Source organism: Cyrtonyx montezumae, unplaced genomic scaffold, assembly GCF_038088225.1.
Source record: "Cyrtonyx montezumae isolate F1298 unplaced genomic scaffold, pur_monq_1.0 scaffold_25, whole genome shotgun sequence".
Taxonomy (NCBI): domain Eukaryota; kingdom Metazoa; phylum Chordata; class Aves; order Galliformes; family Odontophoridae; genus Cyrtonyx; species Cyrtonyx montezumae.
Genome location: NW_027071992.1, coordinates 12,919,537 through 12,991,463, shown reverse-complemented (window position 1 = coordinate 12,991,463; position 71,927 = coordinate 12,919,537). Strand labels below are relative to the sequence as shown.

At 39.0% G+C, this 71,927-nt stretch overlaps 3 protein-coding genes across 5 annotated transcripts; 1 reads left to right on the top strand and 2 right to left on the bottom strand.

The window, feature by feature from the left end:
- Positions 1-2,996: 2,996 nt before the first annotated feature.
- CAPSL (calcyphosine like) lies at positions 2,997-12,879 on the bottom strand. 2 transcript variants are annotated; one of them, XM_065739996.1, is made up of 5 exons: positions 12,745-12,879; positions 7,646-7,782; positions 6,245-6,422; positions 5,278-5,487; positions 2,997-3,139 (listed from the first exon to the last, which is right to left on the bottom strand). In XM_065739996.1, the coding sequence occupies exons 2-5, from the start codon at positions 7,780-7,782 to the stop codon at positions 3,038-3,040; spliced, it is 627 nt and encodes a 208-aa protein (XP_065596068.1). In that variant the 5' UTR covers positions 12,745-12,879; the 3' UTR covers positions 2,997-3,037. The 2 variants fall into 2 exon arrangements, with proteins under 2 accessions (XP_065596068.1, XP_065596069.1); XM_065739997.1 differs by lacking the exon at positions 12,745-12,879 and adding an exon at positions 7,880-7,920.
- A 19,575-nt stretch (positions 12,880-32,454) lies between these two features.
- On the bottom strand, positions 32,455-60,026 carry LMBRD2 (LMBR1 domain containing 2). Of its 2 annotated transcripts, none has more exons than XM_065739980.1 (18): positions 59,962-60,026; positions 55,360-55,589; positions 54,714-54,793; positions 52,550-52,645; positions 51,153-51,320; positions 50,110-50,320; positions 46,392-46,466; positions 45,796-45,909; positions 44,277-44,460; positions 43,244-43,425; positions 41,886-42,019; positions 41,461-41,566; positions 40,749-40,846; positions 38,926-39,029; positions 37,528-37,574; positions 35,708-35,810; positions 34,708-34,837; positions 32,455-32,746 (listed from the first exon to the last, which is right to left on the bottom strand). In XM_065739980.1, the coding sequence occupies exons 2-18, from the start codon at positions 55,531-55,533 to the stop codon at positions 32,686-32,688; spliced, it is 2,067 nt and encodes a 688-aa protein (XP_065596052.1). In that variant the 5' UTR covers positions 55,534-55,589; positions 59,962-60,026; the 3' UTR covers positions 32,455-32,685. The 2 variants fall into 2 exon arrangements, with proteins under 2 accessions (XP_065596052.1, XP_065596053.1); XM_065739981.1 differs by lacking the exon at positions 59,962-60,026 and adding an exon at positions 58,513-58,584.
- A 202-nt stretch (positions 60,027-60,228) lies between these two features.
- On the top strand, positions 60,229-69,197 carry SKP2 (S-phase kinase associated protein 2). The gene is made up of 10 exons (XM_065739992.1): positions 60,229-60,301; positions 60,539-60,792; positions 61,614-61,725; positions 61,997-62,140; positions 62,674-62,808; positions 64,923-65,021; positions 66,510-66,637; positions 67,248-67,299; positions 67,970-68,077; positions 68,749-69,197. The coding sequence occupies exons 1-10, from the start codon at positions 60,294-60,296 to the stop codon at positions 68,957-68,959; spliced, it is 1,251 nt and encodes a 416-aa protein (XP_065596064.1). The 5' UTR covers positions 60,229-60,293; the 3' UTR covers positions 68,960-69,197.
- Positions 69,198-71,927: the final 2,730 nt, after the last annotated feature.

Sequence of the window (71,927 nt, the reverse complement as noted above, 5' to 3'; positions counted from 1 at the left end):
GGGCATATGGCAATGGCATCAGGCTTTCTGCTCTACTGAGGGCAGCTGGACATGCTACTACTTCTGCTCCTGGCATAGAGGTCAGGGACAAGCTCGGATAAAACCACAGGTCTCATGTCAGCGTGGTGGCATAGTTCCATTCTGCCCTATGTTTGACAGCTGTGTAGTTGCCGCCATGCTGGCTTTCACTGAGCAGTGTGAGCAGCTTGTTTAATCTACATCAGCTTTAGTCATTTCCATCTGTTCCTGCAGCTCTGTGCAAGGCACTAGCAATGCTAGCCACCTCTTCCAATGCAATCTGTGGCCACATATGTGTATACGTGCTCAGTAAGCAGTGTTCTGGTTGCCTAAACCAGAAACGCATGCTGAGGGAGGAAAATGTGACCCAAAGAGCTGTGGATCAGATCGAGCCAAAAAGCTCCCTTCCAGGAACAAAAACACAAAGCCACAAAACCACACCGGGGCAAAACCAACACTAAGTAATGAGTGAGCCAGCAGGAGCAGCCTTAGCCCCGGAGGGACCAAAGGGATAGCCTGTGCCTTGTGCTGGCCTGCAGAGTCATGGAAATGCTCTGTTAGTTCAGGTGGGGGAGACCAGGAGGAGCAGACAATGCTTTTGCAGCAAGTTTGGAGCAGAAATCATCACCTGTGGTGTTGCCTTTCAGCTGAGCAGACTCAGATGTTCCTATGGTTTATGCCATCCTGTTTAGCATCTGTTGCACAATCATCAGAAAGAATAAAATGTTCGAGCATGAAGCACTGACTGAGATCTGACAATCTTGATGGCAGCACCCGATATGGTCGCGTGCATTGCCACCTATCTCCCAGCATCTGCTGTGTGCACCGTGCAGCCCTTGGCTGGCAGGACAGCCTTCACACCACCTATCTACAGCATGTGCACCCAGCACACAGCAACCTGCAGCTGAGCAAATTGGGAAGGCCACACAGGGTGTCCTCCTGAAGGTGCTGAGGATTGGACCCTGTGGGAGATGAGCAGGGAGGTGGGAGGGTCAGATGATAAAAAAAAGCATCACTGTTTTGAGTTTAGCTATTTGGGTCTGTTGTTCCTCCTCTCACAAAATCCTCCCTCCTAGATAAGTAATTTCATTTTGGGACGAAGGGGTTAGTACTGGGAATCATGGTTATTCAGATGTAAACTTCCATTGCCCCTGTTTAAATGTCAGCTCAACAGATCACAGTCGAGTCTGAAACCACAAGCTAGCAGGTCAGGAGGAAATAACATCTTCATTTTGTGATGCCTGCAGTCTGTTAACATTATTTTCTTCTCATTTGAAACAGAAGATAGCTAACATGACATGATGCCCTGTTCTGGAGCCAATTAATAAATGAAAATGAAACAGATTGCCCACAAGCTGCCAGCATGTGTAAAGCCTCTATTTCATGGCAAATTTGTTTTTTTGTACAAGCAATGTTGACACCTCAGTAGCATTTCAGTAAGTAAAAACTCCTCATATGATCTATGTCAGTCACAAGGTTCAAACATTAGCCAGTATGCAGGAGTCTGCAGGCTTATAGATCAGAGGAAAACAACTGAGTTCATGCAGCCTTTACTCAAGAACTGCTGTGGCTTCTACTGAGATAATAGCTAGAAACAAACACAAACAGAGCTTGCACAGGACCAGAGCACTCAGAGCTGCAGTGCCTGAACTTATAGCAGTCTAGAATAATTATGAGCACAGATTTCATCATTCAGTCTCATTTGAAAGTACACTGTATGAATCTATACTGCTTTTAGCTGGCTACCAACCTGAAACAGAGCAAATGCTGTTGTGCACAAACCATTTAATCTTGGCCACAGCAGCAACAGCTCAGTCTGAGAGAACAGCAGCATAACATGAGAGAAATAGAAAGAAGACAAAAGAAAAAGAAATCAAGGCAGGAGTAATTAGATGCATTCTCACTTCCCAATGGCGTTTTTGAAAATGTTTCCTCATTGTGCCATTTTCTCACTCCCTGCATGGGGAGGGGCCAGCAGATCTCAGAATGGATGCATTCCCACTGGTGCTGATGGGACAGCAGGAGAAGCATCTGTTCCCATCCTTTCTACAGTATCAGAAATAGAAGATGATAAGACAAGAAAATTTTAAGTTCTTGAGTTCCCAGAAAGTTTCCTGAAATCATGAGCTTGGTCATAACCCAGTGCAAGTATAAAAAGCAGTAAAAACTTTTGGTATCTGTGTTTAAGGACAGCAGCCACATGGCTGGTAAATGTTCCAGGAATAGAGAGAAGAAAATACTGTAACAGTTTTGCCCTTTTAAGCAAACCATTAGTGAGATTGATTCAGAGTGCAAAAAGAAAAAACCAAAGGCAGGGAAACAATCAACAGATCCACATAGGTTTGAAGTAAGGCATGTGCAAGAAATATGACTACATATTGAGCATTATTAGTTGAAAGAAATGGAAAAATCAGGGTTTTAAAGAGTCTTTGGCACTTAAAATTAGTCCATGTCTCTCCTGCTTGATTTATTCCCCCTCCAGCCCTCAGCTCTCCAAGGTGAGCACTGGAGCAACTGCTCTGTCCCACTTGGTGGGAGCTGAGAAGCCAGAAGATGTTGCAGGAGAGGAGTGCATGACCCTCCAGCCTGCAATAAGGAGGCTGGTCCTTGCTGAAACGCTGTCACTGGTGCTGCATCAGGCCATCACCCTTCCAGAGCAGCTAATTTTCCCCCTCTTCCATTCTCTATCCAACAGCAATGGAGGAGGAAAGCATTCAAAAATCTGGGAAAAAACTGCGATGTTAGGAAATCAGCTCATCTCAGGGAGGAGATGTTTCAGGGTTGCAGGCAAAAAAGAGAGAGGTCTGCACAGTGGCTGGGTGCCAGATCTGCTCCCTGATTGTGCTGTTCATCCCCTGAGCCTCAGACTACCAAAGCATCTGGGAATTACTTCTGTAGATTTGTAATTGGCACAGTTATGGGAAGCTGCTATTTTGAAAAATGAGCATGTTGTTGTGTGTACGCTTAATCATGAGAACCTACAAAATATGGAAGTAATCTCATTCATTTAATCATACAATCAGAGTTTCCAAGCATTCTTCATCATGATGATAAAATAGACATCAGTGTCAATTGAGGCGCTGACTCCTGCATAGTAGTTCATGAATTCTTCTGTGGTGACCTGGAACAAGAGAATTAAAAATAGAAAAATAAACATATATATTTTTCGAATAATAGTAAGTTAAAACCAAATAGTGAGAAAAAAAAAAACCTAAACAAAACCTAACAACTGCCATTTTGCATTGTTGCTAATGAAAAGAAACCCAATAGGAAGAAAGAAGACAGTGAAAGTTTATAGAGTTCATTTCTCTATCAGAAATACGAGCTCCTCAAAGAACACTTGGATGCAGATTAAATGTGCACAGTTAAATTATCTCATCAGGAACTAAAGTTAAAATCAGTGCTGTCCATGAAGACAAATGTTTTAATCTGATTTTTTTTTCAAGAATTTATTTCCTCATTCTTTGCATTATCATTAATGAAAGTAGATGGGGTTTCTGGAGCACCCCAGAGATAGATAGGAGCTTTATACCTCTTCAACAGAGAGGAAACGTCAGTGCTCCACACATGCCTCACTTAAAGAAGCAATAATTATTTCATTTATTGAAGAGATTTTAATGTCTTTAATTGGTATTTTGAGGATGAAAATGGTAAAATCTCCTGTGATATCTTAACTCTTGAACTGTAGTGGTCATTCTTTGAAAACCTCACACAGAAAAATAATTGCTCCTATAGTATTGTGCATTTCAGAGCTAAGCAAAATGTTGCAAATGGGAGAAGTGAAGCCTAAAGCCTGTCTGAACATTACCAACTGATCACAAACTTCCCTGGCCACGCCTGTGTCAAAGACATAGAGTAAGATCACGATGAAGAGAACCTCAAGAGCAAATGCTTAGTCTAGAGGCATTTCAGCTGAAAGCCTTTTGAGTGCCCTCAGTTCACAGCAGGGTCATTAGTGACCCCTGATTCTGGTATGGGAAACTGACAAACAGTTCTCAGAAGAAACCACAATCACAGCCTCAGGATTGTTGAACAAGAGGTGGGGCATCAGAGTAACCTTTCTTTAAGGTCAAATGCTATGATATTTTTGAGAAATAAGGTATTGGTGAAGCCTTGATAAACTCAGTTTATCAAGGATCAATCTGAGGACACATCTTGTTTAATGTATTCGTTTATGACTTTGGCACAAAAGGTAGGAATATTTTGCTGAGGTTTGCTATATATCATTAGCGTTGCAGGAAAGGGACAATTCACACAGTGATACTTCTGAGAGTACCAAAGTAGAAAAAGGTCTGAAATTCAGCTCTATCAAGTGTGAAGTCTTTCCAAACGGAAATAAAAACAATCACCTCTCAACCAGTTGAGGACCTGCCTATTGGAAACCAGCCTGGTTTGTATGTTTGAAACCTGGATGGCCAGCAGTACCCTGGACTGAATCAAGAGGAGTGTCAGCATCTCTGGTCTTCCCTTGTGAGGGCCCATCTGCAGTACTGCATCCAGATCTGGGGATCCCAGCATGAGAAAGAGGTGGAGCTGTTGGAACAGATCCAGAGGAGGCCGCAAATATGATAACAGGGCTAGAGCACCTCTGCTATGAAGGCAGGCTTAGAGAAGCCTGGAGAAGATAAGGCTCCAGGGAGACCAGACTGTGGCCTTTCAGTATTTAAAGGAAATGTATAAGCTGAAAGGGAAGCAATTTTTACAGGGTCTAATAGTGTTAAGGCAAGTGGGAGGAGAAAAGAGAGGAGACGTACTTGTGATATAAGAAAGAAATTCTTTACTCAGTGGATATATATGTCACTATTACAGACTGACTTTCAAGAAAAGCATCATAGCACTTACAGGTGCTAGGTAATGGCTAACTGTAAACTATTTAATCTTATAGGATACTTGCTTTTGAGATGGATTTTGGGTTTTTTCCCTAAAAAGTAAAAATTCCTCAAATTTCTGTGGATTTTGTAAAGTAGCAATTGAGTGGAATAGTTTAAAGAAACAAAATATTAAAATAGGTCCATAAAAGCTACAAGCTCATAAATGCAATCACGCACTCATCTTTGCACCTTCTGCAGAACCCCTTTCCCCTCAGTGGCTCAGCAATATATACCAACAGTTCTACCCAGAGGTTACATTTTACTGTGCCCTGTGTAAGTGACACAAATGCATGTTTGGTAGTGTCCACAGTACCAAATGGTACCTTGTGTGTTTAATAATTTAACTCGACTAATGATTTCATGACCTGACACTGAGTGTTTCACTTACCTTCCCATCTTTGTCATAAGGTGAATCAAAATTATCCAGGAAGGCCCTAAACACTTGATCTTCTGTCCAGTCTCCATTTTGGTATTTGGGATGGTGCTTTGCATTATACAACCCACGTAAGTCTTCAATCGTGATGACACCATCTCCAGTTTTATCCAACTTCCGAAATGCCTGCATGATTATCTCTTTTCTGGCATTTGACATTGGAGGCTGTAAAGAAATATCAACAGATTAATTTTCTGTAGTAGTAACATAGGAAAAAAAATCATTCAAGGCACAGGGGATAACAAGGTGTTGACAGATTGCCCATGACATAGGAAGAGCAATGTATCATCAGAAAGTGGTTCAATAGAGTTTAATTACTATCTATCAGTAGTATAGTAAATGGACAAAAAGAGAGAAAATGTTTTCTATTATATTTCTACCAATTTTAAATATTTATATAATCAGTAATCACTATTTTTTTTCTTTCTTAATTGTTGAGACTTCAGCAGATCAGAGGCTCCAGCCAGAGTCACACTGTATCCCTAGCAGTCTAGCTCGTGTTATAAGGAGGAGCTACAGGATAAGATGAAGGACAAATAGAGGTTAACAGGCTAAAATACATACATACTCAGACTATAATATAGGAACTGATGTACCCAAATCTAGACAGCAATTCATAAAGATCCATCATAACCATTTATTTATTAGGAACCTTAGGCTTTGCCAATAAATTGTAATTAACGTTTAAAGTTCTGCCAACCATAGAAGGGTTATTTGTGGCAATTTTCCTTTTAGCATACTTAGATGGAAATGGAATATTTTAACATCTCAAGAGTTACAGACATGTAGAGTACAGCTGTAGATTTTGCTAATTACTAATTACTCATTAACTATAGTGCTGTTTTGCTTGTTCTAATCAAGTCTAGCTAATGAGAAATCAGAAGAAATTTAATGCAGTAATGACATAAATTCCCAGACTTACTCTCAGTGTAACAAGAAATTCATCAAAATCAATTGTTCCACTGCCATCTTTATCAAATATCCGGAAAATCTCTTGCGCTTCTTCCTTGTCTATCATCATAGCATAATCATTTAATCCTTTCACAAATTCCTTGAAATCAAGGGTTCTGCTGTTGTCGTCATCCATAATCTGAAATGCTCTGTGGAAAATGTGCAAATTGAGGAGAACAGAAGGGTGAACTTAGAGGATACTGCAAAGGTTTAGCACTGAGCTGGAGAATGGTGTGTCAAAGAACAGTGCGTGTCACTGAAGTTTCAACTGGTCATGTGGGGTTTCAGTTGTGGCTAAGTGGAACAAGGAGGGGGGTTTCAGGGCATGGCCCAGTTCCCCTTTCCTCAGCTGGGGTGTCTGCAGAAGGGTCTGGGTTCCCCCCTTTAGCTACACAACTGACAAACCATTAAACAAGGGCAGTTGCAGCCCAGTGAGTCTAAGGACAAAATCACCACTATTCGGATACTTATATTAACTACAGAAAATGCCAAGGGGTGAGAGACACCTTCTCTTCATGATCTTCAGTGCTTCACCAGGTGAGCAAGTCAGCCCTCTCTCCCATAGCAGGGCTCTGAGGGTTGTGGCATCTGCATCAGAAGTGGAAAACATGGGTTCTAGACCCTGCTCAGAATGCTGTTGGCCAAAGTACCAGATATTTCCCAAATGATTAAGAAGTACTTGTTGCAAAAGCAAAGAATTCAAATCTTGAGTGGGCAGTTTTGAGGACCAAAGTTGGTCCTTAGAATCTGGGAAAAGGCAGAAAAGGAGTGAGTTGAATGGGATGAAAATCCCTAATTTCTTCTCTAGATCCAGTTCAGAGTCTCTTGGAGATTCACTTCTCACTTGAAACAAGATACCAGAATGGAGTGCTGTGCTTTCCAGGTGTAAACAACTGCACAAGGCATGCAAACCCTAGCTTATACTTGATGGGAGCAGTGAAGATTTCTCAGCAGGGCCAGAATTTCAAGAGATGAGACTTTGTACCTTTATATGCAAATAGAGAATAATTCAGGTTGAACAGGACATCTGGAAGTGAGTCACGCAGCCCTTCACTGAAAGCAGTGTTAAACTCAAAGTTAAGCCAGATTTCTCAGTGCTTTGTCTAGCTGGCTTTTGGAATCTTCCAAAGATGGAAGTTCTGCAGTATCCTTTGGTGCTTAACCATTCTTATGGTGAAACAGTTTTTCCACATATTATTCTGGAATTTCCTTCACATCAACTTATGGCTGTTGCCTCTCACCCCACCTCTGGACACTCTATGAAGAGCCTCCCCTCTCTTTTTCCTATATTCACCCTTTTTCTACTTATGACTGGGACCTCCTGTGGCACAAACTATTGGGTTTAATAAATAAATTGACTTATTAGACTCACTTGCCAAGCCCTTTGATGCCTGCAGACCCTCTTGCTAAGCACTTCAGTCGAAGTCTTTCTACAGGGTCAGTGGTTTTGGATAGGTTCCTTTTGGCCTGGATTGCCATCTCTCGGTCATGCCTTGCTGTGCCTGGCATCTGGAAGATAAAGGCTCTCAAAAACAGACTGGATTCTTACACACAACAGATTGTATTTAAGTCAGACTTAGTAAATAGGGCATCCCAAATCACCCACTTGCAAGTCGCCAGCAGCGCTTTCATGAGGACTCCTTTTCACCCTCTATTTCCCTTCCATAAGATCATTTAAACAGTAATTACTGGAGAAACTACACATTAACTTTTCACTGGTGAAAATGATTGCTTTGATCTGAGCTTAATGGGCCACCAAATCTGAAACGAAAGCTCAGACAACTGCATTGTAGCTGCAACCTAGATACAAATGGGAAGGTGTGCGTAAGGGTTGGGTTGGCTTGGCTTTCAGGGTATGAGTACTCTGTACTCAGCTGTGGTGCGGCTGCACCTCGAGTACTGTGTTCAGTTTTGGGCCCCTCACTACAAGGACATTGAGGCCCTGGAGCGTGTTCAGAGAAGGGCAACAAAACTGGTGAGGGGTCTGGAGCACAAGTCTTATGAGGAGCGGCTGAGGGAGCTGGGATTGTTTAGTCTGGAGAAGAGGAGGCTCAGAGGAGACCTTATTGCACTCTACCACTTCCTGAAGGGGGGTTGTGGTGAAGAGGGGGTGGGCCTCTTCTCCCTGATAAATAATGACAGGACGAGAGGGAATGGCCACAAGTTGTGCCGGGGAAGATTTAGATTAGACCTGAGGAAACATTTTTTCTCTGAAAGAGTGGTCAGGCACTGGAATGGCCTGCCTAGGGAGGTGGTTGAGGCACCATCCCTAGCGCTGTTCAAGAAGTGTTTAGATGAGGTGCTAAGGGATTGATTTAGTAGTTGGGTAGGGATGGTGATAGGAGGATGGTTGGACTAGATGATCTTGTAGGTACTTTCCAACCTAATGTATCTATGAATCTATGAATCTATGAGGTTGCTGAAAGCTGGTGGGCACAGTGAGGGGAGTACTGCTGCCATTGGACCTCCTGCACCCCACTGGGCTCTTCAGTCTTGTGGTCTGGCAGTTAGTGTCCTCAACCCAAATTTTCTGGATGAGGACTGTCTTCTTGTTTGTAAGCTGTTCTCTGTGCTGATTCTGGGGAGAAGATCTGAAGCCCATGTGGGAGGTGAAGACACATGGCAGCTCAGGTCCTCATCCTCATACACAGACTCCACTCCTTATATACAGCAATGGCTACAATGGCTTTTTGTGTTGTACATGTTTCAGATACATTTCAGACCTCACCAGCTGGGCTTAAGAAAAAAAATAGAGAAAATATTTTTGTTCTCCAAAATGGTTTTCACTTCTAGCATAACTGAGAAATTCAATGTGAAAGAAAAGAGATTGTTGTCAGCTTTTGCTTCGGCCAGAAAGTGCAAAGTTCTCCCAGGAGCTCATTAATGAGTGACCAGGAAGGCCTTCCAGCTATGTGAAGTCAGCAGTCAGAAATGTTTTTAGCAAACAATGGCTTGTCCTTAATAGCTGCTTCTAACCAGCATGAATTAAAAAATAAGTGAGTTTACATAAATAATGTCTGAACTGCATTCTTCTTCTATATTTATATACTACATAGCATGAATACTATGTCTATACATTTATCTATTTATAGTGTGCACAAACATGCATGCTTTGCACACTTACCACTATCTAATATGCCTCTATGTTATGTTTTATTTAGAGATATAAATAGTATGTTAATGTGGTATGAGGCAAACAATAATTCATCTCCATTTCATACTGCAAAAATCTACACAAACACACAGAATGTAAAGACTTTAGTACCTCTTTGCTTCAGGCACACCATGCATATTTCCGATGTACTGCAGTGTTCATCAAATAGTCACTGTGGTAAGATTCATGTACTGAGACTAGGGAGGAATCATCTGATATCATATCTATTATTATCTCCTACACCTCAATAAAAGCCACTTGAAACTGGTCATTCCTCAAATATCTCTGCAGCAAATACATAATTTGCTCCTATGTGTAGAAATATTTCTAGCTGAGAATTTACTGTTTCTAGGTTAAGTAATTCCATTATGGAGATACTTTTATTTTAAAATATCTTCTTAGTCTGAATTTTCCTCTCATTGGATGTTGTTAACATTTTCTTTTACCATATTAAAGAGATATCTATTCAAAATTTGTCTGGATGCAAACACTTGAAGAACCTCCTTTAATCCTCCTTGGCTAAGGAGTAAAACAGAACCTTAGGACTCTTGCAGCAAAACCAATTTTCAAATTTAAAACGCTTGGCTGTTGTTCCTGACTTCCTCCAATATTTTTCCAGTATTCTCTTTTAGATTACATCAAAACTCTCTAACAATCTAATGCCATGGGCAGAAATAACTCCATTTTTTATCCCCACGCATACTGGTTAAAAACACTAACAACAAATGTTTCTGCTGCTCTTTGAGAATCTACACTCTAAAAAGTTCAGTAACAAAATAACTAACACCATGTTGTAGTATCAAATTCAGCATTTAAAATCTGTTTGAATAGTGATCTTAGTGATCTTTTCCAATCTTCATGACCCCGTGATTCTGTTTTGTAATTAGACGACACATAGGAGGATGGTTGGAGCCTAGAACGGGCTCCCCAGGGAGGTGCTCATGGCACTGAGATGTCAGTCAGAGTTCAAATATATATATATATTTATATATGATATATCATATATATATATCATATACGTGTATTTGTATACATATATATGTATATAAAGATGTCAACATGCCTCTGGTCCATAGTAGCATGTCTGCCACTTCCCTATTTCTATTGACAGCTGCTTTAAGATAAACTTCTCTAAGACTGTTAAAAGATTATTTTAAGAAATACTGTAAGAAAAGAACTCCTGAATCATAGCATGCATGGAACATTCACAGCAAATTCACATGCTCTCTCCTCTGCTTTCATTTTGCTGTCCATACACACTGCTTCTTCCAATAAATCCTTTCTCTGCATACTGTCCTACGAAATAAAGAGCGAGTACAATATATGAGCGTGTTTGTGCTACACGCAAGTGACAAAATCTAAGTTATTCATCAGGATCTGACTGCTGCCTCAGAAAAGACAAGAGTTACAGAGTCTACGCACAATTAAGCAAGTTGTGACCCTGGAAAAATAGTCACACATAGTTATTAACTCAGGATGGCCTACTAGCAAACAATGTGATGGGAATTCCTGTTAGGATAAAATCTATTTGTTGGTTTGTTTGTTTGTTTTGGTATGGTTATTTATTTATTTATTAAAGAGGATCCTTCCAACAACATAACAGCAGCACAGTTTACTGTGTCAAGCACCTACAACCTAAGAGGCCACCCAACAAAAGACACTGGTATCTTCAACTGGAAACTCCCCAGAGATGAGGAACTTTCTCTGAGAGGTCACAGAAGACCACCAAACTAAAACTGCATTGTAGATATGGGCATTGGTGTTTAAGGTGACTGCTTAGACTCCGCATTGTAACAGGGAGCTCAGTCACTTTGCTTCCCCCAGCACACCCAGCTCAGTGCTGCCCTACAGAGCTGGAGGCGCAGGCTGAGATTTGTTGCCCCTTTGCTACATCATCAATTATTGTGGGAACAGGGAGACAAAACACTTAACTTCAACAAGAGATCAAAACAGTGCAGCTTGGTCATATTTGTCACCAGTGTCACTGCTTTGCAGAGGGGCTGAAGGCTTTTCCTGATCTCTCATCCTCTGTTTCTTCATTTACTAACTCCAAGCAGCTCTTCCTACAAGCTGATTTTACCTATCTGTGTCTCCCTGTGTACTGAACAAGAGAACTGACACACATAGCTCAGTGTGTGCTGGGGGCACCCTGCAGGCACCTACAGAAAAAACACTGCAAAAAAAAAAAAAAAAAAGAAAAAAATTGCTTTCATTAACTAAGGCCCTCTTTTTGATCTAACATGAAATAATTACACAGGCAGTCAGGATTTTTTGCATGTAACAATTTACTCTGCACCTTCCAAATGCATTAAACATTAATAATCACAAATAAAGCAAGAAAATATCTTAGCAGTAATTTTATAATTCCTATACTTTCTAAGATCATCAGACATATCCCACTGTGAAATGAAAAAGAGTCTGGTTAAGTTAATTAAATGCTGGAGAGCCCTGTTCTGCCACAGCTTGGCTACAAGCAGTCACATCACTGAGCGTTGTTTGTTTCCACAGGCAATGTTGTGTTGTTCAGGCTGAACTACAATGACCGCATTTCCTAACAGAAATGAAACCTGAAATATTGGGCTGGTTTTTGTTTTTTTTTTTTCAGAAACTCTCAGGTTGTTCAGCACCTGGATCCCCTTCACATCCTTTTTGCACCTGAAGTTTACATCTGGAAAGAGCGAGATGTAACCAAAGTGACACTATGGCTCTGAACCACTCATTTACACATCATCCTTTAGCCTAGCCCAAGAGCTTCCTTGAAAAATTCAAGCCTTATTTTCCCCAGGAAACACCAAGGTGTGGCAGATACAAAGCCATGCTGATCTCTGGATTACTGTCAATTCTGGAAGTGCCTGTCCCGGCCAAAATCCCAAGTCACTCACAAAACCTGAGAAAAGATACTGGAGTCTGGTGATCAATTTAAGCAGTTTTAACTAGTTGCACGTGTTTGAGACTTTTTTCTAATGAATTTGTTACATTATTACAACCTTGAAAATAGCATGAGTGTTTTGTGACCACCCAAACACCCAATGAAAATTTGTTTTCCCAGCCCCACCAGCCCCTCTGTAAGGGGCTGCAGCCTCCCCTCTGCCTCTGCCCAATCTCAGGAGCACCCAGATCCCTTCTGGCAAGTGAGGCATTGCTATTCTGTGCATATATATATGTATATATTTAAAATAAATATATTACATATATATGTGACATATATATATATAAATATATATATACGTAAAATAAGCTGCTGTTAGCTGAGACCCAAGCTCTGCAGATCAGAGAAACTCGTAATGAGCCAGCAAACAGAACAGAAAGCCTTTTACCTTCAATGCTATCCCGCACCTGGATTACCACTTGGGTTTCAGGGCTGTGACAGTGAGGAACCCCAGCTGCTCCCAGGCTCTCGCCCAACAAGCAGAGGGGACGTGGGACCGGGCTCACTGCAAAGCTTCCTCATCCATCTCGTTTTACTTGTTTACACAATCAGCTGCCTTGCCCCCCCCCTTTTTGGGAGGACTGGAGTTTACCAGCCAGTCTCCAGGGTGACACTTGTGCTGCAGCAGGCCCAACCTGCGGTGACGCTGCTTCCCCAGGCAATTGCCCGTGTCCCTTTACTTAACCTGATTTTAAATGGAAGCCTTCATTCTCCTCCCTGTCCAGTCGGGCTGGCTGCACACAGGCTATCTAAGGGCCACAAGGTTGCTCCTTTGAAGAAAGGCTAAGGCAGCCGGAGTTGTTCAGCCTAGAGAAAGGAAAGCTCTGTGAAACCTCACTGCAGCTTTCCAATACTTAAAGGGAGCTTACAAATGAGACAGAGACATTTTACAGGCTTTGATAGTGACAGGACAAGGAGGGGCAGTTTTAAACTAAAACAGGGGAGATTTAGATTCCATATCAGAAGGAAATTCCTTATTTGCACCCATGGGTGGGATTTGGGTTGAGCATGCTCATGCTGCCTCCCCACCCAGAAGCACAGGACATATGCCAAGGCTGCTGTGGAGATGGTGATGTTTTGGTGATACGTTTCTCTGCTCCACAGCTGATAGGGCTGGAACTTGCTGGTTCAGTTTTTCACTCAGTGAATAACAGGAGAAAGTGATTAATAGTCTAGCAATTGTGTTTCGATACAAACAAATTACTGCTGTATTTTTCTCTTGCTGGTTAATTGCCATTTTGGAAGGCCAGACAGTGGCAAGAACCCTTGGGGAGATTACGCTCATCTGCAGGAAGAAGCAAATTAGAAAAGGTTAAACACTCATCTGATGAGAGACATTTTATCTCCATCTTGACACCGCTATTAACAATCCTGCCTGAAAAAGGTCACCAGCATTATCAGAGAACTGTGTCACCTGCAGAAAGAGCTAGTGTCTTGATAGACTCCTTAGGTGTGACAAAGCCTGTGTGTTGCCTCGCTGTATTTCCTGAACTCATGGCTGAGGCCAAGGACTAGGGCAGCTCAGCAGTGCTTAAAAAAAGGGGAGAGGGCCCTGTGCTGCCCACAGACCAGAGTGAGTAAGAGCAGGAACTTATTTTAGACCACTACTAGAGTAATAACATTTGCATTCTGGCAGGTTGCTTATCTTTCATCTACAGGTACTTCCTGGTACTGAACTGCAGCTTGTGCAGGGCTTTATGTACTCTTTATATCTCCCATTCAGCAACAGGCTGTACATCAGTGCACAACCAGGAAACAATGCATGTTTAATCAGTTACTGATTCAAAAACCATAGCTCCCAGGCAACATGTCAACCTTATCTGCCCACACTGCAGGCAAAGCAGGAACATTCTCCAAGCAACGGCTTGATCTTTGCAAGGCAGCATCCTCACAGAGGGAAGCAGTTCTCTGCGTGCAGAATTTGCAGTGTTCAGGAATGCCCATATGTTAGCACAGCAAGGCAGGCTCTGAAACACAAAGAAGCAAGTTGACACTTGGTTATTCAGCTGTTACTGCTGAAAGCAATTTATATGTCTGAGCATGCATATACAGGTGTTCAGCCTACCTTTAGCACACCTCTCTGAAAATGGGCTATTCTGTTTAATGAGTTAGGAATCTGAATCTGAATAATTACTCATTTGCTTTCAGATGTATCAGATAATAGAGCAGAGGAGATTCAGAGTTCATCAGAAAGGAGATAAAGGCTTCACCAAAATTCTGGAACTCTTTCTCCTCTGAATACTTAATCATTTGGTTTTTGTTCATGTTGAACAGTCTGCTCAGTTCATTCTGCTCAGTTTGTGGTCGAGAATGCAATTGAATTTAGCAGTCCAGGGTATCTAATGTAGATGACAAAAAAGACAAATCTTGCTGATATTGAGTTCCAAAAACTTCAAACTTCTTGTTGAATTTACAGTGTCTCAAAGAAAAGAGAAAAGCAACTGCATATTTTACTGTAGTTGGTTTATCTGGAGTATTGTTTCTTAGTGTGAGTGCGCTGTTCTGATCAGTGCATATTGGTGTCAAGATGTTCTCCAGAAGAAAGAAGTGAGGGTATGAAGTATGAACACAAGTGTGACCATTTGCACTTGGTAAGAAAGTCAGCACAGGGCTTAATTTGCACTATAAGCTGGAAAAAAAATAAAAATGAAAATCATGAAATATCAGGATTCACCAAAGATGACTATTTATGTGGTATAGACCTTTGGGGTTTTTCCTGCCATTAAAACTCAGAAAGTTTCACACGCACCAAATAAGAAGCCCTTGTGGTAAATTATATTGCCAAGGGAAACGTATTCCCATTTAAAAGCAAACTATAAACAAATTAAATTGAATTCCCAACTTATAAAATATTTTTACATCTCGAATTGCTGTCTCTGTGTGGTTGGCAACCACCCAGCTCTGTAAGTTGTGCTCCTTATTGCTCTCTTGAGCTGAGGCCATTGTGTGTGCAGTGATGCTCAACTCCCACATGTCCCTAGTGCACTGCTGTCAGCCTGCACGCTCTCCTAAGCATCCTCAGCATTTCTCACCTTTCCTGTGTCTTACCCACCCCTACCTCTCCCTCTGGAGAAGCACAAGTAGGTGATATAATTTGCTGTTAAAGGCATATGTTGCTTGACAACTTCCTTAAGGTGATTTGCAGTAAAGACAGTTGTTACAAAATCTTGTATTAGTACTACCAAACATCTTTTCTCATCTGGAGAATACAAATATAAGGTATTTCAGCTGTTTGAGAAGCACAGCAACTGATGTTTACTGAAAATAAATTATTGCTAGCCCACAATACAGAATAATGAACATTTAAATTTTAAAGCTTTTATATAAAAAGTCAGTGTGTGTCTCTTGGTCCTCTGAGGTGGGTAACAGGTATGTGGGATTGTGCAGTCAAGATTTGTCCTGGGGTGAAAAGGTGCTAAGGAAGCCGTGTCAGTAATCACACAGGAGAGAGTTGGGGTTATTCCTCTGGGCTGGGCAAAGCATCAGATTGACACTGCAGAGAGAGGGAACTCCTTATCTACCAGTGAGGGCATGTTTCACTGGACAGTCTGTGAAGCAGGTCTGACAGAACCTTTTTCTTCAGGCTGCGTGGTACAATCTTTAAAACGACAGATAAGATGCACCTTTTTGTTATTCTCTGGAGCTTTCTCTCCAAAGTGCAAGAGAGGTTTTGGTGCCAGAAGTTTGCTAGTGGCATGTGGTTCAAATTCTTTTTCCCTTGACACGTCAGTACAAGTGGTAAAATCAGCTTGCTTGGGGGAACTCATAAATCTACTCGCCCAATCTCTTAAATCTGTACAGCAGCCAACAACCATGGTTGGGGTATGGGCACTGAGTATGGGCATATAGATTTCCTCCCACCTGCCCACCATCAATGAGCCACTTCCCAGTACCCTGAGCAGGAAGACGTGGATCTACGGAAGTGCTTTCCATGGGCTTCTGTAGTCCCTCCTTGAGCTCGTTAATGCATTTATCCTTCATGGGAACCTTACAGCAATGAATACCACTAGTGTGCCAAGTTGCCTCATCCTGAATGTCTCTTCTGGTGTTGCGAGTAGCTCTTAGGATTTTATGGCATTCTCATTGAGGAATGAGGAGTAGAAGGTGAGAGGGGACACAGTAGAAGAAATCAGCAAAAGCCAATAGGCTTGTCAACCCTGTGATTATGGATTTGAGCCAGTTTGTTGGGATGACTGGCCCATGCAGAAAGAGAGGCATGAAGTGGCCCAAACACCTTCCATCTCAAAGGGGCACTCATGGCAGCCAGTTCAAGTGCCTATGTGGAACTGATGCATACACACAAGAGTACAAGGAATTACAGGTCTAAATGCTCTCCTACAAATTGTGTGATGCAAGAGTCAGAACTACAATTTTGTAATTCCAGCCTCTGTCATCAGATCTGACTTTTCAAGGATTCTACTTTATAGCCTTGGTGGAATTAAATCTTCTTTATGTATGAACCTTCATAAACCTCTGGTTAATAGGTTCCCAGTAGAATAATTCTCAGAATAGGTGCTTGCATTCCCTTCCTTACTAATGGACACACATAGCTGGCTTTGGCACACCCAAGGTGAGCCCAAGGGAGTTCAGTGCCTGGTTCCCCTGAGGCAATAGTGAGGCTCTGCAAACATTCCTATTATGCAGCAGGAATATGCAGTCTGCCACCGCAGCATGAAGTACTGATCTGATGAAACACAAAGATGCTTTTCTTTCCCATTAGCTTTTGGTAAGCAAAATTTAAAACAAAACAAAATACTTACCCTATTTTATTTTTTTTCAATTCTGATTCTTCATGGTCCTCAGTGTGAAATTAAATTTGCAAAATTCCTTTTATTAGCTACACACAGTCACAGTCCTAAGGGCTTCCTTTCTCCCACTTAGTGGTTTCTGAGATCATTTTAGAGTTGTTTTCTTTACTGTTGTCTCTCATTATGTGTTGATGGTACCAAAGGCTTCACCCCAACTGATCTTACTTCAGAAGTCCTTTTTTTTTTAAGTAAATTCATGTGAAGGAATTCACTACCTGCACATGATTACTAGTCCCTGGATTTTACAAACCACTCAAACACAGAAACTGTAGTGCTGAGGGGATTTCTTCATTACATGCACAATTTTCTGATGACTTTGATGCGTGCAAGATTCAAGAACTCAGTCACTCCTTTAATTTCTTCCTGGTAGCATAGTAGTAGTGGTAGGAAAGATCCTGGAATAAATTTGTTCACTAAAATTTAACAAGGCACAGTATGATGTAGGAAGGGAAAAAAAAAAAAAAAAAATTACTGTCTGCTCAGAGCTGTTTATCTTTAAAGCTTCCAAAATCTGGATCCTCTCTCATTGTTGAACACTCAGCTCGACAGAAATGAACATAGCACATCATAGAAATGTACAGAAAGACCTAACACTGAAGGATGCCTCATCCCCAGAGAGGCAGGCAAGAAATGCTGGGATGTGTTGCCCAGTAGCCTGTCATTACTACAGACAGCAGCATGTCAACACCTTTGTGCTGAGTTTGCAAAGCCCCAGGAAGAGCCTTGCAAGCCTTGAACTGTCTGTACTTTCCTTCATCTTCCTCTAACTTTGTGTCACTACTTTTTTGGACAGCAGTTTTTCTACCTGACCAGCTGCCTATGGCTAATTGGTTTTAAGAATTTTATTTTTATATGGTACAAACTCAGTTTTATACAGATGGCAGTAGCAAATAGTATTTCTGCATATAATGAGGTACTTAATGCAGTCAGGGAAGAGGAACGCCAACCTGATACAACTGCAGAGGCCCTGATTAGTGGGGATTAAGGTTAACAACTGTGGCATGGCCCTGTCACTGGAAATTCCATGGCACTCACCAGTGTCCAGAGAAATGCATACCTGGAGCTGTACAAGGCTGGGTTTACAGTTTACAGAGAGTGCAGTGAAATAATCTTTAATGTGTTTGAAATACACCATACAAAATAAACTTATCTGCAACATGGACTTACAGATCAGTGAAAAATGAGGAAAGTGCAAATGCATGTTAGGAAGCTCACACAAAAATAGATGAGCTTGTGTGTCAAGAAGAAGTCAGCACCATCAACACCAGTTTTCCTAACAAAGGGCACCAAAAGCTGAAGATGCTACAGTGTTATGTTACTGCAGTTTGAAGATTAATACTTAAAGACCCAGAGGAACAATGCAGAGGTGAGCATAATCCCAACAATATTAATAAAAATTAAGAAGTGTGTTACAATAGTAACTATATTATTGCTATTGGCAGCTTTCCCTACACTGAGTATTTTCTGAAGTATTTTAACTTCAGTTTCTTCCTTTTTTTTTTTTTGTCAATAAGTTTTTGTTCGGCTGTTGTTTTTTTTTTTGTTGTTGTTGTTGTTCATTTGTTTTTGTTTTGTTTTGTTTGTTTCTGCAACAACTAGATCTGGAATAACAGTTACAGACTCAATTATACTCCCAGTAAATTATTGGCTTTACCTATACACTGATATATATATATGTTCTCCTTCGCCCTCTTTGCTCTTCTTTTTGTTCAGAAGAACAGAAGAAGGGAGAAATGCGTATGCAGACTACTTCAAACCCAGCACAGGGACAGATGGAGCTGTGTAACACCGCTCAGGCTCCTTGTGAGGTGTGTATCACATTGCTGCCTGCAAGCTTCACTAACAGGAAGTTGTATTGTTACGTTTTTTGTGGTTGTATTCACATCCCTGTGACTGCACAGAGCTGAGGTCTGTTTCAGCAGTGAGACTGCTTTGATGTGTTACTTCTTTGCATGTTTCCCTTAGAATAGGATGGTAAGTAGTGTCACCTGGGTGCCAGGGAGGTGGTATCTGTCTCCACATTCCTTCTTTTGCCAGACTGGCTGCAGAGAAGTGTTTTTGTGTTTTCCAATTTCTTGACTGCATAGAATTGTAGAATCATAGAATGGACTGAGTTGAAAGATCTTCCCTGCGCTGGCTGTCCCCACCAGCTCAGGCTGCCCAGGCCTCATCCAACCCAGCCTTGAGCACCCCCAGGGATGGGGCACCACAGCTCTCTGGGCAGCACTGCCAGGGCCTCTCTGCCCTCTAACTAAAGAATTTCATTCTATTATCTAATCCAAATCTCCTCTCTTTTAGTTTAAACTAATTTCCTGTTGTCCTGTCATTATCAGACTGTATGAACTGTTGATCTCCCTCCTGCTGCTTACAAGTTCTCTTCAAGTACTTGCAGGCGACATTGAGGTCTCTGTGGAGCCTTCTTCACTCTGAACACGTACAGCTCCCTCAACATTCCTTCTGAAAAGTGTTAAATCCCACTGATCAGCTTTGTGGCCCTCCTCTGGGCCTGATTCAACAGCTCCACCTCTTTTTCATACTGGGGGCTGATCTGGGCACAATACAGCAGATGGAGCCTCAAAAGGGCAGAACAGAGGAGACAGTCCCCTCCCTCTTCTTGCTGCCACCCCTCATTTGATACAGCACAGGATACCGTTGGCCTTCTGGTCTGTTATCACATACTGCTGGCTTGCATACAGCTTTTTGTCCACCTTATAATAAAGAGTGATTTTAAATAGAGGTGAATGTATTGGTTATGTCCAGCAGATTGGACACTGGTTATCCCAGTCTTCCTGCAATTATCCTCCTGTCCAGCTTCCAAGGAAACACTCCTCATTTGTGACATGTATTCTCCTTCACACCAGCAAGCTTTGTTCTCCTTCTGTCTGCCTCTGTTTCCCTCTGTTTAAGAATCCATGCTAAGCTTATCTTAGTGCACATAAGCTTTCTTTCCCTAACTCAAGTGTGCCTGTTCACTTGCAGGTTAGGTGGGAGTGCCATCAGAGCAGGAGAGCTCCAGACCATTCATGGACCCTGTGCAGTGCAGCAGACATCTACATGTCTGTTGTGGTAAGGAAGTGAGGGGCTCTGAATGATGACAGAGTTCTGAGGACATGCGCTGGAGGAGACAACTGACATGGCCTGCAGAGGAGTAGGCATGTCCAGGGTGACAGAAATGATGGCAGGATCCTCAATGCTTTTCTAGATCTATAAGCCAAATAATATTTTATTACAGTCTCTCCTTTGTTTCAAGGCCTTGTTCACTAGTAAGATCTTAATTTCAGTCCATAGTGGAGCTTCCGCTGATTAGAAAAATGCAGCATCTGACACGTGCATCATACTGATGAAGTAGGAGTGCAGAGTTCAGTCACCATGCTTCTTGCTGGTGTCTGTCACCTGGGCCATGTCTATTTTCACAAGCTGGTCTCTCTCAGCATCTCCCTTATGAGATTACTGATGTTGTCTGGGATTCTGCTCCTATACAGACTGCTAGTAGGAACCAGAAAGAGCCATTTACACATTTAGCCTAAAATACTGGAAAGTGCCTGCATGTGTTTTTAGAATAAATTTTCTGCCAGAAGACATGTTGTCTACTGACAACAAAATAGCCAAACCATCCATGTGGATTTATGCTGGTGCAAAATGTAGTTCAGTCATATGAACAAACAACCGGACTACAAATACTGTGCTTCTGATACACTGTTCCTGCATTTCAATCCAGATAATGCTAAAAAGAATTTGTTAACGTTATCTACCCAGAAATTGCATAATCTGGCATGTTTGTTATCTACGGGAGGAAGTCATTATCTTCTGATGGATGAAACCTCACAAGTTTTTGTACAAACAGTCATGCGATCCAGATGTCAGCCAAGATGGCTGTTTTGAAGATGCCAACCAGAAAGAAAAAAAAGGCACCAAAAAAACATGACCCACTGAGCAATAATAAATATTATGCATTTTTTAGAATATAACATTATAAAAATAATGCAAATTCTACACTGATAATTTGCATACTGCTGTGCATATTGTGCACAGGGCAGTAAAAGTACGCTTAGTCCAGCACTCATTGTCTCTGGCAAGGACACCAGCTGCAGTGCAGCACCACCATGGTGTGCATCAGGAAAGGTGTGAGCAGAGTCCTGAGACTACTGCTGTTGCTTACAGTGGTGTTTTGATATGAATGACAAGTAAATACTCCTGACTGTACTATCACCATCACCCAGGTGCCCAGTTGCCTGTGAAGAATCTGACTGATCAAGGGAAAACAGGGGGCTATAAAGTCGTGGAAAATTCAGATTCGAGGATTTGTGACTGCATAACACAAATTTGGGCCTCTTACTTGGGAAAGGACAAAAAGGGTAACAAGGGTTTACCCTCTGCTAGACGATCTTTCTGGGAGGTTTGATTCCTGTTATCCAACTGCCCTGTCATTGTCCAAAACAGGGATCCAAATCAAAACAAATAGTGAACTATTTGCCTCAGCTCTGTGAAAGACCAAGTGTTAACCACTTCTCTGTTGGGCTTGTTTTTGAAGACAAGGTAAAATTTAGCCTCTGAAGAGTTCAAGGAGAAAATAAAGAAGGTTGAATGTATGTTTAAACTGTCCTGTTTTGGAAAAAAAATATATCATGTGTGTTAAAACAATAGATGCTCCCTATCATGGTAAAAAAAGTACTCTGATGTGCAGGACTACACCAGTGAACACACACACAAAAAAAGATTATCAAGCAACAGAGATAACTTTGTGGAAGAGAAACACTGCCTGCAAAGCCCATCAGCATCTCATGGTCCCTGCTAGGATTGTCTTAAATTCTAGGCATTAGATATGGAAGTAAGACTGCAGAAGTACAGCAGTGGAAGTATTTTACCTCTTCCCCATTACATACCATTATTTACCATCTTACTCCTAGGCAAAGCAATTCCTGCAAGATAAAACCTGCTTAGAATTAAGTTCTGCAGACTGTTGTTTCATGTCTAGGGATTTCCCCAGTGGATCTTGTTCTTAGAATAAAATACAAAATAATTCTAGGCATGACACTGAGGAGAGTCAGTGTAGTTCTCAATTCAACACCAACACTTCTGTGTAGGATTAAGACCCAAAATAAGTAATGTGAGAACAGAAGGAAGCACAAAACACAATGCATTTCTTATGTAGATAGTGTGATACTTTCTTTACTTGAGGCTTTGGCTTTTGGATTGGAACATCCCTGGTCATCAGCAGCAATCTTCTGTGGCTGGTGTGGGTGAGTCATCAGTCACCCACCTTAACAACCAACTCCTCAGAAGTCAGATGGTGCACTGGGGGAACTTGCAGAGGATATAAGCTTTCCTTTGCACAGTTTACAAAACACTTACATGCATCGACATTTTAGCCCTTACCCAGGGACTTTCCCAGTACAGAAGCTTCCTGGAAAGAGATACTGTGTTGAGTCAGGGGTTACTGACATATGGATGTTCTCCGACTGTTGCAGCTTAGATCAAAAGCAAACACAAAACACCAAATTCTTTCTGCCTAAGAACTCTGTCTAGATCTCTGTTATCATAAGATAGGGAAGGGGAGAATTTCTCTTGATTAATTCTGCTCCACTTGTCACAAAAGCTTGTTCCAGAGTGAGCATCAGGCCTGAGAGACTGCTCTGGGGACAGGCTCTTCAGTTGCTGAGAAAGACGAAAGGATCATCACACTGAGCTTGGGGATTTTCCGTGTTTGGAGCAATGATGAAGAACAAACTACTCAATAACTTCTTTGTCTGGTGTAGGTAGGTAGACTTTAGATTTTACCTGGCACTGCAGTCTGTTCTGTAGAGTTAGTTTTTAAAGACTGCTAGTGATTTCCTGGGAGGCACAACTTTGCCTAACTTGAATGGTGAGGCTATTTCAGGCACTGCAATGCTTATGTCAGCTCTGATCTCTTGAAAACCAACACACGGTTTCCTGTCAACATGAGCAAAGCAGTAAGCAGACCAGAAAAGTTTGTTGTGGTGCAGGTTGGAAGTAGCAGCTATAAGTGGGCATACATGTAGCTGGCAAGAGCATTAACAAAACACGCTCCTTACATTTAAGGATGCTCTGAAAGTAAGCCAACCTTACAGGTATGGATTTCAGTGGTAAAAATGACCAAGGGATCCTTTAAAAGAAAAACTGGTAGGGGTTGGTTTTGTTCCATTTCTCTGACTGTTTTCTTAAATACAGTCCATAACATGCTTTCCAGAGGACTCAGTGAAAAGTTAACCAATTTGCTGATTTCTAAACCATTAAAATCTACAGAATTCATGATTTATAGATATCAAAAAGAAATAGTAATTAAAATGCTTAATAACCAGATAAACAGTCTGGCTTTTCATTCCACACAGACTTGATTCAAGGCTTCTGAGTTTTAAATCAATTGCTAAACCAATATACTTAAAGACTTCAATTACTTGAAAAAGAAGTTCGGCATAACTCAGCTCATGCTTTTATTACTTCCTGCCCTTTTGTGGAAAAATAAAGTCTGAACTCCACAGTGTACTTTTCTGTTGACAGCAGTTCACGAGGCTGTATTGCCATACACATCCCATGTGCCACTATTTCACTGTCACCTAGCCATGGACTTATGGAGCCATGTAGAGTTTTGTGCCTCTCTGATCACTAGCAGCAGAAAGTCATAAATAAATCCAAAAAGATCAGGAAAGAAGAAGTCAAATTCAAAGCAAAGGTGACTCTACATATATTAAATATTCTCTGAATCCAACTAGGGAAACAGCTACTACCCTGTCATCCTAATTGCATGGCAAAAGTGAAAGTGATGAAGACTTTCAGAATTCTCAAACTATAGAGAAACAAAGAAATATCCCTGAAAAAATATTCCCAGCCTTACTGCTGAAAATGCTCTTCTGGAAGTGTACTGGTTTTGATTCTCTACCCTCAAGCACCTGGAATTATCATCTGTGCCCTTGGCTAATGAGTTCAAATTGCCTCATGGTGAAAATCACAGGATGATCAAAGAATGTTTGAAATTGGGAGGGAGATCTGGAGGTCATACTGTAAAATAGTAGAATCACAGAACCACAGAATCACAGTCATAGAATGGCTTGGGTTGTGAGGGACCTCGAAGATCACCTAGTTCCAACTCTCCAGCTGTGGGCAGGGTTGTCATCCTCTAGATCAGACTGCTCAGGAACCTATCAAGCCTGGCCTTCAGCACCTTCAGGGCATCCACCACTTATCTGGGCAGGCTGTGCCAGTGCCTCACTGCCCACTGAGTGAAGAACTTCTAAACTTAATCTCCTTTCTTTAAGTTTAAATACATACCCCATTGTCCTCTGACTATTTACCTGTGTGAAAAGGGTCTGCTGGGGCACACTGCTGGCTCATGTTCAACTTGCTGTCTGTCAGAACCCCCAGATTCCTTTCCATGGGTCTGCTCTCCAGTGTGTTGTCTCCCATTCTCCTCATATATCCAGGACTGCATTTTCCCAGGTACAGAATCCAGCTAAACTTTATGCAGTTGGTAACTGTCCAGCTCTCTACTTGTCAAGATCTCTCTATAACTCCTCTCTACCTTCAAGGCAGTCAACGTTTCTGCCAGCTTAGTGTCACCCACAGACTTGTAGTATGCATTCAATGCACTCAAGACCAGTATATGTTATCATTTATGAAAAAAGTCCAAGAGTACTTGTCTTAAAATTTGAGCCCTGGGGAACTCCACTAGTGACTGGCCATCAGCCTGATGTAATCCCATTTACTGTAACCCTTCAAACCTAACCCATCAGCCCAATGTTCACCCATTGCATTGTGTTTTTTGTCTATGCTGGGAATTTTGCCCAGAAGGATGCACAGATAAAGTATGGAAAGCTTTGCTGAAAGTTTTCCCAAAAGGAGCACACCTACAGGATTCCCTTGGTCAGCTTAGTGTGTAACATTGTCATAAAAGATTACGTCCATTAAACAAGATGTTTATTTTCTTGCACTCATGTTGGCTGTGACCAGTGACTGCACTTTGTTCCAGGTGTTTTTCAGTGATTCTCAAAACAATCTCTGTAATTTCACCAGGCACTGAAGGTAGACTAGCAGGCCTGAAATATGTTCAAATACATTCATGCATTCAGACAAACTCTGTAGTAGTTCCCAAAGAAATAACCATATAAGACACAGCCTGATCTGTTAATGATGAATGTCCTGCTCATTTTGATGGGATTAGAACCAAACTCACAGATCTTCACGCACAACAGTGTTGTTCCTGTCCTGTGCAGGGGTAAACTCTTTACAACAACACATGTGCATTGGCTCGATACCTTTAAGAGAAGCAAAATCCACAGGGAGTTTGCACAGTACTGGCCCCAGCATGGGTGTTCACAGCTGCTCTGCAACCATAGAACTATGTATTCTTAAACCTCAGAGGTCAGTGTGTCGATATCAGACTTCATCATGAAAATTCTAGGCAAGGCTATGAGCAGGGAAAGTTTTAAGACTACACCAGGGTTAAGGCAGAGCTCACTTTCCTCATTGCCTTCTCCCCAGGCCTTGCTGTGCCTCTCCCATTGCCTCCCCTGACCCATTTCTCTGGCTGTGGTTCCCCTTGCCTCACTCCTTTCCACCTGCAGAACGATACACTGCTTTTGTAACTTGTCAATCTCCATAGATGTAAAAGACAAAATCCTCCAAAATAAAAAGCTTAGTGTTTTTACCATAGTAACATTTACGGAAGGAGCCTCTGAGGGACAAGAGGGCATGAAGGTTTTCACAGAGGATGTCTAGGCACAAAGCTGTTTTGCTTTTATGCTGACTGAGCTACTCAAGTCCACACCTTTAACCAGATAAGCTGTTTGTGAGGGCTGAACCCAAGAGGTTTTCTTATTTTTGTGGATAACCTGACAACTGCACCAATACCTGGCCTCTGGTTCTGAGCTAAATCTCTGTCTGTAACCTGGGTCACATCCCCCATGAAAGCAAGAGAAGTCTCAAGACTCTTCAGAGCATAACATTCATTGAGCATGCAAGAGAGGTGGGTCATCAAACACTGAGAATTAAACAACAGAATCAATATTGCTCTGTGAGCATGTAAAAATATGACAATGAGCACTGGAAAGATAGAAGATCCCTCAGCTACTCCTCTTTCTCTCCCAGTCAATAGAGGAAATGTCATCCCCTGGAATATAATAAATGAGACTAACTTCATTACTAATCTTCTCTACCATCTGCATGCATAGTTTATCTGCTGCATTGTCCCAAACCCACATATACATAAAACGGTAAACAAAAAGGTCTGAAGAAATTTGGTAGTGCAGCAACAAATAGTGGAGAATGGGTGACATTCCACAGAAGGCGTGACAGAAGTCTCTACCAACAGTTTGAGTCATTCCTACTGCAGCAATGGCAGACACTGGTCTTGACAGGACAAAATGTTTCTTGCAACTCATTTAAAACAGCAGCTACAGATTAAAAGTAGGGGTATGGATTTTCAAATTAGTACATCCAAAAGTTAATTCTGCAGTTCCCAGGAATGATGTTTCATTAGGATGAAAAAAAGAAAGCTAAATACATATCCTGCTGCTATAGCTGCATATATTTTTTTTAGTATTGTTTTTTCTTTCTGGAACAGCAGAAAAACTTGACAAATATGCAAGCAGTAGGAGAAAAGAGTTAACTCCTTCCTTACTTCACCTTTGTCCTAACAGGAAACAGTCTCTTGCTTGTCACCAACAGCTGGATATACCTAGGATGTCTGTTCCTGTGTGATGATGGAAAAGGATGGAGCCATGCCTTTTGCCCATCTTTTACCCCTCAAAAGTACCAAGGGCCCAATCAGATTCAGGAACATACAGGTTCTTTGCAGTTTCTGCAGGCACTGTGGGAAGCTTTATAGTCTTCCCACATCCACAGAAGCATGAGCAAGCTGTCAGTAAAGGGACTGGACCCAAAGTGCTGGTCCATGCCTCAGCTCTGGGCTCTGACAATTACATTTCAAGGTATGCAGGCTTCTGGGCAACTTCCCTTTTGAATCTGCTTTAAAGATGTAAAAAAGGTGACCAAGATGTGGTTGTATTTCTTGTAGAATAAACTATCTCGAAAGAAGAAACAGGTAGAATTTCTCTGAAAGATCATTAACAAAAAATATTTCAGAGAAGTCTGAGTATCTAAAATATACCAAGAAAAACATGTATTGCAGAAATGATTTATTTCATGCCAACTTAACTCATTGACTAGATATTTCAACATACAATTCAAAAATATATCCAGTACATCAATAATTTAAATACTACACAAGAAAATTTATAACTCAGTGAATTTCAAAACATTTTATGCACACATACTTGTATCATAAGGCAAAAGAAGCTAGTCTATCCATAAGCAGCACTCCTACAGCCTACCCTTGATATACATTGGAGAATAAACATCTTCTGTTACTACAGCCATATTTGAAAATGATTTCCCTTCTCTTCCAGACACTTCTATAGAAATTTAAGGTGATCTCTTAAGGAAAATAATTCCTACAGTGACACTTAAGATATCACACTTAAGCAATTATAATTCACAGGAATGTCAAATATAACAACGTCATCCTGAAGAAATAATTGAAGTTGCGTATTATTATTGCCTGTCAATTACAGCTAAAACACGCACACACAAAATTAAGCATGCTGAGGAATACATTCCAGTGCATTTTAATGGAGACAAAGAACAAACATGATTGGGATTACCATACAACTGAAACAGAAGATACCAAATGTAACACAATATAAGCAATGACAGCAATCCATATACTAGAAAGGGATCTAGTTCAAGGTGCTATTCTGCTAGGGGTGCTGCATTTCTGTCAACATAATCAAATTGTGTAGGAGTGTCTCAGCTTCAGATTAGACTACTTATTTAGAGGCACGGATAATATTAAGAGAACTGCCGTGAGGCAGCATATTCCTGCAGAGTTCATTAGGGAAAAGGAATGTAAAAAATTTCAAAAGGTTTACAAGATACACCAGTAAGTTGGTCTGTAAAAAATCAATCATTTTCTGAATGCTAAAACAAAAATTAAAAGCTAGGAGATGATACATGCAATGAGTGGCATTTCTTTTAATTATTAAGATGGAAACAATTCTCTGTCATGAACAGACAGATTTCCTTAAGAAGCCTCACAGAAAGTTGTCATTCGTAAAATGATCTCTATCTGATACTGTAAATCCCCTCAGACTGCAAGTAATTACTAGCAGTAATGAAAATCAGAAGAAATAATGCATTTTTCATTTAACATTTACAATATTTTGAGTTAAATTTAATAAAATGACAATTAGCATAATTACTGAAAATCAGAGTAACCATTGTTAATATTTCATATCTAAAAATCATCATGTTTTAAAATAGCAAGAATAAATACTGAACAGATAGCAGCTTTCCACCATTCCCATTAATACTGCTGCTGATGAATTATTTTACAAGAGCTTGATTCCAAAACAAAGACATATTACTGTGATTTTTCCAGTAGTGTAAGTTATAGTAGTATTAAGTTTGTTGCTGTACCTAAATGATAGAATATATCATAATATGCCCAAATTGTCACTTGCTAGCATAGACTATAAGCTCAGTGTCTTTTGTATTCCCTCATAAAAGAATTCCTCGCTTTATATCACTTTATATCTGTGCCTTAAAGCGCAGAGTGCTCATGTCCCAGTATACATAACTTAGCAGAACAAGTACATGCTTAAATGCCTGAAAACACAGAATTACAAATCTAGCAGGAACTGTAAGTTTGACTAGAGCTTTTTGCTATCTGTACTTTTGAAGAAATCCAGCACTGATAGAGCTTTAAAATAGCTTCTCCCACCACTTTTCAAAGTCTGTGGCAATTTACATGGATTCTTCCCATTCGTTTACAAGCTTGAGTGGTTGTCTTAGTGCCACTTCTATGTGTGTGTGGTGCCCACAGCTTAGGAAGTATGCTCTAGCTGCTCGGTAACTCAAAGTGAAAGTGTAAAGATATAAATGACACTCCTTAGTTGCAAATAAACATGACTCTACACCAAGAGTTAATGAACTAACATTCTGCTTCCAAAAGCACACTTTGCAAGGTATTTATACTTTAAATCATCTTATCTGGAGCACTGAATTTGCTGCAAGAAAAGCATTAATGTACGTTACAATCACTGCTTAAACATGCCAAAGCTGGCTTCACTTTATTTATTTAAAGGTAGACTACCTTTAGAGTATAATTACAACAGAAAACAACTCAGCAACAGATGCCACAGTTTGGGCTAGGAGTTAGGCACTTAACCCCCAGGCAAGTTCTGCGTTATTTTTCTAAGCAGTAACCAATTTACTCTGCAATGAGCAAATGTACACAGCAAATGTTGCACAGGTATATAGTTTGGTTCTGTAATGTTCCTTTATTGTAACCAGTGATTTTTTAGTTGAAAGTTTCTCATGTTTAGTCATAGGAATGGACAATTACTTTTTGAAACGATAATTAGGTACAAATTGCACTTAGAATAACAACTGTTAGTCAGAAACGAATACATGGATGAAACATCGCATGGATGACATCACTTATCAACTCCTTATTTAAACCTTTAGTATCCAGGCAGTATGTGACCCAAGGGATCTTTAAGCACTATCCAAAGAGAACTCTTGAGCTACGTTAGAAGCTCTCATGCCCGTGGTTTCAAAAAGCAGCTACTGGTTACTCCATTACTCCTCTGCAACATACAATGTTAGGTCAGAAGATTCCCATCTCAATGACCTCAAGATTTCAATATCAGCAGATGGATTCCCACAGCAATTAGTTTACAGTAAACTCCTCAGATCACTGTATCCCAGGGAAAACTACACAGAGGTCTTACATAAGTTAGCTTTTGTATATAAAACCTTCAACAAGTTTCAATTAAAATTCTGTTAGCAACGATTCCACAGATGTCTGAGGGTGGAAAGATCATGCCCTGAGAAGGATGACCCAATACCCCGAAGTCAACAGCAACTAGATAAGAAAAATTCACAAGAGCTCTGAAAAATAAACATTCCTTTTGTGATTTTTTTCATTAGCACCGAATTAGATCCCTTTGTAGTGACATTTCAAGACTTAAATAAAGAACTTACACTTTACTTCATCCATGTATTTTTACAAATAAACTCTTGAGCAATTAAATGATATATAAGCTATAAAAATAGAAATATTAAGTCTAGAAACATTAATTGTTGATGGATGTCCAAAAACATATACAATCTCCTTCAGATCAGGCTGGATTAATAATAGCATTTCTAAGTGTATGTAATAAAAATTAAATATGTAGCATCACAAAGTTGCTAAAGAACAGTCTGCATCCAAAAGCAAGTGTCTTATTTTCTTGACTTTCATTCCCTGACCCAGCCGTGACGTTTTGATCAAGCTTTCACAATACAATACCCAAACTAAAAAAGTGTCCTCTTACATGTAATGTAGAAATTGCATGAGCTTGGGTACATTTGAGCACGGCTGGAATTCAGTGTATTCACCTCAGAACTGAGGGTTACCTTATGTCTGCCCTTTTATTTACATAATCATTTCTACACAAGTATTTTTCCTCCCTCATAATAGCAATACAGTGTTTTAAAACAGGCAGATCAATACATTATAAATACCACTACTGTTAGAACATATAATATACTAAATCACAGGAGGTAGAGTTAGATCCCCATTAACAGTTACTTCAGAAAAAAGACTACTTCTAAAAATTAGAACATGTAAGCCTGAAAAAGTATACTTTCATGAACATCTCAGTCTCAACTGCTTTAATGGATGCCTGTCTTTTTAAGCATGATAAAAGAATTTATGATGGAAGCACATTCTCTTTCCATTTTCATAATCATTTTGCAATAAGCTCAAAAGAAAACTTCCAAGTGCAAAGATATACAACAAATTCCAATAAAGCAGCATTTTAAGCTAATCAAATTTCCCAAGGTATCATGAGTGTGACCACATCTTTCATGTTATGATTACACTTGAAAGTTCATTTGACTAACTACAGCTTAAAATGTATCTACACTGATTAAATTAAATAGAAGCACTTCTACATAGTTAATAATTGGCATTTTTGAACGGCATTTAAATGAGTATGCATTTATTCTTTTTGCAACAACTTACTGCAAAATACAGGCACCTTAAAGACTGATACATAATGCAAACAGGGTATTTGGGATATTAAAAGTGTTCATTGTTATCTTGTCATGCTATGTATTTCCCTTCTTCTAAAGTAACACTTAAATATTTTAAGCTGTGTCTGAAGTCTATAGAAATAATTATTGTCAGAATTTAACTCATTATTCACATAAGGTTTCTTTTAAACTTAAAAAAAAATTTGCATGACAAGATGTTTCAACAATTAGAACTGCAAAAATCTTACGCAGACAGCATGTCTTTGATAACGTTTTCTTGCTATTGCACATGTGTTCATGTGACAGTGAAACCTTCATCCATATTCATCCAATCACACACAAAATCCTAGAATGGCTTGGGTTAGATCACAAAGACCATCCAACTCCTTGCCCAGGCATTGTTGCCACCCGCTTGCCCAGGACCCCATCCAGCCAGGCCTTGAACATTGGAAAAGGAAATCCTCAACCAGTTTTAGAACAACATGACTGATAACTGATAGCAGCAAGATTTATAAAAAACCCCTGCCATCCAGTCTTTCTGCTTATATAGGGTCTGATCTAAAGACCACTGAAGCTGAAAGACGACTTAATTTAGATCAGTAAATAAATTGGATAAATCAGTAAATTTTGGATAGTCATGAAAGCTTAAAGAGACAATTTAGGAAGTGTTTACTATTGTGACTGACATATGTGCACTTTGGATGCATCAAGATTTTCTCACAGCATCTTCTATACAAAAATTTCTACCAAAATTGTTCATTCTAAAGCTTACATATTACGAAGATTATAGAGGATGTGGAACATCACTTTATGAGGAAGGGCTGAGAGACCTTGGTCCTTTCAGCCTTAAAATATAGAAGACTCAGAGGGGATCTCATCCACCTCTATAAATATCTAAGCTGTGAGAGGCAAAGGGGCAAGGCTGGACTATTCTCTGCAGTGTGTGGCAATAGGACAAGGGGAAATGGCCACACACTGAAGCTTACGAAGTTCTGCACAAATATGTGTAGGAACTTCTTCCCAGAGCAGTGACGGAGCAGTGGCACAGCTGCACAGAGAGGTGGTGGAGTCTCCTTCTCTGGAGACGTTCCAGACCCGCCTGGATGCCTACCTGTGCAACCTGGGCTAGGGAGCTGCTTTGGCAGGGGGTTGGACTGCATGATCTCTAGAGGTCCATTCCAACCCCTACAATTCTGTGATCTTGATCATTACAAATAGTGCATCCATATGAACTTTAACATCTACAATAAAATAAGAATATTCTTGTCATAAATGGTAAACTTATCATACATTTCCAAAATATAGTTGTTTCTTCTTTTTAATAAAACAAAATTGGTCTTTTCCGGTTCAGCAATACATCATAAGTACAGTATTTTCCAAGCAGTGAGTAGGAAATAGATTGCCAATGAATTTTCTCTAGATTTAGATTAAACATCCTCAAATATTCTGCTTCGAGACATAGACAGATATCTTCCACCAGGCTGGTACCTGCAGAATGAATTTTAAATATGAAAACATTTCACGGCAAAAAAGAAGAAGACATACAAATATATATAATGCTCACTGCACTCCTTACTCCTTAAGTCTCAATAATTATTACAGGAGCTGAAGTTCTACTGGATTACTGTTTCCATAAGAACTTTTAGGCAGTCATTACATTAAATCTCATGCGACCAAGAAAAACAGTGATACGAATATAGGGAATATTAAAGAACTTTGTTTTATGCTACAATCAAAAGAAACTGAATACTTTTCAACCAGCATTCTTGCTTGGGTGATTAACAGAATATCTCATATTCCTAGGAGAAATACAACATGAGAGATGATTCAAGCAAATGACTGCATAATGTATAGGGAAAACTAAAAAAGAAAAAAAAAGGAAGAAAAAAAAAAGCAGCTTTACAAATGACTGGTCAAGCCTATTTTAAAAAGATTTAAAAAGAACAAGTAAAATCTGATAATAGCACAGTGTACTTCCCCCTCTCCTGTACTTAGCAAACTCCAAACAGACAAAATCAGAACTTATCTTCTAAGTGCTATTATATCATCTTAGGACACTCATAACTACTCTAAGAGTTATCATTAAAAAGCAAACAAAGAATAAGAAACATGCAATCTTATACAAGGTATTTTTAAGTGAAATGAAATTTTAAATGGAATTACTCTTGATTTATAACCACTGCGAGATGAAACTGAAGTTACTAAAAGAAGGCTCAATTAAGTTTTCTGGCTACCTACTTTCTTATTGAAATAAAGGATCAGCATGTTCTCCCCTGCAAATACTGCATAGGTGCCAGAAGACTTCAGACACCACATCTGTCCCAATACAATTATACATGCCTATTTCTATTTTTGTAGACAGTTACCTATTTCAAACACAGTACAGAAGTAGAAAACAGAACTACACTAGTCTGGTTCTTCTTTAAACTTTCGTGCTAAAAAGAAACCCAAAAACCAAAAAGCTCCAAAATGTTCAAAGAACTCCAAAAATCCAAAAATTTTGAAATGTGGTGACATTCAATTAGACAATTTAGATGTCAGTATTTACAAGTATTACTGAATTAACCTGTAGAATCTGCCAGTGTCATTTAAGAGCACTCTTCACATTTATGAACTGCCATCAATTTGTTGAAGTTACAGACAAAAGTCAACAGAAAATTTCTGATTTTTTCCCAGATTTGATATACTAATTTGAACTGAAAAAACAACATACAAATTAGAACTTTTTGTAGGGAAATTTTAAATGATTTATCATAACAAGGATCTAGAACACAGCTGTCTAGATTAAAAAAGCACTATTAAAAGTATCACTTCTTTCCTGAATGTAAGAACTTAGCAGTTAATAATACATCCTACTTCATGACTGGAATTGCAAACACACTCAAAGAATTCTCTATTATTCACATAGCTACACTGCCCAGTCTAAGACTCTGTTCAATGGGTTCAGATTTTCATTTATTTTTCTAGTCTCAAGATCTGATGTTCAGATGCACTCCTGCAACTATTGGTCCCAACATACTCAGTTTCACTTCTTACAATCCTTAAAGACTGTCAATATACAGGGAAACCAAATAAGCTCTCTAAAATTTTGTAAATTGAATAAATATAATGCTTTTACTGAACTTTGTATAATGAATAAGTCATTATTCTGTTCTTTCACTTCTGTATTTACATGCAATAGTTTCCAGATTATGCCAACGTACAAATTTACATTCATCTCAAACCTCACTCAGACATTTCTAAAAAAAACTGACAAAGCCTGAAGGTTTCAATTGCATCGAAAACAGATTTGATATCATCTGAAAGAAGGAAGGAAGAAAAATAGCTTTGCGAGAAGCAAATACTGTTTATAAAGCTATTATCACAAAATCATCTGACAAAGCTGATACAGGTCAGGAGATAGAAGCTATTAATTTTTTTTATTGTAAATACAACAGAAGATTCCTCACCTTCCAGAGTCTGATTCAAGAGGGTCATCATTAATAGAGTCTGCATTAAAATCCAAAGGTTCTGCATCCTGAAGAAGTTCTATTCTGTCTCTTTCAGTCCTACCATTTGTTCGAGTGTACTTCGATAGTGCTGAATAGGTGAAAGGAAAGAAAGACAGCCATTTACTCTATAAACACCTTAGATCATATGAAAACATCAAACTTAAAAGACCGGCATAATAATTTGCTAGTAACTCATCTAAAGCATAATCATGAATATTTTGAGTAAATTCAATATTAAATCAAATCTGGCTATATGCTCAAAGTTTTGGTCTTTTTAGATTTTTATTGTTGTTTACTTCCAGAAAAATATAACTGCAACAAGTAGGATGAGATTCATTTTACAAAAAATCAAAGAAAATCAAAACAACTGTATAGAAACATTATTTACAAATAAATAAACGAAGTGTCAATTCTTCCCAACCCTACATTTTTAACCAAGACAGCCAAGAAGGCTAAGTGCAAAATATAGTTGGATATTTTTTGGTTCTTCTTATGTTTGTTTTGAAATGAAAAGACGAATGAATGAAGTACAGTTGTTTGGCAATTCACTGCTAGCTTCAGTAGGCCAGTGCCTACAGCTTGTTTTGGGACTGAATTGCTACACATTCATAAGGTTAACAGCAGAATATAACCAAACACAATTTCAGTTAGCCTATATCTGAGGACTTTGGTTTCCATCTGCTACAAAGAGTGGAAGGAAGATCTACCTGAATTGGCTCTAAAGTATGCTCAGAGCTCCCCCTACTTTCACTTTTTATTTTTTATTGAAAGCACCTGCCTTGAATCTTCTCCCTTTTATTTTCTAACCTTTATTCAGTTTTCCAGCGCTTCATTCAACCTGTCACATTTAGCTTTTTAGTTTCATTTCTCACCTGTTATTAGTTTAAAGAATACATTAAATATACATTAAAAAATATCCACACTCAAAACAATAAAAAAAAACCAACACAAAACTTACGTCTATTGGTATTGGTCTCTGAGAAGCTGGATTCTTTTTGCTCTGTGTGGACAACCCTGTTTCTAGTGGAATCCTCTCTATTTCCATACCGCTCTTTCCATTCCTAGAAAAAGACAAAAAAAGAGTAACGTGAGCTGTGTGGAGAGTAACACAAATAAAGTATATACTGGATCAGGAGATACTGCAGTCTATATCTAACTGATCAACCTCACCATATAATGAAAGTAATACTTTGAAAATGTTACTGCTTGATACCTTGATACAAGAAAAAAATGTTGTTTTGTTTTAAACTCAGTGTTTATGTACCTTCACAAAATCAATTTAAGTAACTGTACTTTAGAAGAAAAAAATACTCAAAGAAAACAAACTACATATTAAATATACACAGTTCTTCAACTGCTCCAATTATGGTATAAAGACAGACGTTCATTGTTTGGTTTCTATTTCCACCTAGTGGTAGAATAGCAAAATACCCAGACAAAAAAGAAAAACATACTGTTATTGTTATAATTCTAACATATAACCTTTTAGCATTTAATAACTTGAAAACGAAGAATTATAAAGTACTGAAGAAGAAACCATGCTCTTTTTAGAAGACAAGTTAATGGCACAGTAGAAACTTCTCCAATTGTTTCAGTAACTACCGTACTGATCAGATTCATGTATGGATCCTTGGTAAACTCAAAAGTTACTGTGCTGATTTATGCCCTCAAATCTCACAGTTCAAATCTGTAGAGGAAGTATTTAATCATGATCTAACAAAAGAATACTCTCATAGCTCCAAAAGTTTCAAGAACAGATGTGCTACAGTGTAAAATGCAAACTCAAAAAACAGGTAACAGCTGAAACTAAGCTTTCTGTTGAAACTGATTTATGTCAGTTCATTTCAGCATGTACCAAAGATATGATACACTATTACTTGGTTTTGTATTAAGGGCAAGCTTTAAAACTATGGGATGGAGGGTGCAGAGCAGAGCATCAGAAGAAAGGTATGTGCACTACTGGGCAATTGAAGGCAAGCACCCGTGAGCTTGAAGAATCCAGAAGTTTTAGTCCCAGTTTTACCTGGCCTTTCTGCAAACAGTATCTATGAAAAATAAATTGACTAAAGGGAAAAGTATTCTTTAGATATCTTAGCTTCTTTCTATACTGAATTGTGTTATTATTCAGTACCAAAAGCTACAATTAATGTAAGCTGCTTAAGGAAAGCTCTCTGAAATTGTTTCAATTCAGTAAGCATGCAAAACTGATTTGAAAGGAAGGCAACAATATTTATTCCTTCCTTCCCAATTTCCGTCAGAGAAAGGAACTATGTTAAATATTTTCCCTTCTCTGAAGGAAAAAAAATCAATCTGTGCCAATTAATAGCCAATGAACACACAAAGCAAAGGTAAACCTGGGAAGAGCACAGTCCCCATTCCAAGAGAACATGCCAACACTGCAACTCTGTAGTTATTTCAAGCAAATCAGCATTGACAGAAGGAACTGAGAACAAACTATTCCAGATTATTTTGAGTCCTACAAGTCAGGACTCTGCTTATCATGACCTACGTTTGTAGCCATAGGTCATTCTAAGAATAGAGTGAGTAACAAAAGAGTACTAGTATGGCCACAATTACTTTCTTATCTTTCAAAATGAAAATGTAAATGATCTTTTTCCCCCAGCTAGGACTATTCTTCAAGATAAAACTGTTTCCATCAGTGATTGGGGGACTTTTTCTTGTCAAATATTTAATTCAGGCTGAATTAAATAGCAATGGCCATCCCTAGCAGACACTTTACTATATTAACATTCTGATTACATAAAATAAATCTCTTACCCTTCTTCTGTTTTCACCTTCTTCCTGCCTTTGCCGTTTTCTTTTCTCTAGAAATAATAAAAAAAAAAAATTATGTATCTAAATATGAGAACAACCACTACTAACACGTTTTTCTTAAACAACAAAAAATCCCATTAACTACTGAGATCTCTACTGAAATAGGTGCTTCACACAACTAATACAAAGGACAAGTTGACTGTAATGGAATTTCTCATTAAAATCAATTTATCATATTGACAGTGGCTGTCATCACTGCTGAAATGCACCACACTCGTGCTCACAATCCACTGCTCGCTTTCCATAAGCATTCAGCAAGCATCAATGAATGCCAATGGGTGCCATTTTTTCACACGGAAGAATTCAGTGATATCCCTTTTGCTTCATTTGCACTTCCATATCAGATGATATTTTGTCAGACTGCCCCTCTGCTGCCATCTGTTACATGGCAATAACGTTTAACAGAAATACTGTCAGGAATGATCAACCTCTACTGCTATACCACCAACATCTGTCTCTGACATCAGTCAATAAAATAAAATAGGAGACATTACTTTTAGAGCAGCCCCTGTACAAAATCACAGTACCAAAGAAAGACTAATGTGTTGTTTAAGGGAATGTGTGACACCCCTCCTGCTCCAGAAACTAATACCACTCTAAGCTAATACAACTATAAATATAATAAACTACACAAAAATACAAATAAACTATGAAAGGAGAATACATGTATTATATAATATAACTTCTCCACAAAATTTTGTTTCTGCACCTTTACTCAAGAACTATTATCAAGCTGTTAGCTTGAAAATAGTACTCTTTTTTCAGTAAAAAATTAACAAAACAAAAAACAAACAAAACAAAACAAACAAAACAAAACAAAAAACCCAGAAATTCTCCTAAATAGCTGATAATTAAAACTCTATAAAATAAATGCCTCGCTTAATAATGCACAGTAGTTACTTGACTGTCCACAAAATCCTAAGGAAATGATGGAATTCGGACAGCTTAGCATACATAACAAAAAAGACTAAAAGAAGACTGTTGATAATGAAGACTTAAGCAGTAACTTCCCTTTATAACATATTAAACAGGATCTCAGTACCTTCTAAGGTATTATTAGTTAATAATGACTTCAGAGTACCTCCACTTAACTGAACCGTAAAACCGTAATACACACTGGATGAGAAAAGCTGGCAATTTACTGTAGATGTCAAAAAAGTCCAACAGTGCTTACATGGCAACCTGTATTGTTAATCTGTTGTGTTCTCTGCAGTAGACTGCTGCTGTACAGTTCAAAAATTGAAAAGCTACACATACATATATGTATATGTTAGTTTTTTTTCCAGACATGGAAGAATTATTATATTTTGTAGAAAGATTAGGATGTAGAATCTAAATTACCTCTTCGGATTAACTCTTTTCCTTCATCAATCAAATCAGAAGTCATTTCACTGTCCCCCATGAACTGCTGGAAACCCAGAAGATTCAAACAACGAGTTCCTAAACTAGTAAAAGCAGAAGGATAATGAATTTCCTATGTTAATTTACAGTGAGTAAGTGGATGCATTATACTGCAAGATGTAAAACAGTAATTTCAGAAATACAGAACTTCAGGGACAATTCAAACGAACAGCAACAGAAGACATGAAAAGAACAAATTACACCTCCTGAGAGATCTGAATTCAAAACAGTGACAAGGTTCCTGACTGTAATTTAATCAAAAGTGTTGGAATATCTCTATTCAAGTACTAAGATGAAAACGCTTATAGTCTGTGAGTAGAACAAATGGTTTAAGATAAGGCAATTACTCGCTATCTTCTCAGATATAATACAAATCACACATATGACATCCTCTTGACTTTGCTCTGCCAGAAGAAAACTACTGTGAAGATTGCATGCAATAGGATTTCTGATTTTGAAGCAACAATAACAGGAAAGCTACTTTCATCTCAGTTATTACTCAGAAGAAACACCTGGCTTTTTTTTTTTTCTTCAGTTGTAGGAATACTCATAATTTTGGATACCCAGCAGACTTGCTCCACCTTTTACACAGGATTAAGCTAACTCCGGAATTGTATCCAGAAACTTCTTCAACTTCATACCAGAGCCTGCAACTGCTGTTTTTGTTGCTTTGTATCTAATCTAGAACATGAATATTATGTCCAATCACTGCTTCACTTAGGGCAGGAAAAATCTTCTGCTCATCTCAGCATTAAGACTGTTGGATTAAATAGCTTTATTTGAAAAATTTCAACAAACATTCAGTCCCACAAGTACTTGAATTTTTAGAAAGTATTAGTTCATACAAATTAGCTTCTTCTTTTTCTCCCCCGTTCCTTGCCCTTCCATTACACTGTAACAGCAAATCAGACAGAGATCATCACACACAAGTCATTTTTGTCATTGGTTTTCTTGTTTGTTTAGTGGTCTTTTCCCTCCATTTAACCTGAAGACAGGCAGGGATAAAGTAGGACTGGATTCTTGCTATCTGTGATGCTCAAAGGGTATTAAACAACACTCAAGCATCGAACTACTTTCTCTATGACTCTGAACCATCACACTGCTTCTAACTGAATACCAGTGCAAGACTGAAGAAGTAACCATAAATATAAAACAGATCCCTGAGAGTGGTCAGAAGCAGATGTTTTGAAATAAAACAAAGAAAAGCAAGCATACAACAGTGTTTACTGTAATTATCCTTCGAAATTCCAGCAATCCGTGTTTAAGGAAGAAAGATCCCATGGTTTAAAAGACCATGTTTTCTACCTAGTCTGGATTAACTAATGGAAACAGCTTTCTTTTATAGATTTTAATTTAACATTCAGTTCCACATACTTTTATTACATGTCTGTTAGAATGTTTATTACCTACAGTTTCTGCAAATGCCTCCGTGTATCAATAAAGTGTTGAAAATATAGATTCCTCACAGTAATTTTAATTTCAAATTACACAAAAATTTGTTATGCTTTCAAAGTTTGAACAGTAAAGAATTTCAAAACATGATTAATGAACGTTTAGTGGAAAATAGAATTAGGTTTGATAAAATAGTTAGGAGTCCATACAAAGGATATTCTTAAGGTATAAATTTAACGTAAATAAATATGAAATTACTGCTTTATTTTTTGCATTTTTGTTAATATGTCACATCTCACCACCTGGAAGTAAGTCTCTTCCTAATTGATGAATTTGAAGTTGTAAAGAAATGAGTCTTGTACATTACTTACCTGAAGTATGTGGCAATACAGAGAATGACAACAAGCATTGGGTAATATATATAGAATCCATCTGCAATGAAGGACAGCACTTTCATTGATCCCATTATCTGGAAAACAAATCCAGAAGAAGCTCTGACGATACCCAAGGAAGATTTTGCTATCTCAACTCTTTTCAAGAAGGTAATATAACATAAATATAAAATAACATAAATACATAATCCTTCGATTACGGAAACATAAGTACTGTCATCACAGACCTAATTCTTGTCATCTCACCTAATCAGTACAAATTTAGCGTGTTTCATATGGTGTGGAAGGACACTGGGAGACTATTAGCTAAGAACAAAGGTAAATACAACTTCCTGTCAGAAACTGATCAGTAAAACCAAACTTAGTAATCTTCAGTGGCCAGTTAGATTGGCTCCTAAACCATTAATATATCCCATATGTTGAAGCTAGTAGAAACTAAAGCTGTTAGGAAGAGAAGCCTGCACTGTTCAACATGCTACCCTTTTCCAAGACAAAGAGGACAAAACACATGGTTAACAACTCCACTGTAGCAGCAAACATTTCTAAACTCCTGCTCTATAACTACTTCTACCCTATTTAATATAACTGCAAGAACTTGAATATCTGAATCTTACTTCAAGAAGCATCACAAAGTAGTTTTCCTATTCTCCAAACCATGTCAAAGCCTCCATGGCATATTTTCTATACTTACTGATGTGTAAGCAGTTGGTTGAGCATCTCTGTGAGAGATTGTTGCATCCATATGGGTCAAGCCCAAAAAGTTCAAACACAATGGTGGAGTAAGACGGCAAAACAACCTGAACAAATACAAGAAATAATAAACAGCATTTAAAACAATTTCTTGAATCACAAATATTAAAAAATCACAACAAAGTGTATGGCTTTTAAGGCCAGGCTAGATGGGGCTTTAGGCAACCTGACCTAAATGAAGGCAATTCCACCCAAGGCAGCAGTCTTGTACTAAGTGATCTTGGAGGGCCCCTCCCAACCCAAACCTTTCTATGCTTCAATTGAGACCTATATGAATATAAATGAAATAACGTAAGTAAAAGCTTAATGGACATTTTCTATAGATTATTTGACATAAAATTTGCAAAATATGTGCAACATACTCACATGCCACTGAAAAGAAGACTGTATGCATCTGTTTGATGATGTGAAGCTAAGTAGTAATAGTTAAATACACGGATTCTGAAGACTGTGGAGTAAACACAGATACTGAGGAAGAAGATGGTAAGAAAACAGGCCATCTGGAAAAGAGGAAAAAACAATTTATGTGACTACAGAACTGTTGTGGGTTTGCCTGGGATAGAATTAATTTTTTTCCTAGTAGATGTTATGGTGCAGTGTTTTGGATTTATAATAACACTTGATAACACACCCATGCTTTTAGCTGTTGGTGAACAACCCTTTACCCTAAGTCAACAATCTTATATTACTCTATGAGCAAGGAGTAGGGGGTGCACAAGGTGCTAGAAGGGGACAGAACCAGGACAGCTGATCCTAACTAGATAAAGAGACAACTCATACTCTACAGTACCAGGCTGAACAGTAGGACAGAGCTACAGTTTGGCCAGGGTGGCTGCCGCTGCTTGGGGATTGGCTGGGCACTGGTCAGCAGATGCAGCACTTGTTTTGTTTATTTTTGTTACTATGATTTTAGTCTTGTTTACTTTTATTACACTGTGCTTATCTCAAGCCACAGTTTTCTCCCCTAGTCTGCTGCATGGAAGCAGCAAATGAAAAGTTATGTGATGTTAAACCACAAGAACTCTACTAAAAGTATTAATCTGTTAACACAGTCTATATATGCAACAGATTGAATGCAGTGTGATTTTTCATTTTGAGATACGACAATAACACCAGTACCAATACAAGTTTAAGGAGGTTATTTTCCTAGTTTTGAATTACACTTGCAACATTATGGACTTCATGCAATGACAGCATTACTGACATCAGGAACATTGATTCTAAATTTTTTGCTAAATAAATGGCATTAAATGCCTTGATAATTGCTATGAATTATTTTTTTCCCTTAAAAAGCATTAAAAACAGGTGTTCTAAATTTAACCTATTTTATTAGTATACTGAAGTTTCTTTCACTCTTTGACTTCACTGATACCCTTCTGCACTCATATTCCAGCCACATTTCTGGCCACCAGTAGATTCCTACTTTGGAGAAAGAGGTCACAAAAATGGTCAATTAGATGCTAATTCTAAATATCTAGGCTCCAAGCTAATGTTTCACAAATTATTCGATACGTGGTACTCAGGTCAACTGGGTTTCTTGCTGCAACAGAAAGGCAAAAGGCAGACCTCCCTCACAAAACCAAAATCTGGTACTACGTATCTTACAGAGCTTCTGAAAGCTTATTATAGATTATTTACAGAAACTTAAAGTCGGTTCCATGTAATATTATTGTAAAAACAATCCAGTTGTAAAGATGTTTGTTGAGTGATTACCTCAAACTTACCTCTATGTATATATAATTGTATGTCTTCTCTGCTAGCTGTATGAAAACTGCAAATAGTGACAAAACTGGCTTTGTGCTGAAGAATGTGCACTCTGACCACACCACAATTACAGAGAATGTGGCCAAAACAACCGCAAGAACCCTGTAAAACCATGGTCGTAGAAGACATTCCCAGTACCACTCTGAAAAACAAATACACACACATCCCTACTGAGTTAATGAAAATTAGACAACCAGAAATGGAACAACTGCAGAAAAACAAGAATTACAAAAAAAACCTTTTAATAACTTACTGCATGCACACCCTTGAAATCAAGGCTAAATCTTTGGAGTTGCACATTCTGAGCTTTACTGATGCCTAGAGATCTGTCTCAGCCTTAAAGAAACATATGCACAACTGTGGAAGACAGAATGGATTTGGGTAGCAAATTTTGCAAAATTATCAGGGTGAAGTATTAGAGTGAGCAGAACAGGATTCTCCACTTCCAGCCTGAATACTATGACCCACTTTTTATTTGCTTGTTCATATATTACTCTACTACAAACAAAGCTTAGACTGTAAAATTGTACTAAGAAATAACTCGCTGATAGTATATACCAAATTAGAAGATAATATGAGACAAGAAAAAAGCTGAGTAAGCAACAACATTCCTAATGACCAGTATAGGACAGACAAAGGGCTCTTTCCCCTGTGCTTTACTAGAAGAGCTGCAACATCCCAACAATATTCTAAAAATGTAGAAGATAGCTAAAATTCCATAATTTGAATTTTCCATTGTTTTTTCTTCGTTTAAAGCTTCAAAATATTTCAGTTACTATTAGAACCTGCTGCTGCTATTAAATTTGTAAAAAGTTGAAGCCTGGAGCCAAGTGCATGAATCAACACCAGATGTCTCTTTCATTAAATGAGCGTAACACCTGCACATTTGTTTCCTTCTATTCTAACTGAACATCTTCACACAAAACAATCTGTTCTTAGAGAATATTATCAGCTACTCATTTATATGTTCAAAATCTGGATAACAGCACTTACCAATAGTTGGTGTGTAGAAATACTGAATAATTTTATTCTCTGGTTCCTGGGACTGAAAAGTATGAACAAACTGTCGAGTTGCACTAGTTTCATTTTTTGCCACATCTTCCAGGTAAAAGGCTTGTTCTAAAAGAATTTGCCACTGGACCTGTGTACGACGATGCCTTTGCACTGAATAAATCACCTACAATAAATTCCAAGAAATTATGGTTACAACACACTCATTCCAAGAAATGAGAGAAAAACTTCGCAGAAAGCTCTTAAAAATTTCCACATTACAAAACTGCTAAGATTAATTCCATGCACTCATAAAGGCAAGCAGTAAACTCTCTTAATAAGTTGTAAGGGAACCACACATTCCTGAGTATTGCTGTCCTTTTATCACAATCAGCCTCTATCATTAACAAGCCTACTTCTTCAACATAGCTTTTTATTTTTACAAGTCAGCAAATATCATGCATTTTTATAATGCAGTGCCAATAAATCATTGCAAGGCCCTGAAAATCATCATTCATCATAGCCAATTAAAATACTGTCAAGTTATCTTGCAAGAACAGCTTTAACGTATTCAGAAAATAGATCTGGATCATTTGAGATACTGAATTTCTATAGTTCCTTTCTCTATGTAAAGTCATTAAGTAGGATTGTGAAAATCACTACAGCAGCCATGTCCAACCTACAGCTCAGCACAGCTCACAATGCAGCCCATCCCCTTCCCACTGTAGGAACAGCAGCTCTTCCCCACAGAGCAGCCCTGAGCAGGCACCCATCGCTCAGCAACAGCCAAACAGTCAGTGAGCTGTTAACACTGTCAACTAAAAGCAGGGAAAAGGGAGGGCAGTGCTGAATCAGGTGATGGCAAATAATTGTAGGCATGCTGGTACATTAGCCCATAACATAAGGGGTTACAAAAGCAACAGAGGCTGAACCTTCTGACACATGGCAGCAGAGGGGCAGTCCCACAAAATGGAGTCTGACATGGAAGTGCAAATGAAGCAAAGATTTGTCACTGAATTCCTCCATGCAGAAAAAATTGCACCCACTGACATTCACTGACTCTTTCTTAATTGTTACTGAAACCAAACAGGAAATTTGAGCATGGTGAGGTGGTGGGTAGTGTGTTTCAGCAGTGGTGATAGTGGGTTGGATTGTTATGAGTATGGTATGCAGGCTCCTGTTCATTGCTGGCAAAAATATACAGCTAATGGTGGTGACAGTGTTGAAAAACAGCAATCTGTAGCTGAGAATTTGCTCTATCAAATGGCATTATTGTGCTCTTTGTATCTGTTCCCATTTCCACAGAAAGAAATAGGAAGCATTACATTTGGAGCAACCTATGTATATGCAGCCCAAGACAATTTCTATTCACTAAATGTGGACCAGGCAAGCCAAAAGGCTGCACAGTCATGCACTGCAGTGAGCAATTTGAGTAAAGCACTTCAAAAACAACCATTGCTTGATTAGTATTTATTCTCATTACATCAGAATAAATTGCATGTTCCCTCATTTATTAATATACCTGCTTGTGAAGTTTGACCAAACTTTTTTCACTTGGATAACTATTCTGTCTTTCATCAAAATCCTCATAATCATCCATGTTGCGACCCATTCTTTCCTGGTACTCAGTAGGACACTGTAAAGAAAAGAAAAATAATTATTTTTATATGATTTTATATGATTTGCAACTGAAAAGCTCACTCTAACTACAGAATTCTCCTTTTGATATAAACACTTCTTTTCGACTGTTAGAAGAAATATTTTTTCCCACACATAAAAGATCAGCTTGACGTTAATTAATAAGATATAGCACTTCAAATTATTTCTCAAAACATACCTCATTATACTTCAAAAAAAGTTATTATTGTAAATGATCAAATGTTACAACTTCTGTTCATAATATACTACACATCTAAAAACACATCAGATAATTATTCATCATAATAACACATCCCATACAGAATTTCAACTCCAAAGACAGTTTGAAAACCACAAGATGACAATTAAAAATCTCATGTTAAAGAGTAGGTACAAGCTTTCAGTAGGTGCTGGAAGTATTCCCTTCCCTGTGAGCCAGCTAAAGATAGCTAAGAAAGAGTAAATTTATTTATTTATTACCTTTTTCAGTATTGTATCAACACATTTTCTCAAAGGATGATTATACTTGATACTTTCACTTACTTTACGAACTTCCTGTTAAGAAAAACAAAACAGAGTTGTTTGGTCAACAGACAATATTTTACAGGAAAAGATGAGAATTCCTTCCCTACCAATGAAAACAATAACCATCAGAGCCTACAGCTGGCAAAACATACTGTTTTTCTCTCAACATCTAATGAAAAACAAATGAAGGATAATTTAAGAAGAAGTTTTGTATTTATAAAGCATGCAAAAATTATTCTGCTTTGTGGAGTACTGTTTTATATTCATGAATGCTGAAAGAGAACATATTTTCCTGTTTCAGTTGTAAATAATGGGAAGGATATTTTTCTTATATGTTGTAGTTCCACTTTTATAATGAGGTAGCTTGCTGAGTGTCCTCTGATACTACAATTTCTAGCATTTTAGTAGTTTCTCCGATAAAGGAGGAAAACAAATTAAACTAAAATAGATGGAAGTTAAAATTTCGTAATTATACATAAGTGTTCAGGAAATGTAATATTCACAATCAAGTTATAAGAACCAGAACTGGGATTCTTAGGAATTAAAAAAAAAAATTTCAAGTTTTCAAGAAGGCTGTCAAATAAAGAAAATCTACGTTGGACAAGATCTCTCACAGAAAAGTGCAGTGTCTGCAGATTAAAAGACAAAAAAGTGACTGCCAGCTCTAAATAACTGAAATAAATTTTTATACATGTTAACAACATAGTTTATTTTATGTTGCACAAGATATAGCCCCAGAATGTGTCAGTCACCTTATGGGAACTAAAGAACAGCCAAGTATAAAAAGCAAATGCCATCATGGTATATTAAGTTGCTCTTTCTCTACTAAATCACACAGTTATGCATCACTTTAATGTTTTTAGCATTTTTAGCATAAAGCTGTTTTTGAAGGAATTTAGATTTTACTGTTATGTTGAATCACCTCAGAAGTTACTATAACGTTTCTGAGTATCATTTTTAAGCCACAGTATTACAACAGTACAGCAGACAACAGCATTTCCATTCTGTTCCTACACTACATTAGGGACTACTGCTTACTCACATGAGCAACAATAATGTTTCTCTCAAGAGAAAATCTTGGAAAAAACAGTGATCTATCTATTATGTATTCAAAGAGCAGAGTGGTCCTGCAAATCCAACTTGGTAACTCCTAAGATTCTAAAGTAGCTTAAGATTTACTGGACCTGGTACTCACCAATACAGATGAGCTCATAAAGAAGACTAATATTGAGGCACTCTGGGCTGTAGCAACTGTGCCTTAGTTGAGCTCAAAGTCAGGACACTGAACTTCAGGAGAGCAAACTCCAGGCTGTTTAAGGAATTTTTGGATGAGCTCCCCTGCAAAACTGTCCACAGGTACATAGGAACAAAATTGAGCTGGCAGCTCTTCACGAACACCTTTCTGATAACACAAGAGCTTTCCATTTCCCACCTTAAGAAACCAAGAACAAGAGGCAGGAAACCAGCATGGCTATCAAGGACCTGCTGGTTAGACTGAGGGAAAAGAAGAAATGTACAGGCAGTGGAAGCAAGGACATGCGGGCTGGGAATAACACGTGGACGTCATCCATGGATGCAACAAGGAAAATGAAGGTGTAGATAAGACAGAATTTGATGAGGAATGTGAAAAATAACAGGAAGGAATTCTACAGGTACACTTATCAGAATAGAAAAGCAAAAGGAGAGTGTATCCCCCGTGATAAATCAAAAGAGAGAACCAGCAACAGCAGTTAAAGAGGCTGAGGTACCCCACAAGTTCTTTGCTTCAGCCTTCACTAGTAGTCAGGCTTCTCATGCCTCTCACATCCCTGAACTGAACATACATGGGGGCTGAAGGAGCAAAATCTGATGAATTGCCCTACTGAATGTGTCCAAGCCTTTGAGACCAATGATATGAATCCCAGGGCCTTTAAGGAACTGGCTGATGTGGTTACCAAGCCACTCTCCATCGTACTTAAAAAGTTCTGGCTGTCATGCAAAGTCTCCAGTAATTGGAGAAACAAACATTATGCCCATTTTTAAGGAAGTTAGAAATGAAGTCTGAAGGAACTACATGACTGCGATGCTAGCGCAGTACCTGGGAAGGTCATGGAGTAGATCCTGCTGAAAACTGTGTCAAAGCATCTGCTAGTAAAGGAGATGATCCAAGACCATCAGCATGGCCTCATCGATGGTAGTTCATGCCTGACAAATCCAGTGGCCCTCTATAATGGGGGACAGCATCAGCAGAGAAAAGGAAGGTTAAGTGACATCATCTGCCTGGATTTCTGCCAGACCTATGACATACTTCCACACCACAGAGAAGTGTGGGTTTGAATGGTGGACTATTCAGTAGATAAAGAATTGTTTGGATGGCTGCAGACAAAGGCATTATGTTCAGATGGAGGCCAGTGACAAGAGATGTCTGCCAGGGCTCTGTCTTGGGATTAATGCTATTTAGCATCTTTATCAACAACCTAGACAGTGGGTTCCAGTGCACCCTCAGCAAGCCTGCAGATGACACTAAGCTATGTGGAGCAGCAGACACGTTGGAAGGAAGGGCTGCCATCCAAAGGAACCTGAACAAGCTCAAGAAGTGGGCCCATATGAACATAATGAGGTTCAATAACGCCCAGTGCAAGGTACTGCACTTGGGTTGTGGCAATCCGAGACATCTACAACTTGGAGAAGTCACTGAGGGCAGACCTGCAGAAAAGAACTTGGGTTACGGTTGATGAAAGGCTTTATGCAGGCCAAGTGTATATGCTTGCTGCTCAGAAGGCCAACTGTAACCCAGGCTGCATCTAAAGAGGAGTGACCAGCAGGGTGAGGTGATCATCCCTCTCTGTTCATTCCTTGTGAGGACCCACCTGTAGTACCACATCCAGGTCTGCAGCCCCCAGCACAAGAAAAACGTGGAGCTGCTGAAGCAGGTACAGACGAGAAGATCAGAGGAATGGAGTACCTCTCTTATGAAGAAAGGCTGGACTTCCTCAGCCCAGAGAAGAAAAGGCTTAAGGATGACCACCCTATGGTCTTCCAATACCTAAAAGGAGCTTGCAGATAAAAGCGAGACCAACTTTTTGTCTGACAGTTACAAGTGGGAATGGTTTTAAATTTAGTTTAGATGTTAGGAAGGAATTTTTTACCCAGAGGCAGTGAGGCATAGGAAGAGGCTGCCCTTAAACACTGAATGCCCCATCCCTGGAGGCATTCAAGGTCAAAATGGATGGGGTTGTGGGAAGCCTGACCTAGTGAGTGACAACCAGAACCCAAGCCATTCTATGATTCCAAAACATATTGAAAAATGAGCACTATTTGCAAATTCACACAATTTGCAAAAACACTAGTAAAATATCTGTACACTAGATTTTCAAACATCATTCTGGATTGTTATACCTTAGTCCTAACAACTCCAGAAGAGTCAATAAAAGAAAAAGAAACCAATCCAACAAATAATGACTAGCAGGTTGCCATGAGATAAATATTCTCCTAGTTAGGAACTACTTCTATTCTGATATTTATATATAGGATCTAGTGTCATCAAATGGGACACTATGATGATCTTCTTAAATTACGGACACCTCTATAAGTACTTGCATTTTCTTGCCACAAGTGCTTAAAACCAGGAAATTCAGCAATGACATCCTGACAGTAACGTTCACCTACTTCATAGTATAAACTAGTTACTTACTTCCATAACATCCTCCAAATTCTCCTCTGCATCTGCCTTTTCAGTCATCAGTTTGGCAGCTTTGAAATAGGTCTTCATGAGAAGATAACCCCTCTTAGCCCCATTCCAGTGAGAACGGGGAATTTCCACCAGACCATAGCCCAAAAGCAGCACAAGAAGAAAGAGACCCCATGTGTTTGCCGCAGCTATCCCAATAGTCTGAAGTTGATTCCTAAGGAAAACAAAGAGCAAAAACAAAAAAAGGAAAGTCAGCAAGATAGAATCTCCCATCCCACCTGCAATAAAGTGATCTTGTAGTCTCTGTACACAAACAGGGCTTTCAAATTTACAGAAGCAAACTCTGTATCTCTTGCCCACGCCAAGCTACTACTTAGTTGTATTTAAACCTGAGATGATTTTCACATCTCTCACACTTCTGGAAGTGGCAAAAGGTTCTTCACGGTGTGCTCATTCTGGAAGGAAATAAAATATTCTTCCTCAAAGGAGTATGTTCCTTCAGGAAAGAATATAAAGTTAGCAGACATGATAAAAGTGAGGTCATGACACTACACTGGATGTCTCTGTAAGAAACAGTCTCAGAACTCAGGACTTCTATTCAGTCACATAAGCTGACAGCAACTAGGCAGTATACAACACTCCTTACTACTCTATCTATTAATTAAATTATGTCATGAGCTATAAATGCATCAAAAGGAGAAAGAAATGCTACACAGAAAGTACTGACAAAGATGTTTTGAAAGCAGTGAGAAAGTTTCAATGCTAGCATCATGTATGCATTTTCAGTAAGAAAAATAAAACCACTGCAGATATAAAACAATTCCCCACCTTACATAGCAACCCAAAACTGAACATAGCAAAAAAAAAAAAAAAAACCCTCCTTCCATAATAAAGAAGTTGAAATATGTCCAGCAAAAGTTGGATCAATTAAGATGATTTTTTATTTTAAAGAGACATTTTATCTACAGAAGACTTTTACACAGTATAATTATTTTATTATGCTTTGTTTTAAAAACTTGTGCTAGTACTTACAATATTATCCTTACCATTGTAAATTGAACTTTGGGTTTACAGCAACGTATATTAAAAATGCTCCAAATATCAGCAGGTAAGTGCCATAATAGATTGCATTCTCAATCAGTGCAGTTTTAATCTTTCCAGTAATAGAGAACCCTCCTGACCTAGCATATGACTGCATGAAAGGTAGCAGAATCCTATAAGGAAGAAAATAAAACCAAAACAGATCAGCCAAACAAACAAACAAAAAAAAACCCCAATAACCCTATATATATATATACACATACACATAATACTGTATCAGTAGCAAGATACTGAAACAGAAGTGTTTAAAGCTTCTATCAAGATGAGCTAATTAAGTTTTTATTCCAGATATGTTGGTCTGAGGGCAAATCTGTAAATAAAAAAAGCTGCAGGTAAAAGCAATAGCTCAGTTTACTATGATAAAACTCTCAAGAGCTCACTACCAACCTCCATTTTACTGTCTGAGTTAAAGAAGTAGCTATTTAAGAACGTGTTGGTCACTAGTCATATATAATCTAAAGCAAAGGCACAAACCATTTGATGTAGATATATCTATCATCTTTTACTGTATAATTCAATAAAATAAAATAATTTACAATATTACATTAAAAATACCCAACTTATTCACAGAACTATTTTGATGTTTAGTTGTCTGAAATGCAATCTTTTCAGATAATCTCCCTATAAGAATCTGTGTGTAACTTGGTCAGTTTCAAATACAAATGTGAAATATGGGTTAAGGCTGTCACCTGAAGAGAGGCAAAAAGGTAAGTACATTCTTAAAGAAATATCTCCTTTTCAGCTGAGACAGCTATTTTTCTTCATAGTGTCTGGTATGATGCTAAGTTTTGGTTTGGAGAAGAACAAGGAAATTTTGGTTTCGTAGCTTCTTGTTAGCAAAAGGGTTGGAGGCCATGATGAGCTGGGAGGGGACACAACCAGGACAACTGACCCAAACTGGCCAAAGTGACATCATGCAGAGGGAAAGTTTGAAAAAGGGTGGGGAGTTCACTGGGTAGCCTCTGCTGCTTGGGGACTGGCTGGGAATGATAGCAGGTGGTGAGCAATTGTGCATCACTACTTATACATGTACATATCCATCCATAAAATTGTCATAACTATTATTCTTTTCTGTTTACCTTTTCTCTACCTTAGTAAATTGTTCCTTTGTCAATCTACAAGTTCTACTTTTTTTCCATGATTCTCCCCCCATCCCACTAGGAAGGGAGGGCAGTGAGCAAACAACTACTTGGCCACCTGCCGGGTTAAGCCACAGCAAGAAATTTCACTGATGACAAACAATATATATGAGAGCTTTGTAGAATGATGACAGTGTGACTGCTACAATATTACACTTACAAATAAGATGTATATAACTGTCATATTATTTGGCTTAACTTACCATGTTAAAAACTGTGATGTCCAGTATACAACACGCCAGAAAATTGGCATAATTCCATTAGGGATATAACTCCATGGTTTGAAACATTTTTGCTTGCTGTAAAAACATAAATAAACTTATTAGCAGTTGTGAGGTCAATAGTGTTAGATTAATTCTTTTTTTCCCTTATTATAAATTCCACTGTCTAAAGAGGACTTTGAAAAGAGCAGAAGAAATAATACTGCATTTTAAGTAGTCAACCATTAACCACATCAGAAGACAATAAATCTGATTTGAAGTATATTTAGTATTTGACTCACCCAAATATGTTATTTTTAATAGGACAGCTTTTTAAAAAAAGAACCTGCTCAAAGAGACATTTCAATAATCAATTCAAGGCTTTAATTTTCCCTTTTGTGGAGCACTTCCTTCGTACAAAGAAAAATATTTCTCTAGACAGAAAAGCATTTAACTTTAGTTCACACAGTAGATTCATTTCAAAAGCTCCTAGAGAGCAGGCCGCCAAGATATACTAAGAAGACTATTTAACAGTAACAAAGTATATTAGTTGTTTCTCCTGTAACAGTTGAATTTGGTTGCACTGGCTTAAACTGATTCTCTTGTACCCTTGGACAGGTAGTGTTTGCTTAAGGAAACAAAAATCAATCAAACAAACAAAAAACCCACTGGAACCTTTCTGACACAGCAGAACAAATGACATGGTGTTCATCTACACTGAGATATTCGTGGTGTAATTTTCCACATTTGTCTGAGTAATGAAATAATGGTGAGTCAAGGGGCAACACCACCCATAATAAAATATCTGTTGAGAAATAACAGATGTTTTCCAGAATCAAACTAGTTAAACCTGTGTTGGGAGGTGTTGGGTTTTTTTTCCTTTATGTACACAGTATAAATATTTCCAGAACTATCAAATTAAGATAGTAAGACATACCGCGTGACTAGAGGTTTCAAACAAAATGTTAAGATCTGATTAATACTAACACTATCTAGCCAACAAAGTTGATATTTCTATTTTATAGACTCATGTCATATACTGTACAATAGCTGTCAGCATATTCTGTAATTACAGGCAAGTCACATGGCTTTCAAACTGCATATTTACCTAAATCTGTTTAACATACATTGAGGAGTCTTCAACAAAAGTTGTGTTCCTAAGTCTAGCATTTTACAGTGCTTTCCAGTTACAAAATAACAATATCCTGACAGTCTCTACTTTTGAGAACAAATCTGGCAATACATTGCAAACAACTGACAATTTAAATGCAACTATACTGCGCATATCTGCAAGATGTGGAACTAGCCAACTGAGGCAAAGGAGCCACAGAAAGAGCCAGTGTGTATCTATGCTTCCCATCTTATACTGATTATTTCCGTCCTACTAGAAGACAGCAAGTGGGCAGTTTTAGATTACTGGGTTTTGTTTGTTTGTTTGTTTGTTTTTTGTCAGGGAGGTTCAGACTGAACATTAGGAAAAACTTAATTACCACAGGGGTTGTCAAACACCGGAAAAGGTTTTCTAGCAAGGTGTTCAATGCCCCATGCCTGTCAGTGTTGAAGAGGCATTTGGATAGTACTCTTAGCAATATGCTTTAACTTCTGGTTAGCCCTGAAGTGGTCAGGCAGCTGTCCTCATCTTTGAAGATCACCTGAACTATTCCTATATCCAACTGAACTGCTCATCTAACTTCAGCTATTATATACGAACAATTATAATAACCCTTACATATGTTCCTTGATTATAAGATGAGTCAATTAATATCTATGTTCATAAATTACGGAATTAGATTTTCCCAAAGCCTTAAAATTATGAAGCATTCATGAAGGCATTTTCTGTCAGATAACCAAAGTTGCTACAAAAATTTACTTCTACCACTTTAACAACAGAACAGAAGAAGAAATCTACTGTGAAATTTAAAACATTAACAGGAATATTTAGGTAATCAGTTGGAATTCGTGTTATTACAAATAAATGCCTACCAGTAGATGCAGACACACTTTTCTTCACCTCTTCCCTCACCCTCCTGCACGCTTACAACCTTCAAATGTCGCATCACACAGGTGATACTTATTTATTAGTCATAAAAACACAGTATATCCCTACCATTTAAAAAGAACGCCGTGAAATATTTATTTAAGGAAAGCATATTCGAAGAAAACTTACCTTGGAGCAAGAGTAACAAAAGAGCCATTACTTTCTGCAGGGCTGGAGTTAACAGCGAGCTTGCATCGATTATAAATCGTCTAAAAGACAATTCATTTTTTATCACGGTCAGGAAAAAGTATGTGTATTTAAAAACAAGTCCCATTTTAAACGCATTTCCTTCCCTCTGAGTTTACATTTGAGAGCAATTAAAGTAATAAACACTCAACTATATATAATATATACTAAATTAGTAAATATAGTCAGTATAGTAAATTAGCTTTCCTTCTCAGATCATTGACGCTATTTTGTTCCTAGGCCCACCTCCCTTCTCCTTTTTTCCCTTCCTCTTCCCCGGGGTGTGGGGCCGTGTGTCCTCTGCCTCAATCGTCACGGTACCAGGTCAAACCGGCCCACAGACAGTTGACAATGAACAAAAAAAACCTCTAAAACATTTGAAAGATTTGCTGTCTTATGAGATCAACACAATTAATTGTAACAGAGAAGCTGTTATGCAAAAAAAGTGACATGCTAAATTAAAAAAGTTACTATTTGAGAACTTCATTTGCTGTTTAAGATATTGTCTTCTGCAATTACAGATTTAAATACAAACAAAACAGACACCTCATTTTACATAACAGAGTGGAAAATCTTACAAATTTCTTACCGTACTGACATCCAAAGGCAGTATAAATACAATCAGAAAGCAGAGATACCAAGCCAGTAATGTTGCAATGATCACCAGCCTATGCTGTTTCTTAAAGTCTCCATACCGATGAAGCAGGAATAAGGCCAGAAAAAAGACAAATACAATCTCAAGGCCCAAGGCTGCACCACTCATTATTGAAGGTTCGCTCTCGACGCACAGCACTGCTCACATAAGAACGCTGATCAGAACTGTAAAGCAAGACATAATTTCATTACATTAAAATCTCTCGAAGATATTTAGGCAGAAAAGATTTTTCAATATGCACTTTTAAACTTACTTACAGGCTTTTCTGATTTCATCTAAAAAGAATGAAGATTTTCAGCAAGATGCTTTCAACTCATCTGCGTCTTCATGGTCCAGAAGAACCTGAAATCATCTTTTTGTCCATAAATAAGTCCAAATTTGTCCAAACCTGACTTTCAAGATATCTATAAATTTAAAATGAAAGTCTCTCTTTTATTCTTCTTCTAGAAGAATTCGAGTAATTTATACAAAGGTAAGGTTTAAAGTTAAACGATTCCTAAAACCTACTGAGAAACTATTAGTAAACGGACTGTTCATCAACTTTATGTGACTGTGCATTTAAATTTTCTACTCAAGAGTTAATAGAGCATATAAAACACTGCACAGCTACTTGCAATGAAGCTTTTTTAAAGTTTTATATAGTAAGAAGCAATGTGTTAGCTAGCTGATCCACCTTCTTACTTTTCTTCCACTCTTCTTCAGAGGAACACAGGTCTCCATTCATTATAAGACTTACTATATTTTTCCTTCCTCTGGTATGACTTACTGTTACAATCAAGGCTGCTAAAAATTCTTAAAAAGTTCATCAGGCATGCTATTAAGCAAGAGACCACTGAGCTGCACAAATCTGTTAGAGAAAATGTCACCAGCTTGTTACAATGGATAGTAGAATAGTCCCTGATCTTTAACACCTCATACATTAAAAAAAGTTTAGTCTGCTCAGACTAACTTGCTTTTCCATCATGGTTACCATTTTATTTGTTTTGATTCAACTGAAAGACCTTTTGATATTGCTTCCTCACTGTTCTATTTTTAATTGTTTTCAATTGTCACTGAAATCCAGACATTTTAAAGAAATGCTACTTCTAATATTTCTCTCAATTTACTCAAATTATGTCAAAGTAAACCATTTATTTTACTAATCTCTCAGTACACAGCTGAAACAAGTCTGTCATGAGAGCACTACACACTTTTTTTGAAATAAAGAATTTCAACATTGGTGATGCCAGTACTTCCTTTAGAAAGTCCTTTAGGAAATATACAGTGTTTATTCTCTGAATTTTCCCTGAAGATTTGTTTATCCCATTTTGCTCCTTTTGTATTTAATTTCCAAATAGTGAAAGCAGTCTATTTACTTCATGTCAGCTGTTAGACACAGAGTATCCTATATTCTGAAAATAGGCTGGATTACCTTCTTGTATCTTATGAAAGATGTATATACTCTCCTTATGTATTCTGGCTGGTTTTTAATAGATTTATCCAATTACCAGTAATTTTATCAAATCAAAACATCCCCTACTATCTGCCTGTACTGCACTTTGGACAGCAAATTTATAATTCATGAATGCAAGATACCTAATCTACTTCTCAATAGCACGTTCTATGTATTGTATTATTCTCATTTCCCTTTGCATCTATAGTATTATAGCAAATTCCACCAAAAATACAGTGTTTTTTCTTCACTCAAAACCACCTTCACTGAGGCAGTGCTATTTGACATATGTAGTTAAAGACGCCCATCACAGCAACATCTTATGCTATGTAATTAAAATTACACATCATACCTTTCCATGAGTCATACCTACAGAAATTTTTACTACAGTCACACCGAAGGAGCTGTTATCAGTATAGAATATGAAAATGTTATGTGCAAGATGCTGGGCTCAGTTCTTACACAGAGATTTTAAAAAGATTACAAATGCGTATTGAGTACACTAAAATCAAGAGGGAATTGAACTTAGCACAGCTTCAACTCACCTTCAAAGATTTGGTTCAAAAATCTTAGACAGAACACACTAAAAAGTAGTTCTAGGGGAAAAAATAAAGAAAGAAAAAAAGTCTTGCAAAGCGAAAAATGCATTTCTTGAGAGGAGCTCTTATCGTGAAAAAAATCTCAGGAGGACAGCCATATCTAGGACTCTTGCTAATATAATCAGGACTTAGAATACATTACTGCAGGTGTTGCTTGCCTGTGGGAAATAACATTTTCCTCTGAAACACACTGGTAGTTCATAGAAAGATACTTGCCCACAGTCCTGTTTCTTAATGATTAGCACCCCCCAGAATCTGCTGGCACTGAAAACTCCTGAACCCTTAGGAGTTTTCTCCTGAGATTGCTGAACTACTTCAGAAGATTTCCCTCTGCTGGGATGCTTCTGTTAAGCAATTACAAGATGTAGCAAACTTATTCCCTGAAAGGCAGAGTACCTGATGATAAGCTCCATTGCTGGAGGAAAAGCACCTACACATAACATAATTTAGATTAAAAGCTGTAATACTGACAGGAGAAGAGGAACTTAACCAATAAAAAAAAAGGTTGTGCTCTTGTTTAGGCTTGGCATTCTCTTGTTTTACTTCAGACACAGACTTTAAAACTATATGTTTTGCATCTTATGAATGGAAGAATTTGGGTAGCCCCATATCAGACAAAATCCCTATAGGAAATCTTTGGAGGTCCAGAGGCAGCTAAGGACTTAGCAAGAATCATAAAAGGGTCAGTTCCCATTTTAATTACATCGGAGACTCCCTTCCACCAAGTCTTAAATTACCTTGCCAACCTTGAGACAGAACAAGCACAAGGGCACTTACATTACAAATGAATTAACTGCACACTCAGCCTGGCACAGAAATTATGTGTTATTAAATGAAGCAGCATAAAACAAACCCTACTGAGTTAAAAGATTTTAAATAATACTCAATTTTGTAACAGAGTTACTCCAAAGCAGGGGTAAAAATAGCCGTGCCTATCTGTGAAGAAAGGCCCAACAAGGAAGTTAATGAAGTGTGAAAGAGATAATGTTAATAGACAACATAGAAGACAGCTAAATGTATACTGAAAAAAAGAGTCTGTGCAGCAGCACCTCCCACCTCGAGCTGAATCCACAGCTCTGGAGTGCATGAAAGAAGAAAGCTGCCACTTCCAGCCACACTATCAATGGCAAGTTCTGCAGTGCGCTCCTGCCCTTCCAAAGGACAGCCACCTCCTGGCTCCCACTGAGTGTGCTCCAGCATATTTGGCAAAAGAAAAATAGTCCACAGTTAACTCCTGTGACAGGGCTCTGACACCTGTTCTACTCTGCAAAACTGTGCTGGTAAGAATCCCAAAGAAATGCTTAAATCTTCTGCACTGATAGAAGTGCTGCATGCTAGGATTTATTCTTTGAAGATGAAAGCATGTAAAGTGGGCTATCTCATGATTTAGAAATACTAAGAAGAAGAGGAGGTGACACCACGCTGAAGAACAACCCCTTCAGACACTCAGCTCTGCACAGTCTGTTGTTTTTCTTTATCTGTTTCCTCCCAACTTTTGTAGTACACATTGCACCTGCAGCACAGGGAACAGATAAGCATATGACAGATGAAGAGCTTCTTAATCTTAGCACAGACAAAACGGCCAACAGAAAGACTGGCCTTTGGCTGCCCCTGAGTGCCAATCAGTGTAGTTATCCTCCTTCACCATTTGGAAGAAATAACCTTTGAAATGAACCAACAAACACAACCTGCATAGCTTTGTTCTCCTAAGAAACAGCGATCAAACCATACAGTGACTAGTATTTCATTAGTACCTGCAAATTTCAACTATCTTGAAATGTACAGAACCTCAGAATATTCCAAGTGGGAGGGACCCATGAGGAACTTTGAGGCCAGCCCCTGGTGACAGAACCACCCAAAAAACAGATCATATGTCTGAGAGTGTTGTCCAAACGCTTCTTGAATTCTATCAAGCCTGGTGTCATCACCACGGCCCTGCAGAGCTCCTCTCCAGGAAGAGAGCTTACAAGCAAGAGTGGGACCAACTTTTTACACTGCCTGATAGTGAAAGGACAAAGGGGAATAGCTTCAAACTAAAATAAGGGAGATTTGGGTTAGATGTTAGGAGAAAATTCCTTGCACAGACGGCAGTGAGTCAGTGGCACACACAGCAGGTGTGCATCCTCCACCCCTGAAGGCACTCAAGGCCGGGGCAGCCTGAGCTGGTGGGGGACAATCAGCCCACGGCACAGGGGTTAGAACAGGAGGGGCTTTTTTTGACTTCCGTTCCAACCCCTGCCAATCCATGATTCTACGATAACGTATTTAAACGAGACATGTACGACACGAAAGCTGGGCGGCTGCGGGATGAACCCAGGAGATCGTGACGTGTGCTGCCTGGCGGATGCTCGCACAGAACAGGTAATCATAATTAAGCCTTGTTTATCCTTCTGGTCGCGGCACGGCTGCGCCCGGCCGGGCCCCATTCCCCCTCCCCCCCCCCCCCGGCCGTGACTCGGCGCTGCAGCCCCGGCCCGGCCCGGCCCGGCCCGCCCCGCCCCTCACCGCGTTCAGCAGACGCTCTCCCGCCGGGCACGGTCACCCTCCATGCTCGCTGCTGCCGCCGCCGCTCCCACGCGCGAGGCCTTAAATCGCCGCGCAGACTGCGCCGCGCGGTTCGTTCCGCGCCGCGGGGCCCGGCACCGCCGACATTTCCCCTCCGCCAACCGTTCGTCACCGCCTTCGCCCGGGGAGGCGGGGCAGGATGCGGCGGGGCGGACTACGTCTCCCGGCAGCGCCCGCGCCTAGCGGCTTCCGGGCGGGCCTTGCTGCTGGCGGGCGCGCCACTCGGAGGGCGGTGCGCGGAGTGGGGCTCTCCCGCCCAAGCATCTGCCGCCATGCTCAGGTACGAGCGCCGCGTGCTGCGGCAGCCCTCGCGTGGAGGGTGGGAGGGCGCGTGGCTCTGTGGGGAGCAACCGATGCTGAGGGTGCAGGGGGGGAGCGCGGGCGCGCGGGTCATTGAGGCGCGCGGGTCATTGAGGCGCACAGCTCTCCCGCACGCTGCGCGGGGTGGGCGCTGAGGGGGAGCGGCGAACGGTGAACGCGCGTTTCTTCGAGTCTCAGAATCCCTTCTTCTCTGCAGAAAGCACCTCCAGGAGATCCCCTCCTCCGACAGCAACGTCTCCGCTAGCTTCAGCTGGGACTGGGACTCCAGTAAGACCTCGGAGTTGCTCTCCGACATGGGGGTCTCGGTTCTGAGGAAGGACAGGCTGGGCAACGAGAACACCCCGCAGGAACCGCTGCTGCCGACCTGCACTCCCCACAAACGGCCGAAGGTGAAGGAGAAGGAGTTCGTCATCGTGCGCAGGCCTCGGCTGCTCCGAGAGGCAGAGCCAGGTGCTGGCAGGCGGCCCTGCCTTCGTTTACCCCGCTAATAGAATGCAAACTATTGTTGCAGCCCTCCCCGATGTAACTTTCAAACCTAGGGACTTGAATTTTTTTATATAGAAATCTTAGAACTGAGAAACTCAGACCTCCTGACCACAGGAATCCAGATGCGCATCTCTCACTTGCAGGGTGTCACTGGGCAGCAACTCCACTCCATTGGGGTTGGACTGTAATGGGTGCAAGGATCATTTCTGGAAAGGTGCAGTGGAGGCTCAGGGTTGGCAGGGGAGGAACTGTGTCATCAGAGCAGTAGGAATATCGTCAGACACTCCTGCTTTTCAGTGAATGAGCTCTGGGTCATAGGCAGCTGTTCTTGAGCTCCAACATCTAGAATTTTTTCCTAGGCACCAGCGTAGCGTATCTGTGTCTCTATTTGTGAGAATTTGGGGTTGCACACCTCCTTAAACAGTTCCTGGGGGATATTTTGAATAGCATTTTGCAGCTCCCTTCTAGGAGCATAAGGCAAGAATGGGCTTTTCAGCAGGAGAGAAAAGAGACAAGAAGTCCTGAGGAGTCCTTTTAGATATCTCTTTCCCTTCCTGTGTACAGGCTTTACAGTAAAAAGGAAATAGCTGGGGTGCTGACAGTATATTGAAGTGTATACTTCGTATGAAGTATATTTCTTAAAATGAAGAGATGAAAGAGGGATAAGGAGTACATATAGTCCTGGGGCAGACAGTAGTGGTCCTTTTGGCAACCCAGATGAGTAAGACATCAGCAGGCAGAAATGCACTACCTTTAACTAGAACATGTTCACTCTTTCCCTAAAGGTGTTTCTTGGGATGAACTTCCAGATGAACTGTTATTGGCAATCTTTGCATATTTGCCCCTAAACGATTTGTTGAAAGTTTCTGTGGTATGCAGGAGGTGGCATCGTCTCTCGTAAGTATTACTTCTCCACACTTAGTGCTAAGAACTTTGCTTCCATAGGTGAATAAGTGATTTGGTTTTCATCTTGCGTGTTCAAGTGTAATTCAATCTATTGTGTGTGTGTTGTAGGTATATATAATCTCAAAGTGTAACTATTTTAGCATTATTAAATTGTATTAAATAGCTTTTCTTCCTCTCAATCTCTTATGAGTCTGAAAAGTTTCTGGAGTTGTACGCATAGATGTGGCCTTTCCTTGCTAACAAGTAACATTCTGCTCCTTAGGTTTGATGAATCTCTCTGGCAGACTCTGGATCTGACTTGTAGAAGTCTGCTGCCAGGAGTTATTGGACAGTTGCTACCTGTAGGTGTTACTGTGTTCCGTTGCCCAAGATCTTGTATTGGGAATCCGCTGTTTAAAACCATGAAGTAAGGCTTTCTCTGTATACCGAGTTCTAGAACTGTCTCAAATCTTCAGTGTTTCTATTCTTTTTCTTAACATCTTCACCAGTAGTAGTGTTCGTCATCTCTGTGGAGTGTGGAATAGTTGATCAGTGGTTAGGCATGCACTCCAACAAGATCTGTTTTCATCAGACAGTTACTAAGAAATAAGCTAATGTGATATTTGTAAGTATGTTTCCTGCACCATCGTGCTCTTGCATGTTATTTCTTGTAGAACCAAGAACTGTCAACAGCATTTTTATATGTGAACCTCAAAAAACCTGTGTAACTCTAGCAGGATAGACTTACAGTACTGGAAAGATATAATTTCTGCAGTTTTGGCTGATACGTTATCTGTACAGCCAGCAAACTTAGTAATATGCACAGTGTGCAGCTGAAGTTCACAAATACAGCTCCTCTCTGTAAGCTTTGTATGCTATATTGGATATATTTATGGTGTGTGGAATTTGTAGAGTTGTTTTTTGATGCAGTTTTATTAATTTTGCTTTCTCCTCTCATAGACCTCTCAGAGTTCAACATATGGATCTGTCAAATTGCACAGTGTCTGTTGCAGATCTCCAGACTATTCTTTGTCGTTGTGAAAGACTGGAGAACCTCAGCTTGGAGGGATTAGTACTTTCTGATGATATCATCAAGTGAGTGAGATGATTTGGTATACTCTGTAAATATCTTCTGTTTAGTGCCGTTCTTTTGTGCAGGCTGGGGACAGAATGCAGTTGGAGTTGTCCCTTGTGGAAGTCATTTGAAATGGCCAGTTCTAGGCACTGAATGGAGTTGGCTGGCAGGTTACATGAGCTGCTTCTTTCCTATCTGCTGAAGAGACCAGGTGGGAAAGATGTATATATGTATATATGTATGTAAATATACGTGTGTGTGTGTATACATATATATAAAGATAAAAGATCCATATGTATACGCATATACACATATATATTTACATACACACACTTATATATATTTCTTTTTTTTTTTCCTGGAATTTCTCAGGGTACTTGTAATCTGGAGGAACTGCTTATCTCTGTAGGGGTTGTTTCCCTTCACTGTTCTTGCATGTAAACTGCAGAGCTACTTTTATTTTCCAATTTCTGTGCTCCCAGGACGTCTTTACACTTAGTACATATTCTTTTATATTTTAAGGAATTTCAGCAACTCTTCTACCAGGTGCTCTGTGCTTCTGCACCACTTCTCATTTCCTTGTTAATCTTCACTGAAAAAATTATCTGAAAAATTAGACTCTGTCGAGCATATGAACTGTTTTGCTAAACAGGAAAAACACTAATGGGTGTGCAGTCAACCTCCAGTTCAATAACATCATGTGGTTATGGAGGTGATGGGAACCAGGTTAGATGCTTAACACTCCGGGTGCTCAAGTTTACTGATGCTTTTCTCATACCAGGAAAAAAGAGAGCACAAATAAACCAGTATTGTTTGGTTTATGAAGTCAAATAAAAAGCATCTGTAAGTTGTTTACAAATTAGACAGCAGTTATGAGCTTTATTGCCCTGTGTACAAATATAGAGGGTACAAGGGTTTTTCTAGGCTTTTCCAATTCCACGGCTGCTCCAGTCCAGCAAACAAATGCATTCAGCAGAATGCTATTTGTAAATGTGGTCTCTTTTTTTTCTCAACTAACCTCTGCCTAATGGAGAAGTGACTTCCTGTCAGCAGTTTACTGGGCAGGTTCAGCCTGGTTCTGCGACAATTGGTGCGGGGGACCCATGGACCCATGCCCCAGAAAAAGGGAAGGGGGGAAGGGACAAGGGAGATGGGCAAACAAAACAGTAGCAACGATCTGAGGAGGAAAGCTTATTTACTAAATAAGTTATCAGAAAGCAAAATAACACAATATAGCTTCAATTCCAATTATATTGTATTAATAAATAAAAAGAGCAAGAGAGAGTGTCCGATAAACCAAAGGTCTTACGCTAACGCTGAAGGCGGACGGCAGCGAGCACCCACTGCTGAGTCCATCCCAAAGGAAAGAGAGCGTCCCGTGACCGCAGACAGTTTTTATCTTTCCCTCTGAGCGGAAACACGTAAGAACGCAAAGCATCGCACTGTCTTCTGGGGAATGTAGTTCTTCTTCTCTTCTGAGACAGGTATACCTGGAACTATCAATCATCCACAGAGCTGGAGCATTAACTCTTTAACTCCTATTACACTACATGATGTTATGATGTGGAATACCAATGCCAAAAATAAAACCATGACACTTCCAAAATGAGATGATTGATTCATGTAATCATTTAAGCTGGAAGGGACCTTTAGAGGTCATCTTGTCTACCCTAGAGCAAATGGACATCTATAGCTAGACCAGTGTGCTCATTTTGGAAGGATGGATCATTCACCATCAACCTGAGGAACCTGTTCCGGTCTTCACTAGTAAGTTCTGTAGGGAAACTGCATAGTCTTTTCTAGTGGTACAATGATCTTGAATAGGTCATGGTGTTTGTTCAATGAGATGTAACAGAAGAAGGAGAAAAGGAATTATTTCCTGTCCAGCTTGTCTTACAAATATGCCAACATGTTAAGAACATCCTGTAAATAGACAAGCATCCAAGTTGTGCTGTGATGCAGCAAGATGTTGAGATCCTTAGTGACTCTCATGTCAGTTTACTAAAGATGCAGTGCTGCACATTCAACAAATAATTCTGTGCCTGGAATGTTTTAAACATCAGTGTGTATCTTAGCAAGGAAAGCGGTGTTCCAACATTTTATCAGATTTCTCCCTTTTTTTTCCTCTTTGCAGGAGCATTGCTAAGAATCCCAGTCTGGTACGACTAAATCTCTGTGGGTGCTCAGGGTTTTCTGCAGAAGCCTTGGAACTGATGTTAAGCAGCTGTTCTATGTAAGACATAACTAGTTTTTGCTATTCCTACTTGCTGTTAACTCCTGAGAGGAGTTGCCCTTTTTATTTTTTGATAGGCATTCCAGTTGTATTTGTCTGTTAGTATGTTTCTTAGAAGCCATATTGTGTTCTCAAATGCTTAACTGTTGATTATTACATGAATAATTGTATGATTTCTTTCCATCAAGCTATTTTCCTCTTTAATAGCAAAGAAGTGCTTCGGTAATGATTTGTGAGTCTCTTTAATCATCCTTAAAGGAAGCCTCTACCTCCATCTGATTATCTTGTATATTTGATTTTCTTAATGAAAGCAGTATGTGATTCTCACAAAGAGTGAAAGCATGCAAGTTTGAGAAATATTCCATCTAAACATGGAGTACAAGAGCTCCCTATGCAATCAGAGAATGGCAGAAAACATGTTCTTCCTTCCATAATGAAACAGTTCTTCAGTTTATGAAGCACTGTGTTCAGATTGACAGGTCCTGTGATTAAACCATCTGCTGTCAGAAAATGTAGATGGAAGATCTGAGATTTACACCCTGATCTCTTCCCTGAGTTCCTGTGAGATGCTGGACGAGCTACTTAATTTGTTTCTGCAAAATAATATTTTTAATCAAACTGCAGTAGACCAGTGTACAGACAAAACTTTAATCTTGCTCTGCTGCTCGTGGGTAGTGACTGCTTTCTACTGCTTGGCCTGATTTCTTGGATGCTGAGCTTCTTAAGAGAAAGGCAGCCTCTGTGCAATGCACAGTGCATAAAGATCAGGTCTGCCATCTGCTTAAAAAAACGGATTGTTTTTTAATTTACATACTGATTGACAGCTAAGGGCTCTAGTTAGGCTGTTTACTGTGCCTTTGTCTTCTGGTTACACCTGCAGCAGCTGCACACAAAATAATACTTTGACTGGTTATATGCTACTAGCAGTTAAATATGTATTTGAGGTAAGGTCACAACCTGACCACTGCATATATAAAATGATGAAGTGTTTTATGATAATAAAGTGTAATTGGCCACCTGACCAATGCTAATAAGTGATAGCTTAAAGGTTTGTATTTCTACCTCTCAATGTGAAGATCTAGTCAGTGGGAACATGTTCACATTACCAACCAAGTACAAGATGAAAAGAATTGTCTCCCCTTGACAGCTTAACTTCCTACAATGGTGGTGAATCATTTTGATTGAAAGTGATCTTGGGAAGTTGCCCTGACCCTTTGCTCACAGCAGGGTTCTCAGTTCAGCACTGGTCAGGACTTTGTCTATTTGGGTCTTGAAAGCCTCCACAGACAGATTTCTTACAGCTTATCTAGGCAACCTGCTCCAGTGCTTAATTATTGTCATAGAGAAATTTGTATAATTAACACAGGAACTTTGGTAGTAGATGTACCACAGTTTCAGTTCTTATATATATCTAATAGAGTTGATACTTCTGAGGCAAAAACTCCTATTTCAGTTATTTTTTCAAACAGATGTTTTGTTTGTTTGTAGGTTGGAGGAGCTGAACTTGTCCTGGTGTGACTTCACAGCCACTCATGTCAAAACAGCAGTCAGTCACATTACTTCAAAAGTAACCCAACTAAACTTAAGCGGATACAGACAGAACCTACAGATGTCAGGTAAACAGCAGCATGGCAAATCTTTATCCCACTAAGAAATAAAAGCAGCAGGCTTTGTTTTCTTCTGGTTGGTGTCTGCTGTAAGTATTAGAAATACTGTGCGCTAAGAATGATTTTTATGTTCTGTATAGCTTTATGTTCGCATTGTCAGAGAATCCTAATGTTTCCAACTTAGCCACAAGGAGTGAGATTTGTCTTCTGAATTTAAAAATAGGTAGAAATCATTTTGTCTTCACTAGAAAAGCATAGTCTGCACTTCTGAACTAAGTCCTGCAAGCAGGATAGATTGAATGGATCTCACATTCAACTGTGAATCAGCCTTTCAGGTACTGTGGGAGGGAGCTTAGTTTTTGGAGTCGTCTTAAGGTAAGGTCTCTGCTGTTGAGGCTTCTTAAAATGTCATCCAAAAAAAGAACAGGCACAATAACTCCTTAAGTTCTACCCCAGTGTAATATCCTACAGATATCAGTTAATTTGGAAGGCAAGTAATATCAGCAATCAGTGTTGTACTGTTCACTTGCTAACAGTTGCATATATAAAAGCGTGTATGGTATTGAAAGCTTGTATGTCTTTATAACTGAAAGGTGGGCTGACTGTGACCTCTTTTCAGATGTTAAAACACTGGTGGAAAGATGTCCTTTCCTTGTCCACTTAGATCTAAGGTAAGAACTCCTGTGCAGGTAATCCTTAAGTCCTTATGGTTCAGGGGACTGATAAAGATACTGCTGTGCAGTAACCATATAGCAGTAATTAATAGCTGAATAGTATTGCACAACCAAAAATTGCTTTTGAGGTTAAACTTCCAAAAAATTTACTAGCTGTTGTGACTTCTTTTGGAGTAACTAACTAAAAAATTTCTTTTTAAATAGTATGTACATAAACAATTTGTTAACTAGAAAATGGTAGCAGTCAACAAGTAAAATAAAAGGAAGCATTTATACATGCAAAGCTTATGAGCTTATAGTACCCTAGTGACAGTTTCTTTCAGCTTTCATAGTGCATGGCCACAGAACTTTCTTGATTTTATTAAAAATAAATAAAGATTTTGACCTAGTTAGTTACAGTATTAAAAACTGTAAAGTAACTACCTTTTCACGGCATGATTTCTGCTGCAGAAAATGTACCTGCAGAAAATTTTTGCTTTATTTCCCCTTCAGTGAAAATCAAAATCTGACACGCACATTAGAAGTTGGTTAGAGTACTTCTTGTTCAATACAGAAGTAATGGAAGGAAAACAAGTTGATGTTTACTACACTTCTCAGCTTGAATTTCAGAGATAACAAATTTTCTTTGTTTTATACTTAAACTTCTAATGAATTTGCTCTTGTACAGTGACAGTGTGATGTTGAAGCCAGAGTGCTTCCAGTATTTCCATCAGCTCATCTTTCTGCAACATCTCTGTCTTAGCCGATGCTACCAAATATCACCTGCTGCCTTAGTGTAAGTAATCCCTGAATGGCTTTGGTTTTAGTGTTTCAGAGGGGAAAAATAACGTGCTTTATTTTAGGTTTAAGAACTGCAAGTACTGTTTTGAAACTTACCCATACAATTTAGGAGAAAAAGAATGTGATTGTGTACATTTCAGAATAGAGAATGGAATCAAAATTACTTGAGATAACGTTTCCATGGTTTCGGTGTGTAGTTGTGGAACTCGCTGTTCTGCACGTACCTCATGTGTCCTTTTAGAGGCATTACTATTACTGTGAAGTACCAGTCCTGTCAGTGACAGCATCAGTATCATCAATTAGGCTTTGAATTACACAGCAATGGACAACCTGGCTTCAGAAAAGTTAACAGAGTAGATATTACTTGCTGACCAGTGTCAGAGTCTGTTTATACCTTTCCTTTCTCTGCACCTGCATCAGTTATTGGTTGGCACTGAAATACAACTTGAGAGTTATTTGCTTGTGGGCTTTTTGTTTGTTTGTTTCATTATGACATGACAACTATCCAGCTTTTTCCTGTTTTATGTCTGAAGGAGTGTGCCCTCAAGTAAAAAATGGTAGCCTTCAGCAAGAAAAAATCAGTAGAACTGTGTTTATCTAGTTTGGGTATAGACTGCAAAAAGTGCTCTCAGGTTAATGATGAACTTCTCACTGCTCTCTTTCTAGAGAACTTGGTGAAATTCCAACACTAAAGACTCTTCAGGTATTCGGAATAGTGACTGAGAGCTCCCTACAGCTCCTCAAGGAGACGCTTCCTGGCATGAAGATCAATTGTTCACATTTTACAACTATTGCAAGGCCAACAGTTGGCAGTAAAAAGAACCATGAAATTTGGGGTATCAAATGCAGGTTGTCACTGAGAAGCCTTAGTGGTTAATGATCACGTATGATGGATTCCATGGATGCACTGTGTAGTGAAGCTCCTTGAGGAGTGGAATATCACAGCACATCTAATCACAGTTCTGTGTATGAAGTATTGTATCTTGGTCTTATGCCGAAATGTAGTTCTATAAATATGTTTATGTTCTTCATAAAAAAAAAAAATCCTTTAGAAATCTGATGGTCTGTAAGCAATTGTAGAAACGCAAAAAAAAAAAAAAAAAAAGAACTTTAAGGAGAGCAACTTAAGAAAAAAATTGTTGAACAGTTTCAATACAGTGATTATTTCAGCCTTTATTAACTGCTGCAGGTTCTGATGCAGCTGTGGTTTTTCTTAGGTGTTGTAAAGGTGCTTTTGATTAAACCTTCTCCGGGTTCAGCTCTGCAACTCCTGGAAAGATCAGTGAGGTGCTAGATGTCCTAGAATTCCACTGGTGTGGAGTTTACAGAACTCAAACAATGCTATCAAAACTATTAAAATTATTATGAGTGATGTGTCTACTAAGATGCAAAGCTACTCTGTTTGGGAGAGGAACTGAAGAAAGAGTCTGAATTCACTCTGGAAATATAAGAGAGCACTGGAAGGGAGGGTGACAGGAAAGCTCTTCAGAGCTCAATACTATACAAGTAAGAAGCAATACAAAGAATTTGCTGATAAATATTCTTTCAACAAGACTTCACGTTGCTTTTCATTGCTTAAATGAGCTTAGATTAGGAATGTAATCTTGAAAATCGTTACGTATTAGAAAAAAAATATTCCAAGAGCAAGTATCTTGGTTCTAGAACTTACAAGCAGCAACAAAAACAGGCTGCCCTGTTAAGAATTTTAAGAGGAACTCCTTTGGTGATATTAAAGAGACATCAATTTCTCTTTTATAATAGCTTAAGTTTCTAATATCATTTAACTTCCTGCATATTTTCACACTAACAGGAAAAGCTAACGTCACAGGAAAAGCTGAATAACTAACCCAAAAAGCCACTAACAACCCAACTAAGACTAGGGCCAGGTAATATCTGCCCCCAGCCTTTGGGGGAAGAGACCTGGCCCACTCCATTCCCACTCCCAGTCCTGATGTGGGCTTGGCACATTACAGGGATAACAGTAAGCATTATCTGAAGTCTTCTAGCACAAAACTTGCAAGCAGTGAGCAACAGTAGGGGATATACCATTGTTGTGGTAAAGCAGCAGGTGGTAAATGGGCTGTTGCATAGGTATAGCTTCTTCCAAAGTCAGTCCAAAGATTAAAACGTTTAGTAGTAAGTACACAACAAAGTAGTGTGGAATATTGCTTGTCTGCAGTTTTAGATTCATGCCTTAAATCAGTGAAAAAGTTTACTTCAGGAGGGAAGGTGTATGTATTTGTAATTCTCTCTCTGTATGATGTAGCCCCATAAAACTTGTTTTGCATTTAATAAAGAGCTAAGGAATTGCTATATTGTACAGAATGACTGATGATTTGCCACCAACACTTTGGCATGATTAAATAAACCAGAAACTTGTCTGAACAACTGTGGTTTAGAGGACAGGGTATCATCATGTCACACTCAGTAAATGAAAGTAATGTGAGCACATTAAACGTTTTAAATTTGAAACCAGGCCTGGGACAACTTCAAGCATCTATTAAACTTTTAATTTTATTACATACTGTATAAACTTACTTTAAAAAAAAAAGCAAAGAATGACATGTTTAGTTTAGCAGAACACAAGTGTGGACTGGCACTAAAAGATGACACCATGGATTTGATTCAGCAGGTAGAAGAGTTCAGTGCCAGTCCAGGCCCATTAAATCAGTGTTACACCAATACTCAGCCCTGTCACAGAACATTGTCTACAAGGTAAGCTGTACTGCTTTCCTTTATAACAAAGGATTTTACAGTTCTTTAATAAAAAGGTAGCTGTTTACTGATTATCTATTATAGATGTCTAACCCATCCTTATTATTTAAATCAAGCATTCACCACCAAATGCTTCAATAGAAGTGCAATTAAAATACAGACAAAACCAGTAGAGGCCACTCATGAGTAGGTGAGGTTTACATTTTGCTATGTAACAGTCAGGAACTTAACTGTGAAATGTAAGCCCTAAATCAGATTATACTTTGGGTCCATAGGACTTTAAACACTCTTGTTTTAGTCTCAACATTCCGAGTAAGAGTCAGGAACACAACCAACTCAGGCTGATCTCTTCTTTAAAACATTACAGCACAAACATCTCTGAACAAGTACGTAGCATATAGGATCTCCGTCAGAAATTCTTATCTATACAGATATTTAAGGACACTGAGTACCATAAGTGAGTCTTTAATCTCAGAGTTGCTGGTAAAGTCCTAGGAAATTATAAATTAATGTTACTGGCATTGTTTTTTTGAATCTAAATATCTAGCTGACAAGCATACTAGACAAAAGGCACTGTAGCCATCCTTAACAGGCTATGATGGGATTAGGAATAACTAAAGCCTTATTCTGTGCAGCCAAAGTCTTGCATCTTTACATTTAGATAATTTTGCATACTATTATTTTAGATAGTAAGAGTTTTACTCTGATGGTTCCCAGAATCGCCAAGCTCTGAAAGAATATTTGGCTGTTTTGCTTTTACTCTTATCTGCAGTCCAGATAACTCCAGGAGACAAGGTGAATAAATTAGTCTACAGCACACTTAAAGGTGAGATGTGCACAGCACAGTGATAGCTTATTTTTAACAAGTCTCATCAATACCAGGTCTTTCTTAGAACTGAAACCCGTTTCTAAATTTCATTTCCAAGTGAATACAAAAACTAATGTAGTGTAAGGGAAAAATCCTTTATACACTTCCTACAGCTACAAAAGTAAGTTCATATTTTGTGATTGGCAATAAATACATGGATTGGCCACACTGGAAAACATCCCCATTAAAACTGAGAACATCTGTTACAGAAGTCTCTGTCATTCAAAAGTAGTTTGAAAAAACTCACTTTTGGAAATAGATT

Excerpts from the sequence above, each read along its gene's own strand:
- LMBRD2 (XM_065739980.1), bottom strand. The coding sequence starts at position 55,533 with ATGAGTGGTGCAGCCTTGGGCCTTGAGATTGTATTTGTCTTTTTTCTG. Across the intron at positions 35,811-37,527 it reads AAGGTGAAAACAGAAGAAGG|GAATGGAAAGAGCGGTATGG; the intron begins GTAAGAGATTTA and ends GTCTTTTTCTAG. Across the intron at positions 34,838-35,707 it reads AGAGACCAATACCAATAGAC|CACTATCGAAGTACACTCGA; the intron begins GTAAGTTTTGTG and ends TCACCTATTCAG.
- SKP2 (XM_065739992.1), top strand. Across the intron at positions 62,809-64,922 it reads CTTTCTGATGATATCATCAA|GAGCATTGCTAAGAATCCCA; the intron begins GTGAGTGAGATG and ends TCCTCTTTGCAG. Across the intron at positions 66,638-67,247 it reads ACAGAACCTACAGATGTCAG|ATGTTAAAACACTGGTGGAA; the intron begins GTAAACAGCAGC and ends ACCTCTTTTCAG.
- CAPSL (XM_065739996.1), bottom strand. The coding sequence starts at position 7,782 with ATGCCAGGCACAGCAAGGCATGACCGAGAGATGGCAATCCAGGCCAAA. Across the intron at positions 6,423-7,645 it reads GGCATCAAAGGGCTTGGCAA|AGCATTTCAGATTATGGATG; the intron begins GTGAGTCTAATA and ends CATTTTCCACAG. Across the intron at positions 5,488-6,244 it reads AATTTCTTGTTACACTGAGA|CCTCCAATGTCAAATGCCAG; the intron begins GTAAGTCTGGGA and ends ATTTCTTTACAG.